Source organism: Mustela nivalis, assembly GCF_964662115.1.
Source record: "Mustela nivalis genome assembly, chromosome: 17".
NCBI lineage: Eukaryota > Metazoa > Chordata > Mammalia > Carnivora > Mustelidae > Mustela > Mustela nivalis.
Window position 1 is genome coordinate 54088880 of NC_139036.1, and position 57515 is coordinate 54146394.

The 57515-nt window shown below is 48.0% G+C and overlaps 1 protein-coding gene and 1 long non-coding RNA gene across 2 annotated transcripts; one reads left to right on the forward strand and one right to left on the reverse strand.

Moving 5' to 3' along the window:
* Window positions 1-12388: 12388 nt before the first annotated feature.
* LOC309852167 lies at window positions 12389-36026 on the reverse strand. Its single transcript, XR_014305119.1, has 3 exons — window positions 36002-36026; window positions 18770-18980; window positions 12389-17717 (listed from the first exon to the last, which is right to left on the reverse strand). It is a non-coding gene; the product is annotated as an uncharacterized lncRNA (long non-coding RNA).
* Window positions 36027-36252: 226 nt separating this feature from the next.
* SOX9 (SRY-box transcription factor 9) lies at window positions 36253-41784 on the forward strand. The gene is made up of 3 exons (XM_082708313.1): window positions 36253-37064; window positions 38062-38315; window positions 38886-41784. Exons 1-3 carry the CDS (start codon window positions 36634-36636, stop codon window positions 39725-39727), a joined length of 1527 nt encoding a protein of 508 aa, XP_082564439.1. The 5' UTR covers window positions 36253-36633; the 3' UTR covers window positions 39728-41784.
* Window positions 41785-57515: the final 15731 nt, after the last annotated feature.

The following is a 57515-nucleotide window of genomic DNA, read 5'->3' on the forward strand; positions in this document are numbered from 1 at the left end:
TTTCCTCTCAGAGTTTCTTGGCTTTCCCTGAAGGTTGCAAGCTTCAAAAATTACTTCCTATAAGGCAACATTCAAGATGAAAAGGAAGAACCTGTTTTGATTAATCTTTTCATGCAATATTTCCCCAAAGCCTCTAGCATATTCCCATTATCCTTCATATGTAAAGATTAGATTGTCCACGTCCAAGTTTACCACTGGAAAGGGAAAGTTCAAGAGTCTCATGATTGTCCTAAATTAACCAAGGATCCCCCCTTAGCAGCCTCCTTGCCCACCTCCCTGGACACATAACTCCTCCAAACCTCAAACAAATCAGGGTTCTATTAGGGAGACATGGCAAAAATTTCATTTCTTTGTTTCATTGTTTTTTCATTGTTCATTTATCTGTCTGAATACAAATTACATAAACCTTCTTAACTGAATGCCAGACTATAGTTACCTGGGATTGGAACAGAAATCTACTAGCTATAGGACCGCTGTGCAGAAATTTTTTATTATAATTTAATCTGAGTTTACAGAAAATTCTCCACTTATTTCTCCCTTCCTTTTTTGTTCATTTGCCTCCATCTAGGGTATTAAAATCCCTAACATTCTTGGGGCACCTGGGTGGCTCAGTGGGTTAGAGTCTCTGACTTCGGCTCAGCTCGTGATCCCAGGGTCCTAGGATCGAGCTCCACATCGAGCTCTCTGTTCGGCGGGGAACCTGCTTCCCTTCCTCTCTCTCTCTGCCTGCCTCTCTGCCTACTTGTGATCTCTGTCTGTCAAATAAGTAAATAAGTAAATAAGTAAATAAAATCTTTTTAAAAAAATAAAATAAAATCCCTAACATTCTGACCAAGCTTATTTTTACCCCAAGGATCACTGTTTTGGTAGCCATGAGACTGAATTGCCAACCAAAGATTTAAGCAGGTGCCGTCAGGTGTCTAAAGGCAGATACCATTGATATCTGGCAAAGATATCAAGAATTGTTGAAATGAATTGACTAGAACCAAGCCCAGGTTATAACGTAGCAGAATGGCTTCTACGTGTGTGCGTGTCTGTTTGAGCAAGTGTGTCTATGAGGGTGTGTTTTATTAGCTGACAACACGTGTTTGCAATACGGCTTGTCAATGTGGTTCTTGACTTAAATACGTGCTGCCCAGAGTAAATGCACTAAAGACAGCCCTTAGCCGTACCCCTGAACACAAGAGTGCTTTACGTATTTTCACAGGGACCAGCCACTCTTGTATAGTCAGCCATATGGAGCCTGACTTTGATGCTAGAATCAAAACCAACTTTACAGGAAAGGAGGAAACACATATATGTAGAGGAAACAACTCTGGAGTCAGAGAAGGTTTCATGGCAGCTATAGACACGCTGACGGAGTGGGTGGATGCCAGTTTTTATGCTCCCTTGTCCCTTTGCGGAAGCCCATCTATCAGTATCTGTCACTCCCTAGTCCTCAATGATTGTGTCTTGACTCCCAAAGAGCCAGACCTCTTTTCCGAGGTTCCAAAGTATTTATATGCAGTTAGCGTCTCAACTTTCCTCACAGCCACCCCATCCAAGCGAGCCCATCCTGAGTCTTGTTCCATGGTGACCCTGCTTAAGGAGATGCCGGTTAGCCCTTAAGATGAAATTCAATGTCAGGGGCGCCTGGGTGGCTCAGTGGGTTAAGCCTCTGCCTTCAGCTCAGGTCATGATCTCAGGGTTCTGGGATCGAGCCCTGCATTGGGCTCTCTGCTCAGTGGGGAGCCTGCTTCCTCCTCTCTCTCTCTCTCTGCCTGTTGCTTCCCCTCCTTGTTCTCTCTCTCTCTGTCAAATAAATAAATAAAAATCTTTTTAAAAACCAAAAAGTTAAAAATGAATGCCTTAGTAGAAAAATGGGCAAAGGACATAAAGCAGCTAGTCATTCAAAGAAAACTGTAAGGGGCCAATAAATTTACAAAAGTTGGAGCCTATCTGTAGCCTTAACAACACAGACTTCTCTTTAAAGATAAAGAAAAGAAAGAAAGAAAGAGAGAAAAGAAAAAGAAATTCAATGTCAGTGGATGCTGATGGTCAGGGGCAGCTTTGGGATGACACTTTCGCAATGGGGAGATCATTGCCAGATCATTCCCAGAAGGGACAAAGATCTGGGAAGATTCAGGGACATCTCAGCACAGGAGGTGGGGAGCTCTATTTGGAACAGGGGGGATCCTTCCCTGGTTGGACCAGGGTGACAGCCTCCGGTTCAGTGTCAGCTTCGCCAGGTCTGACCACGGGGACAGAGATTTGGTCCCGGGGTAGTCCTGGGCTCACGTCTGTTCACTTTTTAAATAGCCAAGTGATCCAGTCTCAGAACCTAAAATGCAAAAGTCTCCGAGTAAATCCCAGACTGTGCAATTCACTCTTCCCCCGCAGGCCAAACAAGAACTAATTTTAAACAAACCACCATGACCAAGCCTGGAGGAAAGGCCCAGAATGCCAGGCAATGGAGCCGACGAAACTGCACACCCCACCCAAATTGTTTACTCCTCCCCGAGCCTTTCTGAGACAGGACACTGGGCTGGGGTTTGGGATGCTGTCCATTCCACCCTGAAGTTCCCTTTTCAGGTCAGGATTAGGAAATCCTTCACCACACCGGTCCCCACCGAGCCAGAAGCTCCTGCCTTCATCCTTTTTTTCTGTTTGTTTTCATTAAAGACTCAAGTCTTGAGTCCTATAATAGATGAGCTGAAAAAAGAGTCCAGCTAAAAATTATCCACGTACGTGTGTAATTCATGAGTTTCTATGCCAGTCAGGGTTAGCCAGAGAAACAGAATCAATAGAAGATTAATATGTATTTATTTATATATATATAATATTTTTTTATGTATTTTAATATAGTTTATATATGAATATAAATACATTGGTTTATGATATACAATAAATATAATACATATATACATTATATGTATGCATAATAATAATAAAATATATTTTACATGATACATTGTATGTATGTGTGTTGATCTCCATATGTGCATAATAAAGAAATTTATTTTCAGGAAACGGCTCATGTGATTATGGGGACTAGGAAATCCGAAATCCACGGGGCAGCCCAACAAGCTAAAAATGCCGGTGTGGGGGCACCTGGGTAGCTCAGTCAGCTAAGCCTTAGTGTCAGTTCAGGTCATGATCTCAAGGTCATGAGGTCAAGTCTCATGTTGGGCTCTGGGCTTAGGGGACATCTGCTTGTCCCTGCCCCTCCTTCTACGTGCTCTCTCTTTCTCGCTCTCAAATAAATAAATAGATAAAATCTAAAAAAAGAAAAAAAAAGACACAAAAAACCTCAGCTGTGGATTAATTCTGCAATCTTGAAGCAAATTTCTTCTTTTCTGGGAAACCTTCGCTTTTGCTCCTAAGTCTTTGAACTGATTAAACAAGGCCAACCCACATTACGGAGGTACTCTCCTTTACTTACAGAATCCCAGGTTGTAAATGTTAACCACGCCTGCAAGGATAGCTTCTCAGCATGTTTCAACTACTGTTCAATTAAACAGGTCACTGCTCTATCTTCTCCAGGTTGACATGAAAGCAACCATCCCTGCTTTCAATGGCTTCCTTGGCATCTGAAACTCTCTGAAGTTCTTGTATTTGCAGAACCTTTGGGATTGTTCAAAACTCTTAGCTAGGTAAAGCCACAGACCTTGTGGGTCTGGGACATGGGGGTACCAGGCAGTGCCCTCCTTTGGATGTAGGGGTCTCAGTGTCTAAATAAAGTAAGAAAGAAACAACTCTCAAGTTATATGCGTGGATGATGAGACAGGCAATTTCGCAGCATCCTTTGGCTGGTGTTATTTTGCTGAAATAAACCTTTTACAGATGAGGAAAATCCAAGGCTCAGAAAGGTGTCTGAGGGCACAAATGACTTCCAGCCAAGGATGAAAGCAGAACCCAACCATTCTAACTCCAGAGGCTGGCACCGTGTCCCGTGGACAGTCTCTCTGAGACTGGCCCAGAATGGGTTAGAAATTTCTACTTCCTTCTTTCCCTTGTGCCTTTTTTTTTTCTTCTTCTTCTCTGCGTTCTTCCCAGCTATCTTCCTAGAATGTGGCCTACATCTACTCGGGGTCCCACCATGAGCTGGAGATTTTGCAGCTAGAGGAGGAAGTGGGGGATCAAAGGGAGGGGCGGGTAGAGCTAAGGTCCTGAGCCTTTTCACCTAACAACTCGTCAAGGTAAAGCAGGAAAATTTTGTGCTGCAAAGCACATATTTTACCCAAATTTAAAATCTGGCTCTGAACTGGGCCAGTGTTCCCTCCGGCCAACGATGTCTCAGGCGTCTCCCAGCACCCCCAGTCACACTTACCTGGATCACACTGAAGGCCAGGCTGGAAAAGATGAAAAAGGCTTCCCAAACCAGCCTCTGTCTTCAAGCCAAAGTGCTCATCCCAGGCTAGAGCTTCATCCATCCAGATGGAGTCTGGCCCTCCCCTGACCTATTCACCAGCCCCTTCAACGGCACATAATAATGACTTTGCAGGTTTTGTCCACCCCCAGCCTCTGGCAGGACTTAGAAATGCACTACATGAGCCCTCCTGGGTCGTGCCACGTGCAGCGTCATTGAAAACCCTGCAAACGTTGCCCCACAGAATGGCTAATGGAAACTGTCTGCAGCCATCCATCGACCAGAAATGGTTGTATTTCACACATGTCAGGCAGCTTTTTCCTCCAAGTGAGTCAACACAAATGAAAACTGGCTGATGCTCTGGTCCACCAGAGACCAAAGAACAAAACCACGACATGGAGCCAGCCCAATTCTAATTTAATTCAGAAGAACAAACAGAGAATCACTCAACAGACCTCAAATCCCCAGTCTGAAAACGATGCCCAGGGAGCCAACTGTTTTATGGACCATCTACCCCATCTACTCCCTCTTGCCACAGCAAGTAGATGAAAATAGCTCAGAAAACCTTGCTTGGTGAGTGATGGCCTCGTCGTGACATTGTTGTCCATGTTGACCTTGTACTTTCTTACTGAAAAGTCAAATGCACTGTAGAAAGCATTTATTTCACAAAATAACTACTGTACTTCTGTGTAATGCTTGCATTTTGTGTCTCTCCTTCATGTCACTCAAGATCCTACTCAGATGCCGCTTTCTCAGAGAGATCGTTCCTGGCCACTGCTCCAGGATGGCGCCCACCACCACCCAACATGTGCTACCCTCTAGATCCACTTTATTTTTCTTACTGGCATCGTATCACACATTTGTTTACTTTTGATCTGCTCACCCCGCCTCCCACTAGAACGTAAGATTTATATGGGCAGAGACATTGATTAATTTAATCGTGGCTGTGTTCCCAGCATCTAGAACAGTATCCAGCACATAGCAGGGGCTCAATAAATACTTGTTACAAGAATGAATCAGTGAACTGGCCCAAGGATCAGTTGCCTAATAGACCATGCTGAGACAAAGGAATCTTGGGGTTTGATATGTGACATCTCACGTATTGGAGAACTTCTCTGAGAATTCTTGACCTTCAGCAATTCACAGCTTCAAAACCTATGGGTTAGGATGAGTTGGGTGTTAGGGAATGTCTGGCTTGAAAGTCCAAATCCCTGGAAGTCCACATTACAGGAGGTTCCAGTTATTGTTAATATAATGGCTGTGAAAAATGAATGAAAACATGGTTTTGTTCTGTGCTTGGGTGAAGTAATGAAGCACCAAGGTTGCAAGACATCAGGAGACACTCGTTCTCAGGCACCAACCGTGCACCTCTGTGACCCTGAAAGTGTTTCCTTACACGTTGCTCTCGAGGTATGTTGCTCACCTCACCATAGTCCCAGCTCCTCAAGAAATGACAAGGAAGGAAACAACAGTGTGAGAACATTTCTTGAATGCAGTTTGTCTCATGGGGTCATGATGTCTACTGAAAACATAACCCTCTCAAGGGAAACGTGATGTTAGAGCAGAGCAGGAGTCAATACAACAGCAGGATCAACATTTAAATTTTAGTTCACATGAGGATTCCCAGAAGTCTCTGGACAAAACTCACGTTGATGAGGGGACTAGTGGTTCTCAGAGCTATTCCTCAGTCTTCACTCGAGGTTCCTTGGGCTTCCAGCTGGTATATTTATAGGCTTATTCGAATACAAGTTAGGCAAAGAGCAGTCTTTGGATACACCTATAAAAACCAGATTTTATCACTGGGACAAAATGCATTGGCAATGCCACACCAGTGACTTTATACTCTAAGGCTTTGGATAAGATGAGAATGGCTGGAGCAAGGGACTGCAGGAGATGCACCAAATCATCAGATGCCTTAATTGTTCACACTTAATTAAGGAAAAATGACCAAAGTGGTTCATTCCTATATATTATGATAGAGTTCCTGCCATGTTGGATGGATAAACCAGCCATTCCTGAAGTCTTACCACAACTGATACCCCCAAAGAAGGACTGATAAGCCAAAGATAGCCACATACACACTAGATATGAAAAAAGCTAAATGTCTCTGGGTATGTTGTTCCTTAATTCTGCCCAGTAAGGTTCTCCATGTAAGATGGAGACATCTAAGTCCAATAAAATCCTTTCTTTGAGAAAGTATGACTCATTAGGCAAAGAGAAGGCTAGTCTCTAAAGCCCAGTTCTCCATGAGCGTGGACAAATCTCACAGTTCTGGATCTACCAAGATCTAGGGAGACATTGTGACAAAGGACATAGCATTCCTCCCCCCCCAACCCCACATCGACCCTTGCAATACATCCCCCATTACGGAATAACACCCACTAGGTGTGGGGGTGTCCTTGAAGAACCCGACACAAAGTCTGACGCATAATCTTTAATATTTTTTTAAAGAATATAGAAGTTTATTGAAGACACCACAAGGAACATCAGGCAGGACAGAGAGGAGAGGCTGTCTGCCTAATCTTCACATGTTGTCATGCATTTAAATACTGATGCAATTGCCCAGCTAAAGCTGAAAAGGGTTAAAATACCAAGAACAAATGTGTCTGCCCGTCATTGTGTTCATCCAACAGAGATTATGGATTTTTAAGGAGTTAATGAAGACACAAAGAGTGGTATTCATCATGTTGGATTATTTCTCCGTGGTGCTTTTTAGAAAGCTGAATCTCTGAGCTAAATAGTAAGTGTGTTGCTGCGCAAAAGTGTGTCTTCATAAGTCTGCTTAATCACAATATATTGCTCTCATCCTAAGTTAACCACGGCTTCTAATACAGATAAGATTTAGAACTTGAAGCAACGCCATACTGGGAAAATAAAATGGAAGGGAAGTAAGTCATCCTAAACAATTGATGAATGGCCAACCTTCAAATATGCCCCTGAGACTGTCAAACCATTTAACCAAATCAAGGCAATACAGCATGTTCTACCATTTTTTATTCCTTCTTCTTCCTTTGGTCAAAAGGTGGTAGCAGGTGATCATCCCCTGGACAGTTCCTTCAAAAATAGATGTCAGAATTTCACATCCAGTCACCAGATGTCTTGGTTAAACAGCTGGCAGTGGAATTTGACTTCATGGAAAGGGTTTAAGACATGATTTAGTCATTGACCTCCAGTGTTTGCTCTGACTTCTTACATGGGAGCTCGAAGAAGAGCTGCGAAGTTTCCCAAGCTCCATTCAGGTGACAAAGGCCCACTCTGCAAACAACAGTCCTTCAGTCACCTTCTGAAGACCTGACACCTATGAAGTAACAAGGAAGGAATTCTCTGGCTCTGCTTCCTGGCACATTCATTACCCAGGCCCATTGATTCTGATTAGTTGGCCTTCACAACTGAGCCTCAAGAAATGTGTTATTAGTGATCTGAATAAATTGGACACTTGAATCAGAAAAAGTACCAAGTACTCCCAATGTTAAAACAAGTCTGGATCTAGACACCCTCCTCCCCTTCATGCCTTCCACAGTGACCTTCTGTTTCTGATGAGGACTGAACAAAGCTGGTGTCATGGACTTCAGGGAAAAGCAAAGTCAAGTCAATTGGACACATTTAAAGGCCAATGTGCTCAATTTTTTTAAATCTTTACTCACCTCTCGCTTAACTGGGTAACTTGCAGTGCCGATAGTAGAGACTACATTTAAGGATCTAAGTGTCAGTCAGGGATGGAGACGCACATCCTGTTTGTCATTAAGAGATCCCATGGTTCTTTTCAATGTTTTCTTTTCTTGATGTGTAGGATGACTTAGAGCTAAAGTGAAAAATCACTTATGACCTCATATCAGTCTCTGCGCCCAAGTGGTTTCAGCTAAACATTCTTCAAAACTCAACATAAAGACAAATCATGAATAGATTGCAAAGCCTTGAAACCCAGCAACTGTCTTTTTAGTATCCCACAAAGAGAAATGGTGGGGAGCACACCCCTGGACCGAAAACCAGGAAGGGAACCCACATTCTCAGTGCATTAGTGCGTGGCTATCCCAATGGCTGTGGTTAGCTCAATTTCCTGACACCAAAGAGGAAAATGGCATCACACTTCCGAGGCACCAGTGGAGTATTGGACCCAATGATGAAAAAATTCAACTGCTCTCACAATCTGAGTATGGGTGGGAGAAGGAATGGATCTAGGTCTACAGCATGAGAAGTGGTCCACTGCAGTCACCATTCCATTCTAAAATCCCAATTTCAGCCTCTAGCTTCATAGCCTTCATTTGGTTGTGCTTAACTCTAAAGTCCTAAACATTATATTTAAAGCCTTTTCTGATCTGGAACCAGCCTATTTTCCAAACTTCACCTCACATGGTACCCCAGATATCCCTAGCCCTCTATGGTCCAACCATCACACTGACTTGTAGTCCCCAGAACCTACCATATTTCTCATGATACCTGAATTATGCCTCACTGTTTTATCTGTGTGGAAATTATTCTCCCCACCTTTCCTTTCTCTGGCCAACTTTTACTAGACAAGAAAGCATGTGATGGAAAACAAATAGTATGAGCCCACAGCTGAGTTTTTGCATTCTATCAAAATTTTGTCTGGCTGAAAGCTCCAAGGAAGAGGGTGCAATGCAATAAATTAAGCAATCCCATATGATAGTTTTTAACCAATAAATGTTCAATGTAGTTTATATGCTTATATAAGTTTATTAAAAAGCTGTCAATTACTTAAATTTCAAGGTTCATCTCTCAAAAATAATCCATACATAATTGGTGAATCATCCTTTTTGAAGTCATATACACATGGCTTTGAGAGTGAGCTCTGCCATTTACTAACAGCATGACCAAGGGAAAATTATCAACCTTTTTTGTGGTTCAATCTTCTCATCTGCAAAATGGGGGCTTCCCTAGCACCTGCAACATAGAGTTGTTTTGAGGACCAAATTAGACAATAAGAATGAAGTGCTGAGTATGAGTTACCAGAAGGAATGGACCACACCTATATCTCCAAAGTTTGTATGTTGAAACCTTACCTCCCAATGGGGTGGTATTAAGAGGTGGGACCTTTGGGAGGCATTTGGGTTCTGAGGATAAAGCCCTTATGAATGGGTTAATGCCCTAACACAAGAGAGCGTTCCCCTTCTATCATATGCACTACCCATGAGAAGAAAGTTGTCTAGGAGGAAGTAGGATCTTATCATACACTGCATCTGCTGGTGTCTTGACCTTGGACTTCACAGCCTCCAGAGCTGTAGGAAATAAAATTCTGTTGTTTGTAAGCCACACAGTGTGTGATTATTTTTGTTAGAGTAGCCTGAGCTAAGACACATGGTGGGCAATAGTATTCAGTCAACTCAGTGAAGGGCAACCATCACCATCATCGTCTTCTTCATCACCATCATCATCATTGTCATCAAAATGTCAAAATAGGCCCCTACATCTCTCCAAGCTGACTCCTGCTGTTTTAAGATTTGATGTGCTGGTACCATTTTGCAGCTAACAAAGCCATTCTAGATCACACTGAAAAATATTCACCCACCACCTTCATCTTCAGAAATAGAGAACTACAGGACTCTGCTCACACGGTTTTGCCCGGAAGGGTGACAGTCATTAAGACATTCTGGAGTGGGCCAGGGAGAGAGTCTAGCCACCAACATCATTAAAGAGAGAGGCAGCCCCCTTTCAGAACTCCTGACATCTAAAGAGTCTGGTACCCTTTCAAAAGACTATCCTCATTCCTGTATTCAACCCAAGGGCACATAGTATGCTTCTCATAATTTTAAACATGGGGAAGCTGACTCCCCTTACAGACAAGCTGCCCAAGCTCACTGTTGAGCCCTGTCTTCAGATTACCTGTCCCTAGCCCCACCATTCACGCAGCCTGAGCAGCAGTCCCTAACCTCAATATCCTCTCTCTTTCCAGAGGCGTCTTTACACAGTTGAGTTTGCCTTTCTCCCAACAATGGCCATCTGTAAGAGGCCCTCAGTGCCTGGAATTTGAAATTGTTTTTCTTCCCTCCCTTCCTGAGGACCAGATTGTTCCTAAGCTCTGGGCTGCCCGGCCAGTGCAGGCCTGACCGACCAGCACGTAGGATTGCGTGGAGGATATGGATTTGTTTTTGCAGGACTGCTCATAAGCGATGGTGTGCCGGCATTGGCTTCCTTGAAGAAGGGGCATGGCAGCTACACATGTATTTGCAGGGAAGTAAACTTCAAGAATAAACAGAAAGTACACACACTCCACATCCTGCCACCCAAGCCCCGGACTCCTTAGTCCTGACAGGTGATCCATTCTGACTTCCTTACAAAGACACACGCCCAGCAGACTGCAAGTCCTTGAAGAATGGTGGACGGGAAAAAGCACAAACTCGGATTCCCCACTTTCTAGCAGGGTGGGCTTGAAAATTTCCTCAGCCTCTGCGCCCAGACTCCACAACTGAAAACTTGCCAACATTCTTTCAGTTCCTCCCTTAGACCAGAGTCTTCCCCACCTCAGGGCCTTGGAATATACTCTTGTGTTTGCCTGGAACGCTGTCCCTTGCCCCCTGCCCTCCTTCTCCTGATGGCACCCCTCTTCTTCTAGGTATCCGCTTCGATGCCTCCTCCACAAAGAGCCTTTCCTCAGCTTCCCTCCATCCACCCCACCCTGATTATTCTGTGAGCAGCCATCATTTCCTTTCTTCAATGATTTGTCATGATTTCCAATAATTTTTATTTGCTTTGTCTTCCTATTTAAACTTGAAGCTCCTTGAGGGTTGCCCTCTGCTAGGTCAGCACAGTGCCTGACATTTATGAGGACTCAATCAGTATCTGTTGTAACTAATGAATAAAGGTCCTTGCTTTGTCCAGGTTTAATTGGTGCAAGGGAGAGGTAACAACCACCAGAGTCCAGAAACCCTGATCCTCTGGACCATCTTATCTTCATGAATAATAAATACCAGTAAAAGAAAGACGTAGAGTTAAAAAGACCGAGGAAATTAACAGCATAAACTTTTTTGTGTGTATTTTATAACCCGAGACCAACATATTACCCCAATTGTATAACATTTTCCCGACACCCACTTGGGAATCTTTTCTACCTGCACAAGTGTAGGAGTGTATACTTACAAAAATATCTAAATTGTGAAAGAATTGAACAGAAAACCAGATGAAAAAATATTATCAGTGACAAGTTCATACATAGGAATTCACAGTTAAAGTCTATTCATACTATACAAATTTGTCGAGTGCCTGGGATTGTAAATATATGAATGAAGCAATTCTACATTCAGTAGTCAACAGTCTTGCGCGAAAACAAAATATACAATTGTGAAACTATGCTAGGAGCTTATAAAAACAAAACAATATAGAAACTACTTAATTAAGGGCGCCTGGATGGCTCAGTCAGTTAAGCATCTGCCTTCAGCCCAGGTCATGATCCCGGGGTCCTGGGATCGAGCCTGCTTCGGGCTCCCTGCTTCTCCCTCTGCATCCGCTGTCCCCTGCTCATTCTCTCTCTCAAATAAATAAAATCTTTTTTTTTTTTTAAATCTACTTAGTTAATTGGGTTGAAGTTCAAAGTGAATTATAATGAGTTAGGAGAAAACAATTTTTAAAGAGTTTTGGCTAAAGTCTTGAACAGAGTGAGTGAACAGGGACTGGCATAGAAAAATTATAAAGGTTTGAACTGGATTTTTTTTTTTTATTAAGTAGAACTCCCTTATTACCATGTTCTTTGTTACCAAAGTACCTTTAACATATAACATTGTGTGAGTTTCAGGTGAAGCACATGTTGATTTGATACATTGAAAAATTATAATACGGTGGTCATTAGATTGAGATCATGAGCACCTCTATCATGGCACATAATTATCATTTCTTTTTTGTGGTGTGGGAATAATTAAGATCCGGTGTCTCCGCAAGTTTGGTGACAATATACAATGTTGTCCATACTCATTACACTGTGCATTCTATCTCTAGGATTTGTCTCCTAATTACACGTCTGTGCCCTTAAAAAAATATCTCTTCTTTTTCCCCATCCCCAGCCCCAGCCCCTGGTAATCACCATTTTACTTTGTTTTTAGGAATTTGGCTTTTTTAGATTCCACATACAAGGACTAGCACGTGGTATTTGTCGATCTCTGTCTGAACTATTTTACTTAGTGTAATGTTCTCCAGGTTGTCCATGTTATTGCAAATGGCAGGATTTCCTTCTTTCTCATTGCGGAACAACATGTGTGTGTGTGTGTGCGCGCGTACGCACACTACATCTTCTTTATCCATTCATCCCTTGACTGGCTGACATTTACCTTGTTTCCATATCCTGGCTATTGTGAATAATTCTCCAATAACCATGGGAGTGTAGATATCTTTTCCATACCCAGCTTTCATTTCCTTTGGGAGAGCCTCCCCTTATTTTCAAATGCAGAAAATCAGATCCAGTGGATTTTTGCCCCACTTAGGTCGTCTTACAGAGAAGGATCAGAGGGTCAGGAGCCCAGGCACCCAGTCTTTCCACTACATCAACCGGGCCATTTTTGGAGGAGGTAGGGCAAAAATCTCAGCCACAGCACCAAAATGAGTGAGCAGGACGTGGCAGTGGCCATGGCAACAGGATGAGGCTGGGAGTGGAAAGACGTGACAGAAGAGGCTTGGAGGTGAATTGTAGGGTGGCCAACGGCTGGTTTCCTCATGGAACATCCTTATTTTTGGCACATCAACTTGTTGAGTGGCACCTGAGTCATCCCTCTCGAGGCCAGTAACCAACTCAAACAGAGGAACTCACACATCACTCCTTTCACCTTGGGCATCGTGGGCACCCACCAAATATTTGTTGCTTTGCTTTGACTCTGATGCTGGACCTATAAGCATGCAAAGGAGCGGTCTGTGTATGCCGCCACCAAATGTGCTCTATTTATGATGGGAAGGTTCGGAGCAGGAAAAAATAAATCACCTCATTTACAGATAGCAGGCATTGCTCTTACTGAATCAAAATGTCCTTGTTGACATAGAAACAAGAAACAGTTGAGCTGGAAGAACGTGGCAGAGAATGGAAATGTAGCACAGAGGTACTATTTTCACCCTCCCTTGGCTTATGACAACTACACCCATGCATGGTACCACTGGGTGTGGTCCCCTTTCTCTAGCTGGAGAAAGAGCCTCCCCAGAGAAATGTGGATTCTGGCTCTATTCTTTTTGTTGCTGTTGTTAGGATTTCTTTCTTTCTTTCTTTCTTTCTTTATTTATTTGAAAGAGAGAGAAAGAGATAGCAAAAGAGCATGGAGAGGGAGGTGCAGAGAGAGAGGAAGAATCTCAAGTCAATTCTGTACTGAGAGCAGAGCCCAACTTGGAGCTGGATCTCATGACCCTGAGATCATGTCCTGAGGCAAAACCAAGAGTCAGATGCTCAACCGACTGGGCCCCCAGGCACCTTCTCCAGCTCTATTCTTTAATAGCTGTGCCATGACCTTGGGCATTTACCTCTTTGAGCTGCAGCGTCCTCATCTGCTAACACGGGTAAAGCCCTCAGCACAAGGCATGATAAAGACCAGGTGTTCAGCACACATCAAGTCTCCTTTCTTTCCTGACAAAAGTAGCCTCAGGAGAGAGACCAGGCTCCATAGGGGAAAAAGAAAAAATAAAAAAAGAACAATCCTAGGTGGTCTGGTGGCACGAAGAGGGAAGTTTGGGGGAAGACCGAGGAGTGAGAAGTTGTCAAGTCATGGGGCAAGCCTTGAAGCTTGCAGAGAAGAGGAAGGAAGGGGCCATGGTGTCTAAGAGCAAGGTTCAGAATATGGGAACTCAAAGTCTACTTTAAAGCAGGAGCACCTGGGGCAAGTTCAATTCCCTCTTTGGACCTCAACATTCCTGAGCAAACATAGGAAAGTTTTAATATTGATCTTTAGAGTTCCTTTTACCTCATGAGCCAAAGGTTTTAAAGATGGCCATTAAAAGTAAGGGACAGGGCAAGAGAAATGTCCTTGCTGGTTGTCTTTCCCAGCATGGAGCTATAGCCAAATGGAGAAAGGAACTCGTGAGGACCTCAGGAACCTAGGATAGTAACAGAGAGATTGGGGTGGGGTGGGGGGGGGATACACTATTTTCAACCCGGAGGGTCTTTACTTCCTCTTGGGCACCTGTTATTGGTGGGAGGTGGCATGGGAAGAGTGCTAAAGGACACACTTCAATCTACTACAAAGGGCCTTGAGATGGATCAAGTAGGTAAGAAAATCCACGAAAACCATCTGGGGCTTTAACCACGCTTGACTCTAAAGCGAACCCCTGTTTGAAGCATTTCTCTCTTGGCTGCTCTTCCAGAATAAAGGAAAAGGATGAGGTAGGAATTCAAAGCAGAAGTCTATCATACCAAGCAGCTGTCTAGTTCTATCCTGATCTCTGTTAGTCATGTGGCCTGAGGTGTGCTCATAGCTGATTCAGTCCCCTGAAACCTAAACACCTCCAAGATAGGCCAGAGAGTTCTGAGACCTCAGTGGTACAAGACCAGGGAGCCCAAGAACCTAAGTTGGAAAATAGAAGAACATGTGTGTTCTTTGGCTTGGGTAGGCTCACACCACTCTTCCCATCCAAATTATTTGGATCTATGGAGCTAAGTGTATTCTTTCCCTGGGGCTGGCTACCACACAGGGCACCACAAACTGGGTGAGTTAAAGCAACACACATGCATTGTCTCACAGTTGTGGCAGCTGGACGTCTGAAATTATGGGATCAGCAGGGCAACACTCCCTCTGAAGGCACCAGGAAGGATCTGTTGGTCTCATCCCCTCCCGATGCCCTCGGCATCCTGTCTTCTGTCTTGTCATGGTATCCTCCGTGTGACTTCTTTCTTTACCTTCTGTGTCCCAATTTCCCCTCTTGAAAAGGCTCCCAGTCCTATTGGATGAGGGGTCTACCTTATTCCAACATGATGTCATCTTAACAAATTACATCGGCCATGCCCCCTGTGTCCATAGGAAGTCACATTCCGAGGTGCCAGGGAGTCAGGCCTTTAACGTCTTTTAAGGGTACGCGATTCATGATCAAGAGGTCAGGACTTGAAAGTAACAATCCGGAAAGATTAGAGACAGCGAACATTCACTCCTTGTTCCCAATACTCCTTCCCCAGAAGTGATACGTCCAGATGGACACAGTGCAAGCAGCCCTCCCAGATAACCGGCCTCCAAACTCTCTGTCCATTGACTCAGACCTTAGGCTACTCCTCTGTGAGCTTGGGGGCCCCCGTAATGCATTCCAGTCACCAAGTAATACGCCACTCAAATCAATCTACAGAGAAGCTGTTTGTTTAAGTAATGAACCCGGATTGTGTTGCCTCCAAGTAGAAGTAAAATTGTTATTTTGTTTAATGAAGGAACGCTTTCTTGGGGGGGAGGAGGAGGATCACGGAAGACTGAGATCAAAGACCGGCATCTAGGAGAAGTCAGGGTTGTGGACAGATCCCCACCTTGACAGATCATCCTACCAAATTGTTTCCCCAAATCTCCACGTAGAAACAGTCAAGCCAGATACATTCGGTGGGGTGGGAGGCTGGGGACCCACAAAACAACATTTCATTTACTTCTGTCTTTGCTTCAGGTACAGAAAGTTGGGGGGCGGGTAGGAGGGAGTCCTAAAAGAAGGATCCCTCGCTCTTGTCCTCTGTTGTATTATTTCTACATTAGCGTTATCAGGCTGGTTACCGAAAGACAGATGCCCAACAAGAAGCTGATTGCATTTCCCAATCTTATTTGCAAACAAGCGTTCATTTCCTGCTTATCAAGGCACAGTGCGGGTGTTTTGTCCGTTCAAATCATTGTCTTCAGCCGGTGAGGCAAGCCACCGGGCAAGGTTCGCCCCAGCCAGATCCCGGATGCTCAGTGTCATTGAACTCAAGGAGCACATAATTAGTATTGAAAGGTGTGATTGCGGCGCGGTCGGCCAGGTAATCAGCCCCCGATCTCTCTTTGGGATTTTAGACCAATTGGAAATCTTAGCCCAAGAGGAGGCTGGAGGGAATTATCCTGGAAGTGTAGTATCCCTTTTCAAATATAAACACTGGACAATTATCCCAGCCCATCAGCCCTCCCTTGCTCGGCATGTCGGGTCCGGGCGGCAAGCAGAGGGGACCAGGCTCTTCCCCGGGCAGGTCTGCCTCTCAGCCTCGGCTCCCCAGGGCGCTTCCATCAGCTCACTCACATCTTCCAAGACTGTCGCAACCTTGGGATGTCTCTGCAGACCAAGCCTCTTCATCCTGCTGCTTGTTTTGCAAACATTTGGCTGCTTCGTGGGAACCTGCCTCAACCTGAGGCCCGAGTTCCCTGTTGGCTGGGATGCTGGAGGCTTCTTGAGAAGGGCTGGTCTCTTTTCCCAGTCTGATCTGATGGCCTTGGAAGAGACAGACTGGAATGCGCCTCTCTGCGAGCCCTTCACAGACAGGAGGCCCATCCTCGGTTCTCAGAAACCAATAGCCACAGTTGACATGAAACTTGGTTAGGTATTTAAACGGGCATTCGCATAAAAACACATTTTGTTTAGGCAACTCAAGGAAGCATCAAATGAGGACTCTCGTCTCCTTCTGGACCAAGAACAGCTCCCTCCTCCAAGGACAGGGCTGTCGTAGGACAAGGCAGATACCCGTGGAAGTGCAGTCGCCTGTCTATATCAAAGGATGCTTTCTCCGTGTGTTTTGCTTTCACCAAACTCACAATGGCTACCATAGCTAGACAGCAAAATAAACACAAGTATCCATAAAATACCGACTCTTCCAGGCTCTGATGGAGGCTGAGCAGACAGCGACCTGCCCCAGACTTGGAGGCAGGGCCCAGCGTATAAACAAAGTTTGCATGCAAGACTCCGTATATTATCAACACATCGTGATCAGACTCCCGCCAACCGCACAGCAGACACATAACTCTAGTTATGTAATGGGACCATCAGCGAGGGCTATGGGAAAAAGACTTTTTGTTCCTTGCAATGTCTCCTCCACCTAGCGCAGATGGGCTCCGGATGATGTCCCCGGGAGGTTGCAGAGCTCTCAGGGCCACGGCTGCTCCTTCCCACCTTTGAAAACACTGACCTTCCAGGGTGGGCCACTGGGCAGAGGCCGTTTTGCCTTCTGCAGAAACTTCCCCATGTTTCCACGGCACCAAGTGTTCTTAGCATCTTATTATGAAAATGTCAAATATCCGGAAAATTTGAAAAAAGAACAAAAACCAAAAAAACACCATACGTTCATCACTTAATGAGATACAGTTTGAAGTCATTACCTTCTCCTGCATGGTGTTGGTAGAAACAGGGACTCCCCTTCTCCAATCGTCGTTTTTCAAGGGTCTTGTCATGGGAAGACCCCGGGCCTGGGAAATCCGTGGTCCGTGGTTCTTCCAGTGGTCGGCTGCAGCTTATCCCCATCCTGTGTCAGAAGTGAGAAGACCCCTTGGGGTGCCTGGGTGGCTCAGTCATTAAGCATCTGCCTTTGGCTCAGGTCATGATCCCGGGGTCCTGGGATCAAGCCCCACATCGGGCTCCCTGCTCTGTGGGAAGCCTGCTTCTCCCTCTCCCACTCCTCCTGCTTGTGCTCCCTCTCTTGCTATGTCTCTCTCTGTCAAATAAGTAAATAAAATCTTGAAAGGAAAGAAGGAAAGAAGGAAGGAAGGAAGGAAGGATGGAAGGAAAAGAAAAGAGAAAAGAAAAGAAAAGAAAAGAAAAGAAAAAAGAAAAGAAAAATGAGAAGACTGCAGTTATAGACCGACCTGGGTTTTTTATCACAACCCTTCCACTTACCAGCTAGGGGAATTTGGAGTGTGTTATTTTATTGTTCGGAGTCTCAGTATGCCTTCGATGTACGATTGGCACAGAGCTAAATCCAATTAATCCATGGGGACCATTGATTAGACGCCAGGAATTCTTCCTCATGACGCCGGCTAGCCCAGAACCTCACAGTAACCGACGGTGGGAATCAGGCTAGAAACCCAGGCCTGCTGCCTTGGGGTGCCATCATGGAAGGAGCAATAGTGAACGTGGTGTGTCTAGTACAGAGTTTCCACCTCAGCGGCTTTTCAATGAAGAATTCAAGGGTTATTATTATTGGCTGTGGTAGTATTTTAGAGAGGGAACCCGATTACGGTGCAGGACAGAACCAACAACGAGTGCTTCTCATGGCTCCAGCTGCCTACGCCTCGTTGTTTTAATAGTCGAGGCCACCACGAGTATGGGCAGCACCCTAGCTCTAAGGGTAGCACCCCGAAATGACAGGTGTGCCTGGAGAGCTGTGGCTGGCAAAGACCGTTCTTGAGAAGCCCTGCCCTGAGCGCTCAGATTTTTAAATTCAGAACGCTGGATGGGGTGGCTAGGGTAAGAGACTGGAAAACGTTAAAATGACACAGTTTGGTACTTCCCTGCCCTATCAGAATAGAATTCTAACACAAGCACTTGTTAAAGTGAAGCTTTTATTGGCTGGCTCACCTTTTTGGGAAAATTGATGGAGGTTTATCAAATCCAAACTCTGTCCATATGTTCTACTGTAAACATGGCTGTTGACCTCGTGGAAATACGTCGAGACCGGTTCGTTTCTCATCTGCTCCGCGCAGATACTTTCTGTAGTAGCCGCCACGGAATTCTAAACCCTGGAATTTCTGGGGCTGATGCCTCACGGATGATTAGTTCTTCTCTGTTTCTAGGGTAAGATATGAGATTCCTGAAAGGAAACTAAACTACCATGTTTCAACCTTAAATTCCCTGGACTGCTTCCAACACTTCCCTCATCCTAAGCTCCTTCAAACTCATCCTAACCAGATGGCTCCATTAGGAAGCGTGCCACAGATTTCTAAGGTAAGTGTCTCAGCCCTGGGAAAGGTAAAAAAAAAAAAAAAAAAAAAAAGGATGAATGGATGCTAATTTTTGAGGAAGAACCAGCTTTGAGTAAGAGAATCATGGAAGTCCAGACATGTGGCATATAGCTTTTCTAAAAGTTCCAGAGCAAATTCAAGGAAGGAAGGAAAGAAAAAGGGCAGGAGAGCAAACCCATTAGTTCTGAATCCAGAGTGTTGCTCGGCATTAAATAATTAATAACGCCCATTGGCATAAGTCCAGAGATCTGACAACTGAAACAAATCCAACATAGAACAAGTGTTTTGGAAAACTGAAGGTCTCCTACTTATACTATCTTTTCAAAGGCATGCAGTTTCAGACAGACCAAGAGAGGACACTGTGGATGAATGTCACAGATTTTGCATCCCCAATGACAAGGCAGAGGCATATTCTGGGTCTTTGCCCAGTAATAGTTGAAGAAGATAAGTTAGAATTTGAGGGATTGGAGCTACCCTTGGAGTGAGAGATTCCCCAGCCCAGGAGAGAGACACAATCCAGAAAAAAGGGATGGGCGTGATCAGAAGGAAATGATTCCAGCCCTGACCCAGCAGGGAAAGTCTCCCCCAAGTGCAGGTACAGGTGATTTCAGAGCTATATCCACACAGGTAGGATTCTTGCTAAAATCTAAAAAGAAAGAGGAATGAAGCAGGGCGGGGGGGCGGATACATTAGGTAGTAGAGTCCATCAGGAGCCTCCACGTCCTCATGAGAATTTTATTTAAGAACTTGCTCCTAGAAAGGAGTGTCTTGCGAAGAACTTCGGTCACATTAATCCTTCCCTGGGCCATGGCAGTTCACCGCCAGCAGCCGACATGTCATCAGAGAGAAACAATCAAGGATGGGGAAGAGAAAGCCATGTTTGGGGTGGGCTGGCAGAACAACTTCGCGGACTGCCCTGTTTTTTAACATACCCACAAAAGTATGCGGAGCCAAGTGTTCTTTACGCCCGGGCCAGACTTTCCTACCCCACCTTGGGGGGCTGCCAGATTTCGCTGGCTCTCTCTACACTGTCAAGCCTTCTTGTGAAATGACTGGTACTTCCTGCTTCCTGTCGCACCCCAGACCCAGACACGCCACCTCTCCCTGGGTCTCCGCCCTAGGGGAAGCCAAGGGGTGCTTGAGGACACAGAAGCCCCTGTCCGGACGAGGACAACAAGAACAGGGTCCTTTCCCTCCCGTTGCCTCATTTCCTTCCACCTTCCTCTGCTCCCCGCATTCCTTACTGCGGTCCTGCGCACCTGGCTCGAATTCAGCGCCGCATTCCTGCGCCGTCGTGTCCCAGGCTCCCAGCTGCACGGCCATGGGGGATGTTCACAGAGTTCCAGCTCCAAGAAATTCTCATCTCCATAGACCTGTCTACCCACCTCCCACCTGGCCTCCAGAGGAACAGCCAACATTCCTTTAGTCCCACAGAGAAAGGGTGTGACTTGGATTACTCAGTAAAGCCTCCAAGCCAGCATCTTATGCCCCCAAAACAATAGAGTTGTATTTTTCTTGGATTTCATTCTTTTTATTTGGCTGCTCCTTTGATTAGCAGAAAGAACGCCTCTCCCTCCCCCAACTTTTTTTTTTCTTTCTTTCTTTTTTTTTTTTTAAATATACCATCCCTGTTCTTCTGCTCTTCCGGTAGAATCCCAACCCCCAACCTCAGCAAGGTAAGGCCTTGGATCACGAACCTGAGTGACGTCAGTGAGCTTGAGAAACGCCATCCGTTTCTCCTGGGCTTTCTCACACGTGGGAATTGTCTCTTGGGAGTCTACATCCCATCTCTGATCTGTTTGTTTTGGATGCTAATCCCAGGACGCTGGTCGAGGTGTTAGTCAGACTGACCTTTCCCGTTTTCTGAGTCAGTGATCTTAGATCACTAAGTCAGGCGCTAAGTGTTGAAAATTAAAATCAATGTGTGGGGCCCCATCAGTGGGAGCCAGGAAGGTGGGAACAAAGGGGTGAAAGGGAAAAGGTGATGCCTCGGTTTGGGTTGAAACAGACAAAAATCTATCCATCTGCTGTCAAATCCATCCTCATCCAAAAGGGATTCTGCTCTCTGGAAGCGAGGCTCACATTACAAAGAATATTACATGGACCCTCTCTTGGCATGTGGTACCTCTGAAAGTCTAGCCCGGGTCTGAAGTCCCATGCCCCGAACCTTCTGGAAGTCAGGGGGTTTTCTATGTGGGGGGTTCCTGAGCCCCTGAAGTATGTCTGTCAGGCTCCAAGGAGTATTGAAGGAGTATCTTCCCTTTCACTAGGCCGGGACCTTTAGGGCACCCGCCACTTCCAGCCCCGACTTCTCTATCAAGCAGACAGATCTACTGGAACCACAATGATGATAAGGCCAGGTGTCTGGTTTGGACTGGTCTTTTGAATATAGCTCCTAACTAGGATGTCAAAACTCCTAGTAAATCCAGAGTCAATGCAGCTTAAATATCAACAGGAACTCAGACAAGACAACCTCTTGCTTTTAATATGAGAAAACCGGCTTGTTGAGAAGCATGTGGTTCTTAAAATTTTATTTTATTTTATTTTATTTTATTTTATTTTATTTTATTTTATTTATTTATTTTTTTTTTTTTTTTTTTTTTGAGAAGCACCCTGTTTTCCGCAAGACCGCAGAGCACGTGGTCACCTTTTTGGTCTAAGGATTCAGGATTGTTATCAGAAGGATGTGTGGCCTCCTTCTGTTGGCAAGCATCAAGTTCAACCGAATGTCTGGCCCGACCACTTATGCAGAGCCCCATCAGTCCCCAGAACGCTTGTATCCCCCCAAACCAACCACAAAGCATGCTACTCCCAGCTGACTAATTCCAACCCGTAGTCTGGGTCTCCTTCTCCTTCAACATGTCGAGCATAGCAGGTGCAATTCTTTTCAACAAATACTTGTTGAACATCAATTACATGCACAGCATTTGCTCAAATCAGATAATGAAACGATCCTGAATCTGCTTATGAGACCAACCATCCTGAGAGACTTTCCATACACAGTTTCTAAAATTCAGCAACTCCTTCTTTCCTTTTTCGTACAATCCCGTTCCCAAGAAGAGACAGCTTGATTATAAAAGGGAAGAAATTATCTCTGTTTCCTTTTCCCTGAGAACACGCAGACTTACGCACATAGACACTGAGACACGCACCCGTATAAAATCATTATCTGTCCAGTAGGATTTACACATATGTCACAAATATAAACAGGCAAGACACGTCTAAATCTGTACTCCAAGTATGCATCCTTTTTGTTTTTGTTTTGTTTTGTTTTAAGGCCCCACCAAAAGAAAAGGGGGAAAAGGAAAACTCAACAAACCCCTCCAGGAGTCAGATCTATATTGTCAGGTAATTGTTAGCAGAAATCAGCTATAATAACAAGCCATTTTAAAGGAATGTCAATTCACTTCTATCCTGCTTAAAGAAGATCCAGAGTCTGGCTTTGTTCTTAACCTGAGCCGTTTGGAAGAAATAATACCCTCTTTCAGAAACTTGGGGGGGGGGATTTGAAAGGTAGGCTCCCGCTCTCCCCGATCAGCCCTGGAAGGAGGGGTGACTGTCATCAAGAAGGCATGGAGGACAAGGGGAGATGGAGAGGAGAAGGGAGTGGAGGGAAATTGGAAGGGGAGGTGAACCATGAGAGACTATGGACTCTGAATAACAACCTGAGGGTTTTGAAGGGGCGGCGGGGGGGCGGGGTGGGAGGTTGGGGGAACCAGGTGGTGGGTATCAGAGAGGGCACGGATTGCATGGAGCACTGGGTGTGGTGCAAAAACAATGAATACTGTTACGCTGAAAATAAATTTAAAAAAGAAGAAGAAGAAGGAGGAGGAGGAGGCTAGCTCTGGAGATCAGCCAGGAGCCTGGGGGGGTGAGGGGGGGGCGTCCCAGGGAGTGAGGTGACAGGGCAGCAGGAAGCAAGCACCTTGCTTCCAGAAACCTACGAAGGATCTCTATTCCTCCTCCTTGGTGTGGACTCCACAGTCAAGGCCTCGAGAGTGTGGCGGAACCACCAGTCTCTCAGGCAACGTGTCCTCCACCCTCCCTGCTGACGGCCTGTTTGCAGTCTGGGATGGTTTCTTGCAGTTGCTTCTTTCCAAGAGCCTGAGGTTTAGGGTTTGGGTGAGCTTGGTGGTTCGCCTTTTTTTTCCCCTCCCCCTACCCTTTTATTCACAGTTTCCAATACACAAAGCACTTGACAACATCCATGGAAACCTCTGTGGCCACAGACTTAGAAGAAGACAATGACTGAGCGTCAGCCACACACAGGAAAGAACATGGGAGGGTCCCGTGACGTGGTGTTTTTTTTGTTTTTTGTTGGTTTTTTTTTCCTGATCAGGTCCCCAAAACGGTGGAGTTTTGTCTGTCTGTGTTTTATTTGGGGTTTCTGTTGTAGTTGTTGTTTGGTTTTGTTTTTGTTTTTTAGGTTTTTTTGGTTTATTTTTTCCACAAAAGGCCAGACTGATGAGGGCTTTAGAGCTGAGACATGATGGATTTTTAAATGCAGTTGCCCGAGTCGATCCATGTGGATGGACAGTTGAACAGCACAGAGCCGGCCCTCTCTCAGACATTCGAGAAATGTTTGTGGAATGAATGTGTGCTGTTTCTTTTTTTCTTTTTTTTTTTTTAATTTTTTATTTTTTATAAACATATATTTTTATCCCCAGGGGTACAGGTCTGTGTTATCCCCAGGGGTACAGGTCTGTGAATCACCAGGTTTACACACTTCATAGCACTCACTAAAGCACATACCCTCCCCAATGTCCATAATCCCACCCCCTTCTCCCAAACCCCCTCCCCCCAGCAACCCTCAGTTTGTTTTGTGAGATTAAGAGTCACTTATGGTTTGTCTCCCTCCCAATCCCATCTTGTTTCATTTATTCTTCTCCTACCCACTTAAGCCCCCATGTTGGCACTATTGGGCATTTACCCTAAAGATACAAACGTAGTGATCCAAAGGGGCACGTGCACCCGAATGTTTATAGCAGCAATGTCCACAATAGCCAAACTATGGAAAGAACCTAGATGTCCATCAACAGATGAATGGATCAAGAAGATGTGGTATATATACACAATAGAATACTATGCAGCCGTCAAAAGAAATGAAATCTTGCCATTTGCAACAACAGGGATGGAACTAGAGCGTATCATGCTTAGCGAAATAAGTCAAGCAGAGAAAGACAACTATCATATGGTGATGTGTGCTGTTTCTTTAAAGAGTTCTGTGTCCTTGTTAGAACCTAGTGGATGCTTCCTACAGGCAGGAGTCCTGAGTTTGAGTGTGTCATTGTTCTTATCCCCAGTAGGTCTCCCTGGCTCCCCTGAGAAGGACTCCGAGCTCAGGGCACAGCAATTAAATGTGATCTTTGTCCTCTTGAAACCTGCTGTCCTCATCCTATATATTCATTCTCAGGAAACAGTCCTTCCCAATCGCCTTTACCCCACTCTCCCATCTTTTCTAACCAATTATACAAGAATAAGCGGCAAAAATGAAGACTGAGGCATGGGGAGTTCTAAGCTGGCTCTGGCATGGGAAAAACAGCTAGACCCTGCGCCATCGTCAAGGGTCCCAGGGTCTCTGCCCCACCTTCTGTGACTCCAGTTTCCCCCCTCCTTAACCCGGCATCAGAGTCTGGGCATGTGGAACACGACCATGTTTGAGACATCAGTCTTTTCTGTACAGAAGAAATGCGTTCTCACTCAGACCATGTTTGAACCAGAGGATGCTAATTTTGTCATCACAAAAGGGACATGTCCTTCAGCTTCAAGGGACAAGTCGGGAGCCTGTGCAGAAGGGAAGGATGGCTCATAAGAGCAAACAGCGATGTCAGAGCAGGTGCAACCACTGAGATCATCGTCATCATCATCAACCACTGAGATCGTCATATCCGCCATGGCCTGTGCTAAAGGCAAGCCCCCATATGTGGGTTTGCATTGCCCTAAGAAACAGAGTCCCAAGGAAATGAGGCAGGGCCCCAAAGAGACAAGACTATGGGTAAACAGTTTCCCCCACCATAGACTAGAGATGATGAAGGCATAGCCCTACTGGTCTCCCAGTAAATGAATTATTACAGAGTAAGTAAGCATCCCAGAGTTGGTAGCTACTGGTTCCTTATTCCACTGTTGTGGTGAGTGGGTTTTTACCCGTTAAGACTTAAAGTTTTGAAAGTTCAGACAAGAGAACTAACCACTCTAGACCTCAGCTTTCTCATCGGTTAAATGGGAAAAAGAGTAAGAACTCCTATGGAAGGTTGGGGGTGGGGGGATAGGAGCTCTATCCAGGGAAAGCCCTTTGCACACCCGTGGAGTACACCGTAAGGGTCTGCAAACATTTCTTCTGGCTAATGTTCCAACAGAGCAGAAAAGAAAAATTTAGATCAGGGTGGTCATGGAGGGCCTGCACTTCCAAATGAGGGTTTGCCTGGATTTAAAGCGGATAGAGTCAACCCCCTTCTGCCCAGCAGCACAAAATGGTTTGGGAAATCCCGACAGGACTGGGTCCAGGGGTACAAAGGCTGCCACCTAGCCCAGAGAAAAACAGAAATCCAACACGCACCAGAGTAAAATGAAGTAAAGTGATGGCCGTGAGACCAAATCAGCCAACGCACCACTCCTGCAAACCCAGAAAAGTTCTCATGAAAGATAAATTAAGAGGCGGGAAGACACGTTAGAAGTGCATGGTTCAAATCACACTTTGTTCTCTGCTCCCCCCCCCCCCAGAGAAAGGCAGCCAAACTCTGATTAGGAAAGAAAGGAGAAGATAAGATCAAAAAGTGCAGTTGACAAAGGAGCGAAGCCCCAACCTCCCCGGGTGACCCAAAATGGAGCGCCAGCGCAGAGAGGACCAGGCTTGTGGGGGCGGGGGGGGGGGAGCCGGCTCCCAGGGGGCGGCTGGCCTGCGTGACCGGGAGCAGGACTGCGAGCTCACAGCAGCCTGCGGAATGCTCGGCGCAGGGCCCCGTGCGGGGGCAGGGAGGGGGCCCGCAGGCGCGCACCCCCACCCGGATCCTGGGATCTGCCGCTCCCATTAACTGTGCGACCTTGAGCCTGCCACACGCTAGTCTCGGGCCTTCAGTTTCTTCACATGAAAAGTAAAGAGTAATTTCTTCCCCTCACCACCTCGGAGAGACAGACGTCCAGGGAATAGGGTTGACGAGTGGATGTAAGGGCACTTCAGAAGCAGACGCAGGAAGCATCGGCCAGGAATATTCATTAGTAGTGGGATTATTTTTTCAGCAATAGGTGAGGAGGAGGAAAGCAGATGAATAGGAATGCTTTTTCGTGATCTGCACGCGGGAGACACAGGAGAGGGCTGCGCTCCCCCGTCGCTCCCCAGTGTCCCCTGCTGACGAGTGTTGGGTGGGCACCGTGCAGAGCTGTCCTATGCGAGTCCAGACAAAGGCGGGGAAAGGGGACGGAGAGATAGAGCCCACAGTGTGGACCGAAGCATTACAGGGTGCCTTGGGCGGAGGGGAGAACACAGGCTGTGAATGGACGGAGGCCAAGGCGAAGGTTTCTCCTCTCCCAGCTGACACCCCGTATTTCCTACCTGGGGTGGCTGCCTACTGATGAGAGCAGAAGGCTCATTCTTGACCCCTTACTGCATGGCCCCGCCCACCTGAGCCAAAAGTGTCACCCAGGAGCAGCAAAAAGCTAAGGCACTTTGGACACTTAATACTTAAATAAATACCTGTTGAAATGAACTCCGCCCACCCCACCCCACCCCGCCCCGCCCCGCCCCCGCTCTCAAGCCAGCGCAATAGTTCCTGAAGCTAGTGTTTCTCTCCTCCTCCTCCTTCTCCTTCTTCTAAATAAATCACAGTTTGGATTTAGGGGCCGGGATGGAGATGTGTGACATTGTTTCTCAAATGCCTCCGGTTGGAAAGCATGTAGGGTGTTAGGTTCTAACTGAATCCCAAGTCCCAGAAGGGCCTAGACAGGGCACATCCAAATACACAGGCTTCCATCCCTGCTGGCCCTTTAAATCCCCCCCCTCCCCAGAAGGAGTTGGGGAGGGATTTGTGTTTCTGGGGCTCTTGGGACTGAAGTCCCTGGGGCCATCTGGGAGTGATTAGCCTACAGATTTCAGGTAGCTCTAGCCACACGTGCAGCCCACATGACACCCCCTAATTCCGTACCCACAGCTCTCCTTCTCCAAACAAACAGCAGTGCCTTTTGCAGAGAAAAGAAAATGCCTTCCTTAGAGGAGCTGCAGGGAAAAGCCGGGTCACACTTGCCTCCTCGGCCCTTGCCACCCGCCTCCAATCCCCACCCCCCCCCCACCCCGCCCACCATTCATTCAACAGTCAGCCACTCTGGGGTTCATCCGTGAAAGGACTGTGCTTTGTGCTTAGAAAAGCAAGCAAGAAAACCAGGAAGAAAAAAATATTTATTATCATTGTATATTTGGGTAGCAAAGTCTAGAGGTTTTAGAGGTTCTGATATGTTAATAATGACTTCAGTTTGTGGTTTGATTGTTTTCTCAAAACCTGTAAATCCAGGCCAGAAATGTGTAAAGATTGCAATCTGAAAGCTTTATGTCCATCAATCCAAATGTTCTCCAAAGGCATGTCTCTAACACCCTTTCGTCTAGAAAGAAGTCAGAGGACAGGAAATTTAGAAGTTTCCGGGCAAGGACAGATTTCCTTGTGAGTGGCACAGATAGTCACCTACAGGCCACATTTTGAGGGAAGCCATAAAGACATCTCATCTAACTGGCCAAGGAATCCCACTATGCTCCTGGGAGCTGAAATGTACCATTAGGTATTCATTGCTTTGGCTAAATGTCGGTCACTCATTCCTGCACTACACATTTATTTTGCAGAGTCTACATGGCACACAGAATGGGGATATGAAGGGAATAACACCCTGTCATTGTCCTCAAGGAGATCACAGTTTAGGGGGTGAGAATATACACACAGTAGACAAATGACAGCATGAAAAGGCATGAACACAATGTTTTAAGAACACAAATATCTCTTCTCTGAGAGAGATCAAGTCTTCACGGAGGGTATAGCATTTGAACTGGATCTCCGTTCCCTACCACAATCTGGCTGCCTCTCAGACTGACTATTCTCAGACTGAGAATAGACTGAGCCTTACTAGTCATTTACTCCATAGTCTGAATGAGCCTCACATCTTTTCTATGAGAACAGGATGGCTTTTTCTGGGAGAGACACCCTTCCCAGAAAAGAGAGAGGAGGACTGCAAGCCAGGGGTGTAGGGAAGGCTCCCCAGTACAGTAGAAAGGAAAATCTTGAAGATGGGGAAGAATCCAGCACATCAGTCTAGGAAGACAGGTCCTGTTCCGCCCATGGGTCTTAGAGAAACAACCAAAGGACTTGAGGAATTAGGGACACTGGAGAGACTTGAGGAATTAGGGTTGCTCCTAGGCATGAGTAGTAGTAATAATAATATTAATAATAATAATAATAATAATAATAATACTTCTTTTCTTCTAAGGGAGCATTGTTTGGAATTTTTCAGAATCCAGATATAATCTAACAATTTCTCTGAACTCACTCTTAAGCCTCAAAGGCAACCTTACTCCCACTTCCTGGTTGGTTTGACTGAAAAATCAAAGTGTCCTTGGCAGAGGTGAAGTTGGGCTGGGAAAGCCCAGGGACAGGAGAGGTAGGTGAGTGTTCCTTCCGTCCTTTGTCTGACCTGAGCAATCCTCTGGGTTGATGAAACTAGCCCAGAAGTTGGCAGAAGCGGGTCTCAGGCCTTGCTGATCTGAGGCAGGTGAACTTGGAGGCCAATGCCCCTAACCGTATCACCCCTGAAACCCTGCTTTCCTCAGACCTAAGTTTCTGGAGGAGAGTCAGAATCCGGAGAACCTCCTAAGTGCCAGGAAAATAAAAAGCAATTAGTGACTTTTGCTTTAGGCAGAATCTGGAGGGGAAAAACAAATCCTGGAGCCCCACAAAACCCCACCTCCCTGGGCCTCTTCCGGAACCACAATGTTCAGCCCACTCAGCGTTTGGCCAATGCCACTCTCTCCTCCCTCAGAAGATTTCTTTGCTCCTGGAAAATCATCTGGAAACTGTCATCACCACTGTGCTGGTTGGCAGATGTCCCCCAAAGAGAGAGTGAAGCGTACCACACACTACAAGGCATTTCTGGGCTTGGACCAAGAAAGGGGAGGGGCGGTGGGGTGGGAGGCGATGGCTCAGGCAAGGAGCAGGCGGCATCACCAGCAATGGAAGGAGAGAGGTGACTTCTGGGGCCCAGGAAAGGATGGAAAGGCCTCTGCCGCTGAGCCAGGTGCTCCAGGACCACTCCTCGAGCTTTGCCTTCCCCTCAGCACTGATGGAGGGCTAAGGAGGGGAAGCAACTCTGATTCATGCAGTCTTTCAGAACAAAGAAAGAGAAATTCATGGTAAAGGCAGAGAGGGTCTCAGAACACAAAATGGGGGGAGGGGGATGTAAAATGGGATATGGGCAGACAGAGGCTGAACCCACCCACGACTGGCCTCCATCATCTAGAGTCCCAGAACCAACATTCAGGCCCATGCACCCCACTGCTCCAGGTCCACACAGCCTTCTGGGGTCACCTGTGCTTCAAAATCTGCAAGCACCTGCTGCCCAAGAGACCCCATGCCTTTATTATAGCTGACGTTCAAAGGAAAACTAGGGTCTGGGCTCCCTCGGGAGAATGTGTCCGGGAGGGACCCCAGGAAGAAGTTGAGCCTGGAGGCAGAGGGGGTATGGGTGAATGCCTGGGGGCAGTGTCCGAGCAAGACCACCCAGTGTGCCTTCCTTTCCTACAGAGATAGCAACCCTAGCCAGATACCCCCTTTTCTTCCAGTTGCTGAGGGAGACATGTCACCCTGAGAGATGTCTCCATGGCACCAAGAAAGTATTTTAGGGAAAGATGTCTACATTTAGGGCCCTCTGAGGCTTCACCTTCTCTTTTAAAGAATAATAAATGCTCTGATGATTGAATCTAGGGGGACCGTGTCCTTAATTTATAGCAGGAACTGCTTACTTGTCTCTGCCTTGTACGTAGATATTAAGGGTAAGAAGACAGTTCACGGACAACCCAAGCTGAAAATTTTGTAAGCTTTAGGAGCACCGCAAAGAGAGGCCGTTTCTGCAAACAGCCCATACCTCCTCCAGGCTGTGCTCTGCTGGGTCTTCCCTCGCATTTCAGCCAATCTGGAAATCCAGGGGAGAAGGAGGTTCCTGTGCTAGGACTCCCTGTGAAAGCAAAACGCTCTGCCCTTTCGCATAAGATGGAAATACACCGTGTTCTTAAGATAGTAACAGGGAGTTTGTGAGATTCTCTGGAGACTGAAGGAAGGGGAAAGGAACAAACAGAAAACTGTCCCTCTCTTCTTTGCCTGGCCCAATGTCATTCTCATTAAAAAAAAAAAAAAAAAAGTGGGGAGGAGGTGTAACAGAGGGGGGAAAGACATTGAAGACTGCGCTGACACCTTTTACATCAGTGAAAAGGTCTTGGGAGAAAGATGTTAAAGAGAAAAAAGGGGAGAAATTCAGGGAAAGGAGGGAAAAACCTGCTTTCTCAAAATTCCCTGATCTGTCTATTCGACGCTGAGACAGTACCGGAGACAGTCCTGGTTTCCTCTTCAAACAAACCCAGGAAGGAATCCTGTAAAAACCCTGGCTCTCCCGCGGGCTTGCAGACAGCAACGCGCACCAAGAAATTAATTTGAAATAATCAATGACAGGGTAGGCAGCCCAGCGGGTCCCTGGGTTCCCTGCGGGCCCCACTTTCCCAAGAAACCCCCCAGGCCATTCTCCATGACTGGGGATCAACCAATCTCTGGGTAGTTTTGTGATGTCAGGGATCCGAGAACCTTCCGCAGACAGAGCCGCTGCCCCCCGCCCCCCCCGCCCCCCCCCCTCCCCGGCCGCGTTAAGACAGCACTCTCCCGGAAACTTCAAAGTTGGGGGCTGACTTCAGGGCCTCCGCACTCCCGGTTTCCCCGGGAAGAAAGAGCTGCCCACGGACATCCCCCCCCCCCCCCCACCGAAGTCAGGCAACCGGGCTGCGCGCAGAAAAGCCGAGCCCGGTTTGGCCCGGGGAATCTATAGGTTCCAGTAACTCAGAAGATGCACCCCGGAGGGAGTGGGGCGCGGGGAGCGGGTGAGGGGGAGCTCGAGCGCCTGGGTGAGAGAGAAAAGGTTTGCAAAGTCACAAGATAATGCGTCTTTAATTCGGACAGTTACCTTTGGAATTGTATACTACCAGCATTTCTCCCTTTTCCGTGGTTTGATGGAAACATTTTCTCCCAATAAAGCGCCGACGCAATAACCCACTGGCTACGATATCTTAGTGGGAGTAGCTGGTTAGAGTCCCTTCAGCTTGAGATGAAGTCCCCGCCATAAGCCAGTCTACCCTGGGAGAACCACACAAAACTATCCCGGGAGAATCTCTGCTCTTTTCCGCTGAAGTCCTCCCTGGGGCTGCACAGGCCCAAAGGGGACAGGAGGGAAGGAGGAGGCACAGGTGTGACCCCGGAGAACTGCGGAGGAAGCTCTTGGTGCTGAAGGGAGCCCCCTGGCTCCGTGGACTGCGCTGAGCACTTTATTTATATTTTTAGATCAGCAAGGCCAAAAGCACCTTCAAATGAAAATGCCTGAAATTTTTTTTTTTTTAAAGAGGAAAATTGCAGAGGGAAAAAGTAAAATTTGGCCTAAGGAAATTTCCAGGCTGTTCTAAGGATGCTTTGAGGGAATCCGAATGAAGCGTGGTTCCCCTGTACCCTGCCTAAAAGACTGGTATTTTCAGAAAAGGAAGGGGGAAACACACACACACACACACACACACACTCTCTCTCTCTCTCTCTCTCTCCCCCCCCCCCCCCTTTGGAAGCTCAGTCCCTTTGGAACTGTGACTTCCTACTCCCATCCCCGCCCCCCCCCCCCCCCCCCCCCGCTAGTCAGTCCAGGTTGAGCCAGCAACTGCCGCCTCCTGCTTGGCTCGGGTCCGCACGCCGCCCCTCCCCCCCCAACCCCCCCGGCGGGCGCCCCGCTGGGCCCCAGCCGCCCGCGGCCCCACAACCCGGCCAGGTCACCCTGGAGCACTTTGCAGGTTCACGCCTCCCTTACCCAGCATCTCTCTTCCGCCTCATTCCTCTTTCTGTGAGAAAACAGGAAAGGGAAGAAAAGAAAGCCCTTTTTGGCCTACAGTTTCAGGGGGCGCTGGGACTCTACGGTCTTAGGCGACCCATGTCTGGTAATCTCCCCAAGTAGGGCGCGGGTCTGGGGAGAGGACTATACAGTCGCGTGCGTTTATGGACCTGTTGCTGGGAGCCCTGGAGGCCTGCGACGGGTCCCACGCCCACTGGGGCAAAATGTCCCAAGATCGCATTTACTTGGCGGTCCGCAGATATTTACTGCGCACCTGCGAAGCTACCTGGACCTTTCCTTGTGCTGCTGCTCTCGGTCCCATGCTCCGTCCTGAGACGAGGGCTTACCCGCCGCCTCTCTCCCCAGAGAACCGGTGTCCGGCCTGGAGAGCGACCGGCAAATGCGCTCCCCCCGGGTGAAAAGTACTAATTACCGAGGAGCCCCTGGGAGCGCAGAACTCGGGAACCACGGGTTCCCCACTACCCCCACCCCCCCATCCCCACCTCACCCCCAGGGATTGGGGTCTTGCAAGGGAACCGAGCTCCAGGGAATTGACAGAAGAGAAACCGAGTCCCCCTAAGCACCTCTACAGAGGACATTGCCCGGGACGAGATCTGCAGGAGACGCTGCTGCTCAACCCAACCGAATTTTTCAGGGACACACACCCCTGCTGAACACGGATTTAGACACGCTCCCCACTTTTGCTAAGAAATTTTGGAGCGGGAATTATGGTTCCCAATTCCCCCAGGCGGAGGGGACCCCATTCGCCCACGCCGTCCACTGCCATCCGGAGATGGAAACTCCCCTGTGCGATGTGTTCACACCGCCATCCGGAGATGGCCCACGAAACTCACTGTAAGCCAACATCTCTGGGCTCTGGACTCCGCGCCCGCGTAGACGCGGAGGGAGCTTGGCGGCCCAAACTAGGGAAATTGAACCCGCCGGCGGCCCTAGTCGCTGAAGGCAGGGAGGGGTGAGGAGGAAGGCGGTGATCCCGGACCTCGGTTTCGCGAGGTCCGCCGTGGGATCTGCTCGAACCTCCAAGTCTCCGCTCCTCAAGGCAGACCTCGGGGCGCTTGCTTAGAGCGGGGACCGGTATGCACGTCGCAGACTGGGGAAGTGCCTTCCGCTGCCTGCCCTTTTTCTTGACCTGCGTCCATTCCCTTCCGTATCCCCACCAGCATGAGGAGCCCAACGCGTTGGGCTCTGGGCAGAATGCTCTGGCTGGTACAGAGTCAACAGCCTCAGTTTCCCGATCTGGAACCTGAACCCCGAGAATGGGTTCCTTTCCCTCTGGCTCTCGCTGACACGGGTCCTCGGGTGGTGGGGCCGCGAGCGTCTTCCTGGGGCAGGGAGGAGAGATCAGAGGTGACCAGAACCCCTGAGTAGGGGGTGGGGGAGTTGGCACCAGAGCCCCCTGCAGAGATACAGGGACTAATCAATGGTGTCCACGAGTCAGACTTGGCCTGGTCCTGGCAGGAGCAGAGGACCATGTCTGCTCTCTGGGAGGCAGGGGTCCTTTTCCTGGACCCGGCCTCCCCGTCCCGTGCAGACTAGAAACGTCAGGCACCTTGAGCTCTCTTTTCTTGCCAGGTCCCCTGTAAGACACACGCCTCCCAGTTCCTCTCACTGGGCTGCCCAGAGGTGAATCCAAACGGGAGGAAATATCGAGTAGGAATTTCTGCAGAGATCAATCTCAGCGGCAAAGCAGTCCTGATGGAGTGGAGCACACCACCACCATCCCCCACCATCACTCAAGCTTTCCTGCAGTTTCTGCGAGTGAAACAGTTTCTGGGCTTTTGGCGCCCCCTCTGGATGCAGCTGAAAATTGCGTCATTTAAAAAGTCAACTGATTGTTTATCAGTGTTCGAGAAGATACAGGAATACCAAGTGTTTGCATCAAACGAACAGAAAATGTTCAAAACGTTGTAAATTCATGATTTAAAATTCTATAGATTACGCATCTCCTATAACGTAATTGCATTAAATATATATTTATGTGTATATATTTATCTTGACAAATATTTAGAGAAATATTCGAAAGTATCTTAAAGTCCCGGTCTTCAGTGCCTTTAAGTCCGTAAACACAAGAATTACAATAAAATGCAACTGAACACATTCGTCTTGGCTAAAATTTCTGCCCGAAGTTCTAGTTTCTGAGTGTGCTCCTGGGTCAGGTGCCTACGAATCACACAGTTATACTCACAAATGTCCCCTCCCCACGACACAGAAATCAGTTGAGACTACGCGGGACTCTTTTCTCCCAAGAAAGGATGAAGTTGTTCTTGTACTTTCCCAGCGTATTCCCGGAGCCATGAGTACGTGGCGCAGGTCTCGAAAACTTGTAAACAACCTATAAGGTACTATAGACATCCACTCTGAGTGAGTTACACCCGTTTAACAAGTAAATAGTATTTAACTGTAGTTGCAACTTAACTACCTTCTGAAGAGCTCCGTTTCCTAAAAGAAAGGTCGACTTCTTTGGAAGAAAATAAGAGAAAACGAGATTTAGAAAAAAAAAATTTTTTTTCCAGGAAAACATTCTTTTAAATCTTGCAATAGTGTCCGCAATGTGCAAATTAGAAATGAACAAGTCTTTGCTATGATGCGGGCGGATTCACCACAATAATCATTTAATTCGAAGCGGACATCTGGGAGAGCCAGAAAGGGGGAAGTTTAAAATTAGGAGAGTTCCACAGTCGTGCTTTTATTTGTGATTCTGAAGACAGGTAACCCGCAGAAGCCTAGGGTTTTTCTTCTCTTCCAGAACTGAATCCTAACCGGGCACTAAAGGCAGTTGGTGCAAACACAAAGGTTGCGCTCAAATCACGCTCGAGATACATCAGAGACACCCCCAATCCCTCCCATGGAACTCCTAGCTGTCTGCCAGTCGGAGAAGGACCCGACTGCAGTCGGGAGACGCGAGCGTCACCCCTCCAGGTGTTTTGTAAAGGAGGGCGAAACAGGCGAGCTGCACGACTCCGCCAAAGTGGAGTGTTTTGTCTGCGGTGGTGCCCATGTGTCTGGCCTTTTACAAACCAAGTGACCGGCCTCAGCCTCCCGGCCCTGGACGGCCACATTCGCAAAGTTCGATCTCGCCAAGCCAGAGCAGTTTGCAAGCCCTTTCCAGTGGCAACCCTCCTGACGTTTGGATTCGGCCAGGAGGTGAAAAGCAGAACGTCAAAGCAATTGCCTGTCACTGAGCAGGGCCGCGGGCTGGGGGCTCCGGGGGCTGGAGAAGGACTTTTCAGAGTTCAAGGTCGCCGTGGCTCGGGGCCGCTCCCGCAAGCGCGGGGCTACCGCGTCGCCGCCGCCAGCCTCCGCGGGGACTTATCTTTGGTCTTCATTGATTCCCCTTGCAAGAGCGCAGAAGAATCCCGACCAGCCGCACCAGCCCCGGCGAACCAGAGCATGTTAATCTATTTATATGGATTATTACAGAGGAACAGCGGACGTTGAGTCACCAAAACCTTTGCTTCAAAAGACCATTTCTAAGCACTTTCGGAGGAGGCAGGCTCCGGGAGCATAAACTGGGCTACCCGGTAAAGAGCGACTGCTTTTCGAACGCTCCGAACTCCAGCTAAGTCTCCGGGACCGCGCAGAAAGCAGTGAAAAGAAATGCTTGGGGAAGATCCTAGTCTAGACACACGCGCGCGCGCGCACGCACACACACACAAACACACACACGCACGCAAAATTCGTGCGGAGACCGCACCAAACTTCTGACATGACGAGAGTACGGCAAACTTACACACTTGGACGTCCCAGGTCCCCCGCCTTCCCCGCTGCACACCCGCCCCCCCCCCCCGCACACGCCAGACCAGAGGCAGCGCTCCCCTCCCCGCTCCTCCCCTCCCCTCTCGTCACCCAAGCCCAGTGCCACAATCCTCCTCCCCGAAAAGTCCAGTCCAATCAGCTGCCTGCCAACCCCTGAAATGCCGCGCTCTGATTGGCTGGCCGTCTCTAAGGTGAGGAGCAGTAGTTATTAAAGAGCCCCGGGGCTGGGAGTCGAAGAGCTGAGAGCGGAGCTTGAAACTCACTGGAAACTTCAGTGGCGCCGCGACTTGCCAGTTTCACTCCAGGAACTTTTCTTTGCAGGAGGAGAAGAGAAGGGGTGCAAGCGCCCCGCTTTTGCTCTCTTTCTTCCCCTCCTCCTCCTCCTCTCCAATTCGCCTTACCCCACTTGGAGCGGGCAGCTGCGGGCTGGCCACCGCGCGCCTTCCCAAGTGCTCGCTGCCGCAGCCGGGTGACGCGCCAGGCTCCCCGGGAGCCGCTCGCTCCGCGTCCGGGCAGCCGAGGGGAGAGGAGCCCGCGCCTCGAGTCCCCGAGCCGCCGCGGCTTCTCGCCTTTCCCGGCCACCCGCCCCCTGCCCCGGGCCCGCGTATGAATCTCCTGGACCCCTTCATGAAGATGACCGACGAGCAGGAGAAGGGCCTGTCCGGCGCCCCCAGCCCCACCATGTCCGAGGACTCGGCGGGCTCGCCCTGCCCTTCGGGCTCCGGCTCGGACACCGAGAACACGCGGCCCCAGGAGAACACGTTCCCTAAGGGCGAGCCGGACCTGAAGAAGGAGAGCGAGGAGGACAAGTTCCCCGTGTGCATCCGCGAGGCGGTCAGCCAGGTGCTCAAGGGCTACGACTGGACGCTGGTGCCCATGCCGGTGCGCGTCAACGGCTCGAGCAAGAACAAGCCGCACGTCAAGCGGCCCATGAACGCCTTCATGGTGTGGGCGCAGGCGGCGCGCAGGAAGCTCGCCGACCAGTACCCGCACCTGCACAACGCCGAGCTCAGCAAGACGCTGGGCAAGCTCTGGAGGTAGGGCCGGCGCGGCAGGGTGGGCTCCGCGGCGGCGGGCGGGGGGGGGGGGGCGCTGGCCGGGACACTCTCGCGCCCCGCCTCCCAGCAGGAGGGAGTTGCGGGTCCCGGAGCCCGCGGGCTGCGGCGGCGGGGGGCTGGGGGGGCAGGTGGGGGGCGGGGGGAGGACGAAGTGTAACTTGGCTCAGAGTTTGACAAAGTTCTTGGATTGCTCTCAGGGGGGGAAGGGAGGGAGGCGGGGGGTGCGGAGGGGAAGGGGACAGAGAGAGCCAGAGGGTGGGAGAAGACTGTGGGAGACACGGTGGGAGGGGGCTGCCAGCCCTATCTCCCGTCGCTGTGAAGTTCGATCCCAAGTTGGGGGTTGGGTGAGAAGTGAAGTTTGTCCCTCTTTCGCTCCAACTGCGCTCTCTCGTGTAGCCCTACAAACCAGGGAGATGGGATGGGGGGGGGGGACTTCAAGGCCAGAGGAGACTCCAAGCAGGAATGGGGGGGGGGGGTACTGCTGGAAATAGGTGGACGCGGCGGGGGTGGGGGGGGCAGGAGGAGCTCCTTGACGATTAAGTGATTTTTGGAAAGCTTTTAAGGATGTTGGGGGCGGGGGGCGTTTTAGCTACAGTAGCAGAAGCACTTAGATCCCGAGCAGCGGAGAGCTATTTTCATCTCCAGGGTTTTCCAAAATAGAAGGAGCGAGGGCGGGGCGGGGAGTGACGGCTCAGGTCCGACTAAAAGAACCGAGATTTATTTTTCCTTTTTTTTTTTTTCCTTCTCCTTTTCTTCTCTTTTTTCCTTTTCTTGCTTTTTCTTTCTTCTTTCTTTCATTTTTAACTTAAAAGTTAGGAGTTGCGGCAGGGGCTGGAAAGCAGGGAGGAGGGAGGAAGGGGTTGTGTGCGCAGAAGCCGAGCGGTCGGGGTCACCTCCCCCTCCCGCCGACCTGACAGCTCGGCCAGTCTCACAGAACCCCCTCTGTTTCTCCCTGCGCCCCCTCCCCCGCCCCCAGACTGCTGAACGAGAGCGAGAAGCGGCCCTTCGTGGAGGAGGCGGAGCGGCTGCGCGTGCAGCACAAGAAGGACCACCCGGATTACAAGTACCAGCCGCGGCGGAGGAAGTCGGTGAAGAACGGCCAGGCGGAGGCCGAGGAGGCCACGGAGCAGACGCACATCTCCCCCAACGCCATCTTCAAGGCGCTGCAGGCGGACTCGCCCCACTCCTCCTCCGGCATGAGCGAGGTGCACTCCCCCGGGGAGCACTCCGGTGAGTCCCCCCCCCCAAGGCCCAGCCAGACTGGGCCTCCCAGGGACCCCACTGCACACCCCCAGGTCTCCACCGAGTAGGCTCCTCTTAGGGACTTTGCGCTCCCGGGAGAGGGAAAAACTACCCCTAGAGCCTAATCCTACCCCCCTCTCAGCCTAGGACCCCCGTGAAGTCCCTACACACACACACACACACCTCAGTCTCTACATCCTAGCAGATTAATTTTTATTGCGAGGTAAAATGCCTTTACAGCTTTACAGAACTTCTTCCTCCTTCTCTCGCTCCACCACCCCAAAAGCACACACCGGGCTCTTCCACAAGTAGCAATCCGGTCCTCCCGACCCTCCGGGCCTCAGACCCTCCCTGCCCCCCATAAAAGGAGATCGCCGAATGTGTACTGGCAGGTTAATCATTTGGCGACTTATCTCGGGTGCTGCGCGCCTCCCGCGCGGTTGCGGGTCCTTCTGACACTTCAGCTCGGAGGGAGGATCCAAGGAGGGGTCCTAAGATTAGAGCCCTTGCACGGCCCCTGTTGACTCGACTGGGCTTCTTCTCTTTGATCACCCGCAGGGCAATCCCAGGGCCCGCCGACGCCGCCCACCACCCCCAAAACCGACGTGCAGCCGGGCAAGGCTGACCTGAAGCGCGAGGGGCGCCCCCTGCCAGAGGGGGGCCGACAGCCCCCCATCGACTTCCGCGACGTGGACATCGGAGAGCTGAGCAGCGACGTCATCTCCAACATCGAGACCTTCGACGTCAACGAGTTCGACCAGTACCTGCCGCCCAATGGCCACCCTGGGGTGCCGGCCACGCACGGCCAGGTCACCTACACGGGCAGCTACGGCATCAGCAGCACGGCGGCGACCCCGGCGGGCGCGGGCCACGTGTGGATGTCCAAGCAGCAGGCGCCGCCGCCGCCTCCGCCGCAGCAGCCCCCGCAGGCCCCGCAGGCCCCGCCCGCGCCCCCGCAGCCGGCGCCCCCGCCCCCGCAGCCGGCGCCCCCGCCGCCGCAGCCGGCGCACACGCTGACCCCGCTGAGCAGCGAGCCGGGCCAGTCGCAGCGAACGCACATCAAGACGGAGCAGCTGAGTCCCAGCCACTACAGCGAGCAGCAGCAGCACTCGCCGCAGCAGATCGCCTACAGCCCCTTCAACCTCCCGCACTACAGCCCCTCCTACCCGCCCATCACCCGCTCGCAGTACGACTACACAGACCACCAGAACTCCGGCTCCTACTACAGCCACGCGGCGGGCCAGGGCTCCGGCCTCTACTCGACCTTCACCTACATGAACCCCGCGCAGCGGCCCATGTACACCCCCATCGCCGACACCTCGGGGGTCCCCTCCATCCCGCAGACCCACAGCCCCCAGCACTGGGAACAGCCGGTCTACACACAGCTCACCAGACCTTGAGGAGGCCGCGTGTGATGATCCTTTAGGAAAAGAGCACCGAAGCAAGCAAGAACCCGCCACAATTTCCTTGGGACGATTTTTTTTCCCCCTATTCTTTAAAGACATTTAAGCTAAAGGCAACTCGTACCCAGATTCCCAGACGGAAACATCAGCTATCCGAACGCGTTCCCACCTTGTTGCAAAGCAAGTGGCCAGGCCACCCTCGTGGCCAGATGGACCCGGCGGAATCCCGGAGGACCCGAACTTGAAAACGGTCTTGGAAGCAAGCATGGAGGATCATGGAGAATAGTCGTATCACCAGTTTGCTCAGTCTCTCTGCCTGTTTGGACTTTGTAATTATTTTTTAGCAGTAATTAAAGAAAAAAGTCCTCTGTGAGGAATATTCTCTATTTTAAATATTTTTAGTATGTACTGTGTATGATTCATTACCATTTTGAGGGGATTTATACATATTTTTAGATAAAGAAATTAAATGCTCTTATTTTTCCAACAGCTAAACTACTTAGTTGAACAGTGTGCGCTAGCTTTTCCTGCAACCAGAATATTTTTGTACAGATGAGCTTTCTCTTACAAAAAAAAAAACAAAAAAACAAAAAACAAAAAACAAAAAAAAAAGTGTGTGTGTTGTTGTATTAACATAAAAAAAAAAACACGAATTTGTGTTATGTGATCAGTTTTGGGGGTTAACTTTGCTTAATTCCTCAGGCTTTCTGATTCAAGGAGGAGCTGCCTTAGAAAGAAAAATAAAGGCCTTATTTTGCAAATAGGGAAGTAAACCATAGTCTAGAGAAGCATTTGGTAAGCTTTATCATATATATATTTTTTAAACAAGAGAAAATACCTTGAGCCTTAAAACTGTGCTGCTGGAATATACTTGTACTCTCTGTTAGTGCATTTCCTTCCGCATTTGCTTGTTTGCTGCAATCTTAAAGAAGTGAAAACCAAGCAAAGGAGATGAAATCTGTTCTGGGAATGTTTCAGCAGCCAGTAAGTGCCCCAGCACACTGCCCCCTGGTTGCCTGCTCCAGCCCCATGTGGGACACAGATGCTAGAGCCTTCTCCCTTATGCCTTCACCTGTGCCTCTCCCAACACCAGCAGTGAACCTTCAAGACATTCCACGTGCTAAAATTATTTATTTTGTAAGGAGAGGTTTTCGTTAAAAAAAAAAAAATCTTTCTCTTTTTAAAAAATTTTTTGAAATTTTACCTTCCTTAAAATAGGTTGTTGGAGCCTTCCTCAAAGGGTATGGTCATCTGTTAAATTATGTTCTTAACTGTAACCAGTTTTTTTTTTATTTATCTCTTTAATCTTTTTTATTATTATTAAAAGCAAGTTTCTTTGGATTTCTTGTCCTAGATTTGTATAATATACATGCCTTTTTGTCTGTCCTTTTTTTTTTTTCTTTGTTGTTTTGTTGAAAACAAACTGGAAACTTGTTTTTCTTTTTGTGTAAATGAGAGGTTGCAAATGTAGTGTATCACTGAGTCTTTTCAGTGTTTTTCTGCCACAGATCTTTGGGCTGCCTAAATTGTGTGTGTGTGTGTGTGTGTGTGTGTGTGTGTGTTGACACAAAACAAGGCTGGCATGTGTCATGGAGAGTCCCCTGCATGTTCTCTTGGAGACAAGGAGGAAAGATTGGAGGGGAGAAGCCCAACAAGAGACCTGAATTCTTAATTCCTTCTGTGGCTGGAGAGTTCGAGGATTGCTTTTTAAAAAAGACAGCAAACTTTTTTTTTTTTTTTTAATTTAAAAAAAGATATATTAACAGTTTTAGAAATCAGTAGAATAAAATCTTAAAGCACTCTTATAATATGGCATCTTTCAATTTCTGTATAAAAGCAGATCTTTAAAAAAAAAATATTTCTGTAACTTAAGAAACCTGGCATTTAAATCATATTTTGTCCTTAGGTAAGGTTTGGTTTGTGTTCGTGTTTTGTTTGTTTCCCTCCCCCAAACCTTTTGTTCCCTCTGTGAAACTCATCTTTTCCTTTTTTCTTTCTTTTTTTTTTTTTGTATATTATTGTTTACAATAAATATACATTGCATTAAAAGGAAAGCGGCCCTGTGGACTGACTTACTCACCCCATTCTCCCCTTCAAAGGATGATTGGAAGAATTGAGGCACAAAAGAGATTGTTACACACCGATCACTGTGATGGTCTCAGGGTTGATGTTGCACTTTTGACTATCCCAAAATTGGCAGTGACGAAAAGACTGCGTCCCCAAAATCTACACGGAAAAGTCTTGGAAAGTGTCCCCCTATTAGGTCACCTAGACCATTCCCTGTCCGTGGTTCCCCTCTTGGGCAAAATGTTTGTTGTGATATTAACAGCCTCATGCTTCAGGGCAAAAGCTATTTCCCTCTGAAACTCAGAGCGGAATATTAGACCTGAAATCAGTAGCTTGTCAGTAGACAGAATGCCAGAGGGGTGACTTGCCTGTCTCAATTCAATTGAGCAAACTTTCTATATTTTCATGGTCACATACCAACAAGGGGTGTCCATTTAGAAGGCAGAAGAAGCCAAAAGAGAAGTTTTCAAAGAGGACCAGAGGGAAGCCTGTTTTATTAACCCATTATATGTGATTCAGAGCCTCCCCGGTCTATCTGCAGGGACAATGGAAGGCGATTACCTTATTTTGCTCTTCCCTCCCAGTTAACTCATTCTGAGAAGTTGCAAAGCCCTGGTAGAAGTAATAAGACCTAATCCTGTTTTTCTTGGCCTGGGTGACATGGGAGTTTCCAGGATCAGAGAAACGTCCAGGTCATTTTTCATTAAACAGATGAAATCACTCCTTCCCTCCCACCCCCACACAGAGCCAACCCCCCCCCCAACCCCCACAGACACCCTGGCTGATTGGGGAAGTGTCTCTAAAGGAGTCAAGTCTCTTGTCATCTCAGGCTGGTTTGACTTCAGGGCCCCTGTCCCTGACCGCCCTCACCGGTATCCAGACTCTCCGGTATTACGCCACATTGTCTGTTTTGGCTTTTCTGGATTCCTGGCTTGGGTCCCACACCGGGATCATGGCAACCAGGAAAATGGTAGTTATCAAATCGAGACAACTTTAGTGCTTGGTCTCCTTTGCAAATTCCTTCAACAGCGACTGAAGGCCTGGGATCTGCGGGGCGCTGCGCACATCTCCCCCCTGCCTACCCCCACCCCCAGATGTCAGGTTCTGTTGCTGGCTTGTGCCACCGTGCCTGTTGGCTTAAGCTCAGAGTCTAGCCTCCATTCTTATAAAATCTCTATTGTTTTTCCCCCTGCCAACACTCTCAAAGTCCTTTTTAAAGCATCTGTGGTGTTCACCAATTTATATCCACGCTCATTCCCCCAAATCCCCTTATCTGTTAAACCCAACACGTACCACCCAGTCCCACCCAGTCCCGACCACCGCTTCCCCTACCAAATCCATAATGTTTGCAAGATTGTTTTCTCTTCTCCTAGAAATGTGCTATTTTCCTCCGCGTATGACCTTCCACAGACCTTCAAGAGCCACAAGGCTCCGTTTGGGTTTAATCAGGGAGGGCAAGTGGCTTACTTTCCCATGCCTTGGTTTCCCCTTTTGTTAAAAACATTTATAAACTCTCCTCTTATAACATCCTTGCTAGTAGAGCGGTTTTTAGCAAGAAGCAGTCTGGCAACGGACTGCGTCCGAATCTTCTGGTCCACAAAGGACTCCTACTGCACCGTCATAAGAGGTAAACAGTAAACGGGTGTTCACAGGCTGGTTCTGATACACAGGAAAACACAAGGGACAATGGAGCCCAGAGAATTCCTCTGAGTCCCACCCACCCGCGTGCTCCAGATCGAGGCAAAGCCCAGCACCACCAGATTACAAAATATTTTAGAGGAATTTTTATTCTAAATCTAGAAACGCAGAGCTTATCACCCTGACAACAAGACGTTTATTCAAAACCTAGGAAAGAGTCCTCCTGAACCAAAAAAGCCCATAATTCGATCCACGGTTATTTTGTTTCTTTGTATTCAAAATAAAACCTGTTTATTTAAAATAAATAAATAAATAAATTTTTTATGATTAAAAAAAAAAACTATCTCCAAAAAAAGGCTTTAAAAAAGGGGAGGGGAACAAACATAAGGGAATAAAAACCTCACTTCGAATCCGTCCTTCGGGCTATTGTGGAAATGGTGCTTACGGGTTATCTTGAGCTGTGTGTTTGAATTTCCCCCCTGAACTCCAGCCTACCCTTATCTTTTCCCTGATTTCTACACTGAACTTTTCTGAGGCCCTGCTGAGACACTTTGCAAATTAACTTAATTGATGAACTAGCATTATAGCAGAGAGAGATTCACCACAGATGCTCAATGAAGTGAGAGCCTCTGGCCTGGTCACTTGCCCAGACTCCTTGGAAGGCCCTGTACTTAAATCTAATATTTTAAAAACACATATATTGGGCGCCTGAGTAGCTCAGTTGGTTAAGCATCTGCCTTTGGCTCAGATCATGATCCCAGAGTCCTGAGATGGAGCCCTGCATCAGGCTCCTGCTCAACGGGGAGCCCGCTTCTCCCTCCTCCTCCTCCCTCCCCGCTCTTGTGCTCTCTTCCTCTCTCTCTCTCTCAAATAAATAAATAAAATCTACAAAAATAAAAATATATATCCTTTTTTTCCAAAAGGGCGCCCCCTGACACAGAACTATACAAGATCCTGAGCCCACAAAACCTGGGTCTGCCCAAGACTGGCAAACCACGACATCAGTGCATACAAGGTAGATCATTTTATTTCTATTCCCACCCGTGCCTGGCACATGGTCTGCTTATGGGACAGCAACGCGGACTCAGGGTCAGTGTCAGAGTCAGAGGACACATCGCTGGGAATCCCTGCCATGACACTCTAGCACGAGACCTTAAACCGTTATCTTAGCCCTCTGAGATGCAGGTGATTTTCATGTCTCAAATGAGATTATTTCACGGGCATCCTACAGGTTAAACGAAGTAAACCACGCAAGACTGCTAATTACCTGTCCTTCCTCGTTCCTTTACTTCTGACTCATTTCTATTTTTTTCCTATCTGACATCACCTCTTTTCTGCATTTTCTTAGCTTGTTCTGTGGACTCTTCGAGCCGACAAAGGTTTGCTGGGTTATCCCTTTGCCGTCATTCACAAACCAGACCTCTTTGACTCTGTATACCTGAAGAATTATTTCAGACCAAATACGACGTGGGGCTGGCAATGTCAGTTTCGGATCTATTCCAAATAACCAGGCAAAATTCAAGGCAATATGTACATTACTTCAAAGCTGCAGCTAGACACATCCCTGGAAATTTCAAAATTTTATACTGAATTTAATCCAATTACCATGATATCATGTCATCATATGCCACTTGAGGATGATTTCTGTTCCTCATTGTCCCCACAAACCTTTGCAATACATCTCCTGTGGGGCAGGACCCAGCAGTGGACAAGGACAGATGTGGTCCCTGCCCTCCGGGGGCTTACAATTTACAGTAGTAAAGCAAGGCATGCAGAAATCAATCGTACTTGCGTATTTTCTTGTTCACATGTGATGGAAAAAAATACAACCGATTAGGGCCAGTTGGGAGGCTCACCATCCAGGCAAAAGAAGATGGCTGTCTAGCCTTGGATGCAGACGGACTGGGTGGTTGATGGATCTGGCAATGAACTTAGTGAAAACTTTCCATCCTCTTTCTCTCCTAATCTCCACCCATTTTTCAGTCATGTGAATTTACTCTGACCCAATTTACCTAAAAGTGACACCCCCCGTTTTTACCTTAGTCGTTCCTTCCTGGCCCCCTACAATAACACTCTTAGTCTCTCGACCTCTCCGCGAACCACACATTCGTGTATCACACAATTAATTCTCTTTTTTTCCAGAGGCCTCAGGGGAAGGCCCCAGTCCCTGAAATATAAGAGGGTCTCTTGATCTCTAGAGGCTTGCTCAATGGACCCCACAGGTTTATGGAATCAGAAATGGGAGGTGTTTTAGTCTGGTTGTGTTCTCATTGAAAAAAATTTTTATGCAATATCTCAGCCATTGAACACTCTTCAGTCTCTTCTAGAATGCTTACATTGATTGAGAACTCACTTTCCCTGTCTTGGAGATCTACCTACCTACCTTCCTTCCTTCCTTCCTTCCTTTAAGAGAGAGAGAGCGATAGCATGGGGGAAGGGGCAGAGGGAGAGGGAGAATCTCAAGCAGACTTCCCACTGAGCACAGAACCTGATGCAAGCCTTGATCCCATGACCCTGAGATCATGACCTGAGCCAAAATCAAGAGTCAGCAGCCCAATCAACTGAGCTACCCAGGTGCCTGTCCAGGCGAGCTTTAACTGTGCAAAAGTCTTATCTCTACAGTCTCTACCAACAGTCCAAGGTGACCCGGCTCTACACCAACATGGTGGGAGACTTGTCTTTCTTTCAAACATAGCTCTTCAACTAGTTACACAGTTTTCAGGATTTGTTTGTTTGTTTGTTATTTTCCCACATGCTAAACATTTCCAATACATTTTACACATGACTTGGTCCCCAACTCTTCCCTACTTTGTCATTCTTCTGTGAATGTATTTAACTTACTAACATGCCCCCAGTTAATTCCAAGACCCCAAGTAGGGTTTGACTAGTACGGAAGATGCGTTGATTCATCCTTTTAGTAATCAGATATTTTTGTAATCAATTCATAGTTTTATTAATTTAAATTAAAACTGTATTCATTGTTATGGTAGCCATAGTACCCAGTTTTGTGATGGTGAGATATTTCTCACCTATTCCATAATTGTACAATTGAGTTGAACTTAATTACCAAGCTTTACATTCATCTCTGTCTTGACTGGACTGTGATATATACAGGCTCCATGGAAGGAAAATGAGGAAAAGGGTTTTACACCATTGCACCCTCACGTTTCCAGGCACCGTGACAGATGTTTTATATATATATGATCTCATTTAATCCACTTGATAACCCATAGAGACAGGTGTTATTATTACATTTTTATTAAGGAGGCAACTGAGGTTCAGAGAGATTAAACAATTAACCTAAGGTCCTGTAACTAATAAATAGCCTCAGACAACTACCACTGACTCCTCCCCAAACCACTACCTGCTCCCACCTACTGAATCTTCAGTTTTCAAAAGAAAATTTGAAATAGAGTTTATAATGGGAAAAAAAAAGAATAAACCCTTGTGTTGTAAATCATTTTATAGGGAATCTCTTTAGGGAAAAAATCTGACCAAAGACCCCACCCCCACCCCACCTCCTGCTCAATACCTTGCAATGCCTTCCTATTCACTTAGAATACAATCCAAAAATCTCTACCAGAGGATCCCCCAGGGGGTTGCAGCTATAGCCCACAGACCAACTCCAGTCCTCACCTATTGTTGCCAATAAAGCTTTATTGGAACACAGTCACATTCATTAGCTTATAGATCATGTATGCTGCTTTCTTGTTATGACGGCACTATTGAGCCATTGGAATAGAGATCAGGATCTGCAAAGCCTAAAATATTTACCAGCTGATCCTTTACTCACCTTCTCCCTACACACTCTAGCTCTTACCCATTTCTGTGACCTGGTCTCTTGCCATGACTCTCCTTATTCTCTGTGACCCCACCCCGCAGCCCTCCATTCACAAATCTGTCAAGCTCTTTGCCACTTAATGGCCTTTGCACCTGCTCATTCCTTGGCTTGAAGCACCCTTTCCTCATCCCCATTTTTCCCTTTCCATCTTTCAGATCTCAGCTCAAATGTCATCTTCTCCACGGGACCTGGCTACCCTAGATCGAATGGTCCACGTGCAGTCACTCCAGTCACTCTCCCATTATCCTCTCTACCCTGGTAACACCATCACTTTCTGAAAGCATCTTTGCTGTTTGTGTCCATCACCTTTGACTAAGGCTTTGAACTTGGTGTGTGGGCTTTTTTTAAAAAAAAGATTTTTTTTTTTTTTTAAATCACAAGTAGGCAGAGAGGCAGGCAGAGAGAGAGAGAGGAGAAAGCAGGCTCCCCGCAGAGCAGAGAGCCCGACGCGGGGCTCGATCCCAGGACCCTGGGATCATGACCTGAGCCGAAGGCAGAGGCTTTAACCCACTGAGCCACCCAGGCGAAGATTTTTATTTTTAAGTGATCTCCATACCCAACACGGGGCTTGAACTCACAACCCTGAGATCCGGAGTTGCCTGCTCTACTGACGGAACCAGCCAGGTGCCCCTGAACTTTGTCTTATTCCCAACTTGCCTCTGGTATCCAGAAAAGTGTTTGATGCATAACAGGAGCTCAGCTTATTGATGCATTTGTTGGTAGAGTAAGCTGCTTTTATTCCCCCAGATCCTCAAGTGGGAATTGAGTATTAGGGGTTAAGAAGCAAAAAAGTCACCAATTCTTCTGTAATTAAATGATCAATGAAGTGAACACGTGATGAACATTCAGCTAGGAGCTAGGGACTCCAAAACTAATAAGATAAGGAGCTCGCGAGAAAAAGGATGGAAGAAAAGTAATTAAACCAACAATAGTGTCGAGAGTTGAGCTTAAGGTGTGCACGGAACACAGTAAAAATACAGAAGATGCAAGGCAGAGAGAGCCTTCTGCAGGGAGGGGAAGGGGGCTAGCTGCAGGAAGATATTTCAGGCACAGAGAAGGGACAGGGTAGGAATGAGGGGACGCGAAACAGGTTCATGCTTCGGGGCCACCATGGCTTGGTTGGGTGCAACCAGGGTCGGACGTGGGCAGGTAAAGTGGCAGAGAATTAGTTGAGACAGAAGCAGGGATAGAACCACAGAGAATTTTAGGAAGATTTTAAGCAGGATAATGACAAGAGCCATTGTGTGCTAATAAGAGGACATCCCCCCCCCACCCCCGCACCCAGCTCACTCCAAGCCAGACTTTTGATGTCACTGTTTTAATCCAGAAACAGGGATTGTTTCCTCTTGGAATCTCTTGTCTAGTCCACTGCGGAGGACGTGAAAACCTGAGGTAAGGTTAAGGCAGGGAGGCAAAAGGGAAGAGACGGGAGTGAGGATGGCTGTGAGGAGACTCGAGAGGTAGAAGTGGGGTTTGAGAACGGGTGGGATGTAGACCGAGAAAGTGGGGCCAAGCATGAGCCCTACCTTCTGTCTTTGGGGACCTGGTGAGAGGAGGTGCCATTGAACACATGGCCAAACACAGGTGCATGCCCAGGGGGCATGGAATACGTGTGTAACCTCCAATACGAAGCAAGCATAGCATGTGGGATGTGACCAAAATGCAACTCTTTTACTGTCTCTGTAGGCTTTATTCGGAGCTGGGGTCTTCCCTTGGCCCTGAGTCATCAAGGGGGGTGGGATTGGGGCTGAGGGAAAAGAGGCCATGATCTGTCCCAACATTCTCAGAAAATACAAAGTCCTTCAGTGATATAGTTACAAAATAATGAACACTTTTCAAGGTCCCCTTTCAGTCATTGAAATGCCCCATTCCAGGAAATACCTAAATTGATTTAAAATTTTATCTTCTGGGGCGCCTGGGTAGCTTAGTGGGTTAAAGCCTCTGCCTTCGGCTCAGGTCATGGTCCAAGGGTCCTGGCATCAAGCCCCGCATTAGGCTCTCTGCTCAGCAGGGAGCCTGCTTCCTCCTCTCTCTCTCTGCCTACCTCTCTGCCTACTTGTGATCTCTGTCTGTCAAATAAACAAATAAAATCTTTTAAAAAAAAATTTATCTTCTTCCTTCCTCACCTCATGATTGCTTCAGGATGGAGAACCATACTTAGGGAAAGCGTGGTCCTCCCCTTCTCTGCCCCCCTCCCACGGGCTAGCTGCTGTCCCCTGTCTGCCCGACAGAGTCCCAGGAGATGGGATAAACAGGGGAGGAAAGAGAAAGAAACATTTATGGGGACGGCGCCCCATGTCGGGTCCCGGCAGGTGGTCAAAGCTGGCATCCCTGGTGGGTCAGGCACTTGATCAGAGCTGACATTTTCCCCCGGGCCACCTTCAGGATGTCTCCTTTGTGTGACTGTCTTGATTCAGGCGCATATCTTCTTACTCAGACTGGTGCTTTTCAACTCCTATCCCACTCAGCATCCTCTGAACACCTACCTCCAGCCTCTTTCTGTGAGGTCTCGCCCCCGCAGACGGCTCTGTGAGACAGCAGCCACGAAGCGCCCCTGCTTGCTCTCCGGCCCAGGGAACCACACAGGGTGAGTGGGGAGAAATCGCTGAGCCAGGAGAAGTCACCGCTGCTCACATCCCCCCTGACTTACCTAGATGCGTGAGTCAGCCACCGGGGCTCTGTGATTCTTGGCTGTAAGAAGGCATTTCCGAGCTTTGTGTGTAGCATCTTTTAAAGCCCCGTTTGCTAACTTGAAGAGAGTGGATAACACTAGGGTGTGCCCCCAAGGAAGCAAGGGTGAGCACGGAGAGCACGGGAACTCCCCGGAAAGAATCCTTCACAGATTTCTTCTTCTTTTTCTGTCTCTGACCCTCCCTTATTTTACTGAGGTACAGAATGAAAACAAAAAACCTTCCACATGGTGAAATGCATGGATCTGAAGGGTGTACCTCTGCACTCTCTGGTAAGTGTATACATCTGAGCCACAACCACCCCAACCAAATTAGAGAACGTGGCCATCACCCCCGGAGAACGTAACCACCAACCCCAATCAATCCCCAACACCCATGGACAACCACAGGTCAGATCTCTATCTCCACAGATCAGATCTGCTTCTTCTTGAACTTGACATAAATGAAATTATATAATGTATACTTATTTATATTTCGTTTCTTTTTTTTTTCCTTTTTTTAAAAGATTTTTATTTATTTATTTGACAGATCACAAGTAGGCAGAGAGGCAGGCAGAGTGGGGGGCTGCGGGGGAAGCAGACTCCCTGCTGAGCAGAGACCCCCCCCCCCGCGATTCGGGGCTCAATCCCAAGACCCTGGGATCATGACCTGAGCCGAAGGCAGAGGCTTTAACCACTGAGCCACCGAGGTGCCCCATACCTGGTTTCTTAGGTTCATCACAATTCTATTCTATTTCTCTGAAGTCCATCAATGTTTTATGTGTCAATAGTTGACTCTTCTCTTGCTGAATCACACTCCCTTGTGTAAATGTACAACAATGAGTCCATTTTCCTACTGATGGACATTTGGATTTTGTCTGGTTTGAGATGACTGCAAATAGGGCTGATAGAAATCTCTCTTGGGCAAATACCTTGAAATGTTTCGGCTGGGTCATAGGACAGATAAATGCTCAACTTCGTAAGTACCTGCCAAACCATTTTTTCTAGGGGCGTAAATCCTTATGTATTCCCATATGAAAGAGGCTTCCAGTTCCTCTATGTCAATGACAACATTTGTTGTCAGATTTTTGCATTTTGAGACCTATTTTCGTGAAATGATATTTTGTGCTTTTACTTTGCATTTCCAGTGACCCCTCTTCCTTGATGGCCTCTGTCATTCTCTTGCACTTTCTTCTGCATTATAGAATTAATGTGATGTCAGATCTGATGACCCCCTTTACTCATTTAGAACCCAGATGTTTCTTTCCTTCCTATGAAAAACAAATGAATATCCAAGATATCCATTTTACTTAGGATTTTTTTAAAGATTTATTTATTTATTTTAGGAAGTGGGGAGGGGCAGAGGGAGAGGAAGAGAAGCAGTGCTCCCCACTCCTGAGCATAGAGACGAACAAACTCGGGGCTCCACTCGGGGCTAGATCTCAGGACTCTGAGATCATGACCTGAGCCAAAATCAGGAATCCTATGCCCAACCAACTGAGCCACCCAGACACCCCATGACTTTTCATTTTGCAGCTTCCTTAGAACTGTATGAATGCAGCTAGAACCATGTACAGCGTGCCCAGTACTGTGGGCAGTGCGGGTGACTGATTGTACTGGCCCTCTGTGTCTAGCTGCAGACAAATAAGGCTGGGAATCTAGGACTATCCAATAGGAGACTCGCAGCTCCATTATGGGCAGCTTGGGAGACAGAGGAAGTCAGGATAATGGAAGGGAATGTTAAAGTCCAAGTAAACATCTGAACTTCTAGGTCATGCTTCTTCAAGTTACCCTAAATTCTCTCACTTGTGGGGACCCACATCTGTACAGCTAAAGGACGTTGTAGAAAGATCATATTTGTGGGGCTTTTGCCCTTTATGGCTTTAAGCCTCTAGAAAGAGTAGGATCTGCTCTTCTACTGGGTGTCTCATCTCTGCAAGTTTGGGGGGCTAGAAAAGGGAATGCTTCTTCTAGGGCCCCCAAAGCAGAGACGGAGGAAGGAGTCTGGAGCTTCATTTCCCTTTATGCCTGAGGCCCCTAAATCCCAGACTGGTCATGCCTTTGTCCCATCTCCCAGCCAAACAGAACCACCTCTCTCCAGAGCCAATTTTGAAAGTCCCTGAAATTTCTGAAGCCCTCACTGAACATGAGCACACACATCTGACCTCTGCGTTGATTTCATCACCCAGCTGGCCCCTGTCTGAACCCCAGCCTCCATGGAGAATTCTTGAAATCCATCCTATTCTCCACCTGCAGCTGTTTTCTGGGATTTCAAAAAAAAAAAAAAAAAAATGATATGGCATTTTTAAGTCTCCCCAATGCCCGCGCTCCCAGATTCCCCTATTCCCACCCAGGCTCTTGCACGTCTGATTTTCATCTGTGTTATCTGGTCATTTCGACCCAGCTATAATGTAAGTGGTTAACTACCGAAAGCTAAGCCTGCACTCGTGCCGGACAGCAAAATTAAGATGGCAGGAAAGTAACTTGAGCCAAGAGAGTATCAGAGACCAGCCATGACCAGTCACCGATCAATAGACATGAGGGCAAATGAAATTCAGCTGTCCAGGGAGAGGCCAACACCCACCTCTATTAATCAAAATAACCCTCAGGGGCATAGAGTGTAGAAAGGACTGTCTTGCTCTGGTCTATTCCACTGCAATGCTCAAGAGGTCATAATCATTGAGACAACAAATGTTTCATGCTCGTCGACCACCTGACAGGCTCCACGCTGGAAGCTGGTGGCACAGAGAGACCCCACACCTCGTAAGGAGAGACCGGCATTAACAGTAATTTTTTTATAAATTATGGAGTTATGTTTCTGGATTAAATGTAGTCCAGGGAGTTAAGTGAATAAAGAGCTTATAGTCAGGTGTGCCTTAGTCTCTAAAATTGATCATCTGAACATGTCTTGCTCTTAAACCCCAAAAGAAAAAGAAAAGATTATTTCAAAAATAAATAAACTGATTACCTAGAAAGAAATAACCATAGCCTGATTTGTAGATTCTTGCCCCGCCCCTTCCATTTGATTAGCATCTCAATGGCCCCGCCTGGCCAGGTTATACTTGATTACAAGTCTAGTGGTTTCACTGAAGCTGTCGTTACCATTCGATTATCGATGGCGGGCAGTGGGGATGGGCTGGCCAAGTCCTCCCTTTCCCAGAATCTCTTGTCTTTTCTGATGTGACATCTACACTCTTTCTCCGAGCGGCCACATTCTTCACACTTGATTTCTCAGAGCTCCCCAGCCCAAAAGTCCCCCCGGAGGAAGAGTCCAATGGCTTTTGAAAGGGAGCCAATAATTCGGTCTTGTCCTTTCTGCTTATTCCCTGTAACGTACCGGGCCATCGTGGACAGAAACGATTCGGGGTCTTAACCTGCTGGGTGACTTGATGTGCCGAGCTCCTGACAAAAACCAGGTTTACGCAAAGCTGACGTAACCAGATTTCTCTCAAATGTATGCGAGATTGAAAGAAAGAACAGACCCCAGCAACAACAAGGAGGTCTGCTTGCGGATCCATCCCTCTGATCTGTAACAGATAATTCGGTCTCCGTCCTGCAGTGTGACTCTGAGAGTGGAGAGGGTGGGAGGGGGCAGGGACCCCATCTCCGCCGAGGACACCCTTCTCGGGGATGCCCGCCCTGCCTGGGAGAAGGCTCTGGACAGACTGTAACCCACCCCACCCCCCCCAGGCAGGGACCCACCCCGCAAGCTGCTGATGTCTTGCCACAGCTGTTTCCGTGTTTTATTACGATTTTCTCCGCCTTTCATTTTTCAGGCCAAGGAGAAACTCAGGGGGCCCATCTGTTTCTCTCTTGCCCTTTTCCCTGTTCCCAGAAGCAAAGCTCACACATGCCTGTGCGCGCGAGCACACCCCACACCAGGCCACCACAGGCTGCTCTCGGGACAGCGAGGGGCAGGAACCAGAAGTGAGCCCCACCCACCCATCCGCACCCCAGGGACCTGCAGTGAGAGGCCGTGTGAGGAGAGAGGAGGGGGCCCTCTCAGACAGCTGGGAAGGAAGAATAAATGGTGACAAGGGCAGCAGCTACGGGAGCGAAACCTCGTCAAAGCAACAGGTTTCCTCCCGAGGAGAACATGGTTTTGTTTTTTTGTTTTTACTTAAACTCTCCTATTTAAAAAACAAAACAAAACAGGCCTCGTGGTGTAGATTCACTCTCTCGTCCAGAAAGCCTAAGAGAAGCGATCCCATCCGGCTTAGGAAGAGTTAGAAACAAATTAAAAGAGTAACTTCCTCATCAAGATGGAACAAAATATTGTCCTTTCTAAAGAGAACAACACTATGAAAGCCAGCCAAAGCCCCACTCCCCCCGCCAAGGGCCCAAGGATGACGCTAGGCCTTGGGGGACACTGTCATATTTAAGTTCTAGACTTCAGGACCACCCTCTGCTTCCTTTGGGGGCACCAGTAGGTCTGCACGTCCTGTTGGTTCTTTCTCGCCAGCGGGTCCCTCCACAGCCACCACCCAGGAAAAGCTGGTGCAGCCCTAGTAGATATTGGTACAAGTGTCTTCTTCCTTCTGCTGTCATCGGAGTTTTCTAGAGCACTGTTCTTGGGTCTCTGGATTGTCCAAGAAGCTACAACACTAGACCCTAAGGACCACCCTGAGCCAAGCAAGCCAGACTCTAGGTTCTTTTTCAACCTCAGGTTCCCCCCCGCGCCCTCCGCCACCCCCATGAATCCCTCCCCATTTGTCTTTCTGGGTAATCTGTCCCACACCCCATCCCATTGCTGGGCCCCTCGTCCTTGGAGGGCAGCGATTCTCAACCTCTGTACTTTGGGCATCACCTTGCTGGGCTCTCTGGCGCACGGTAGGCAGGTTGGCAGCCTCCTTGTCCTTTAGCCACTCCCCCGTGGTGGGTGGCATCTGGTTCCAGCTGTGACCATGTATAATCGCCTCTAGATATTCCCAAATGTCCGCTGGGGAAACAAAGTTGCTCTGGTTGAGAACCATTGCTGTGGGTCTCTGTTCCCACAGTTCTTGGGCTGGAGCGTACTGCTACTTCCTCGCCTTACTAGAATTCTGAAGACTTAAATCATCTCCTCCAAAGACCGTGAACGAGCGAGCCTCGGCTGAGCTGATCTTGGCCGTGCATGTTCCCTCACTACCTTCCTAAGTCCCAGATATGTACCTGTGCTTTACTTTGTCAATGCTTCCCCCACTGTTTTATAGGGGTTTGTCTCATTTAGAGCAATTGCTTTCAAGCTTCTGGAGAACCAGAGTTGTGTCTTCCTCTTTTTTCCAGGCATCACCTGTAGCTCTTAGCAATGAATACAGCATTCCGCTCATCACAGAGTAGCTGGCACCTAGTGATCCCTGAAATCTCTGACAGGAAGGAAGGAAGGAAGGAAGGAAGGAAGGAAGGAAGAAAGGAAGGAAGGAAAGGAGAGTGAGAGGAAAGATATTAATAAAGCTCCTTATAGATGGAAGAATGAGCAGTATTTCTTAATTATTTCTTCATGATCTCTGTCTCTGCCCAAATATTTCTTTGTCCCTCTACTGGCACTTGCTTCCCCAATCACTGAAATCATATTTGAAACCTGAAGTCTGGGTAGCCCCGGCTTTGGGTCTGGATGCCAATAGGACACTGTTTCCTGCTTAATAATAACTTCCGTCTCGAAAACCTCCTGAAAGGCACGGTCTTCACTCCAGAGCTTTGGGGTCTGGACAGAGCTTTGTAGCTCTGTTCTGGTTTTCCACTGGGGCGTGCTCACTCGGGCCTTGGGTCTCACCAGTGTCAAGTGTGAAGAACTTCCAGATGGTGCGTGAAGGTGGAGGAGAGGAGAAGCTGTGGGACGCATGAAAACACTGAGAAGCCAAGCTACCACAATGGGCAACGTCTGCCCACACATCTCGCACAAGACACAATCGTGCGGGCTGGGCTTGGGGCAAGGTCGGGCTGAGCCGTAGGACCAGAGGGAGGAAGTGAGCCTGGAGAGAGAAGACGGAGTCGACTCCTGGTTTTTCCCAATAACTTCCAGGGTCATTTCAAAGAGCACATGAGATCATACATGGCACATTGTGTGGGACCAAGAGACGGGCTTCCGTCTCACTTCGCCACTTCTCCACACCATGCTGTCCTACTAGCCTTCCAGGTCACCTAGCGCTCTGATTCCCATCTGTGTGTCTATGAAACCATAATCCCGAGCACAGACCTCATTACTCACCACAACGGTCTCACCACTCCTACCAACAGTTTCCCTGGCCCTCTCCTAGTTGCATGATAAAATTCAGAAACTCCTGAGCCTGTCCCTGTCCCTTGCCTTCCTCACCTCCATCCCCTTGGTTACCTCTTTCCATTGCCCTAGTGTTTTCACCAGCCTCAAGCTCTTGCCGCTTCCCTTGCTGGTTTCTGTTCGGCTCATGGCCTCCTTCCACCCGGTTCCACCCATCTCAACAGGGTAGACCTTCCTGAGCCTTCCCGGCTTCACACTCCCACCCAAGGTAAAGGACCTTTCTTTCCCCCCAAACAGGAAAGCGTCTTGAAGGGACTGTTGTATTTGATCACACCTAAGATGCCACTGATTAAAAGATAAGACGTGTGTCTTCAAAAAATGAAACAAATATATGTTCTGAAAACGTGTCTTTCCTGTACAATTTAACCTGCATCACTGCTACTGTGTATGTGTTCTATTTCTGAGCTGTGATCTTTTTTCTTTTTTTTATTTGTTTGACAGAGAGAGAGAGAGAGAGAGAGAGAACAAGCAAGCACAAGCAGAGGGAATGGCAGGCGAGGGAAAGGGAGAAGCTGACACCCTGCTGAGCAGAGAGCTTGACGAGGGGCTCCATCCCAGGACCCTGAGATCACTACCTGAGCAGAAGGCAGACACTTAACCGACTGAGCCACCCAGGCCTCCCCGAACTTCGATCTTCTTAACGGCGTGGCCTCCTAGTGGCCCACTTCTGTGCTCCTCCTCCATCGGAGCACAGACCCAAAGTCGTATTTACATGTAGAGGCGAACGTATTCAGATCTGTATACAACATGGGCAGTAAGGGGTGCCGGGGTGGCTCAGTGGGTTAAAGCCTCTGCCTTCAGCTCAGGTCATGATCCCAGGGTCCTGAGATCGAGCCCCACATCCGGCTCTCTGCTCAGCAGGGAGTCTGCTTCCCTTCCCCTCTCTCTGCCTGCCTCTCCCCCTCCTTGAGATCTCTGTCTGTCAAATAAATAAATAAATAATCTTTGAAATGGGCAGTAAGAACGCATCAATATTTCAGATGGCAACAATCCTGGTACAAACACCCAACTCCTTAGGTTTCGTAGTTAAAAATGTATACTTGCTTCTTTTAATGGCTCAACTCATCACACATCTCAAACTATTAACTTATATGGACAAAATATAGACATTCATACAAATGAATGAGGAAGAGCAAAAAAAAAATTACAAACTATCAGAATGTATCGCACCAGAGCACCTGCTGAGTGTAGATGCTCTACAAACCCCGCCACCACCTCCCCCCCCCCCCCGCCCCGGACGGGGGCATTTTGCCCTGATGCTTGCATAGCCCCGGCAGGGAGGTGAGTGAGTTCCTTGAACGCCACTTCTCAGATG

Coding starts and splice junctions, on each gene's coding strand:
- SOX9 (XM_082708313.1), top strand. CDS start 36,634: ATGAATCTCCTGGACCCCTTCATGAAGATGACCGACGAGCAGGAGAAG. Junction 37,065..38,061: donor ACGCTGGGCAAGCTCTGGAG/GTAGGGCCGGCG, acceptor CCCCGCCCCCAG/ACTGCTGAACGAGAGCGAGA. Junction 38,316..38,885: donor CTCCCCCGGGGAGCACTCCG/GTGAGTCCCCCC, acceptor GATCACCCGCAG/GGCAATCCCAGGGCCCGCCG.